Source organism: Triticum aestivum, chromosome 2D, assembly GCF_018294505.1.
Source record: "Triticum aestivum cultivar Chinese Spring chromosome 2D, IWGSC CS RefSeq v2.1, whole genome shotgun sequence".
Lineage (NCBI taxonomy): Eukaryota > Viridiplantae > Streptophyta > Magnoliopsida > Poales > Poaceae > Triticum > Triticum aestivum.
The window spans coordinates 89,400,105-89,470,915 of NC_057799.1; the positions used below are offsets into that span (position 1 = coordinate 89,400,105).

Consider the following 70,811-nt stretch of genomic DNA (forward strand, 5'->3'; position numbering starts at 1 on the left):
AGCACAACCTTCCGAGGAATAATTCCCAGTCGGGAGGCGCGGTGTGCGGGAAAAATCACACTTGACGTGGTATTCGGCACGGCGGAGAATTATCGGTCCGAAGAGATAACCTTCCAAGTGGCCCCTTTCAATAGTGGATATCATGCCCTCTTGGGGCGAGAGGCATTTACACGCTTCCAAGCTATACCTCATTACAGATACATGAAGCTTAAGATGCCCGGGCCTAACGGTATAATCACTCTCGCCAGTGATCCGGACATAGCACTCCGCACCAAAAAGAAAACTGCATCCTTGGCCCTTGAGGCATTATCCGAAGCCCTCGCGGCCGAAGAATTAACTGCACTACGCTCCACGGTGGACAGGGACGATGTGATCCTAGACAAACGACCCAAATCCACCTCGTTCAAACCGGCAGATGAAATAGTCAAATTTCAAGTCCATCCAACGGACCACAAGAAGACAGCATCTATTGGAGCACAACTAGACCCGACGGTTGATGCCGCGCTATGGGAGTTTCTGCACGAGAACTAGGATATATTCACCTGGCACCCTTCTGATATGCCAGGAATCCCACGCAAGTTGGTGGAACACAGCCGCAATATATTGAAGGGATATAAACCGATCAAACAAACATTGCGGCGTTTTTCCGAACCCAAACATCAAGCTATGGGGGAGGAGCTAGCCAAACTAATAGAGGCCGGATTCATTAGAGAAATAAAACACCCGGACTGGCTGGCAAACCTGGTGATGGTGCCAAAGAAGGACAAATCCTGGCGCCTGTGCGTCGACTTCAAAGACCTCAATAAGGCTTGCCCCAAGGATCCCTTCCCCCTCCCCCGCATCGACCAGATTATTGATGCCACTGCAGGACATGAGTCATTGTGCTTCCTCGACGCATATTCCGGATACCATCATATTAAAATGAGGGAGTCCGATCAGGCTGCAACAACATTCATTACCCCATACGGGCTATTCTGCTTCAACACCATGCCCTTCGGGCTCAAAAACGCCGGCGCCACCTATCAACGCATGATTCAAACATGCCTGGAAAAACAGATCGGCAAGACAGTTGAAGCATATGTGGACGACGTCGTCATCAAAACTAGACACGTCGAAACACTCATAGACAATTTACGTCTCACATTCGACAATCTCCGTGCATATGACATTAAGCTCAATCCGGAAAAATGTGTTTTCGGCGTCCCCGCCGGAAAACTGCTAGGCTTCATCGTCTCCAGTAGAGGAATTGAAGCAAATCCAGCCAAAATCCGAGCTTTGTCACAATTGGCTACGCCAACGGACCTCAAACAGGTCCAAAAACTTGCCGGTTGCGTGGCAGCTTTAAGCCGCTTTATCTCCAGATTGGGAGAAAAGGCATTGCCACTCTATCGCCTTCTACGGCACACCGATCACTTCGAGTGGAAAGATGCGGCAACAGCCGGACTGGAAGAAATAAAAACTCTTCTGGCAAGTAACCCAATCCTGGCCGCGCCAAATGTCGGCAAACCCATGTTATTTTACATATTGGCAACACACCAGGTGGTGAGCTCCTTCCATTCGACATAACATACAAACCGCGTAGAGCCATTAAATCCCAAGTACTGGCTGACATCGTCGCCGAATGGACAGAGGCCGAACTCCCTAAAGAGTACGGCACATATTCCAACTGGGTTATGTATTTTGATGGTTCCAAAATGCTGGCAGGACTAGGAGCGGGCGTCGTTTTAACGTCCCCCACTGGAGACGTTGTCCAGTACCTACTCCAAATATTATACACATACTCTAATAACGCAGCCGAATATGAAGCCTTATTGCATGGCCTTCGGATGGCTGTCTCCATGGGCATACAACGCCTGGAAGTGCGCGGGGACTCAAACCTCGCAATATCTCAAATAAATGGAGACTTCGACGCCAAAGACCCGAAGATGGCGGCTTATCGTAATGCCGTCCTAAAAATGTCGGTTCGGTTCGAGGGGCTCGAGTTCCATCACGTGGCCTGAGAAAGTAATCAAGCGGCGGGTGTCCTCGCCCGCATCAGCACCAAGCGTGACCCCGTCCCACCTAACATCTTTCTAGAAAGGCTTTTCAAGCAATCCGTGGTGTGGCAAGGGGAGAGTGGCAACATTAGTTCGGATTCGAACACAACCCCAGATTCCGAACACACCGATATCATCGGAGGCTCAGCCACCGAAATGACACCGTCGGCCCATCTCATTATGGCAGTCATTGCCCCATGGACCGAACCCTTCTTGGCCTACCTTAGTAGGAAGGAACTCCCTGAGGATCAGAATGAGGCCCGCCGCAATGTCCGGTGGTCGAAGGCCTACAAGGTTCACGACGGAGAGCTCTACAAGAAAAGCACTACCAGAGTCCTTCAAAGATGTATCTTCGAGGAGGAGGGCGGCAGCTCCTGACTGAGATTCATGCCGGTCTCGGCGGGCACCACGCCGCAGCTCGGGCCCTTGTTAGCAAGGCCTTCCGTACAGGATTTTTTTGGCCGACGGCCCTAGCAGATGCACGGGACCTTGTCCAACGTTGCATCGGATGCCAACTCTTCGCCAACCAACCCCATATGCCCCCCACTGCCCTACAAACAATCCCCATCACCTGGCCTTTTGCAGTCTGGGGACTAGATATAGTCGGACCCCTTAAAGGAGGAAGCCATAAGAAAAAATATCTGCTGGTCATGGTGGATAAATTCACTAAGTGGATAGAGGCCAAACCAGTTAAAACGGCCGAGTCCGGGCCGGTGATAGAATTCATATCCAGTGTGGTACACCGTTATGGGGTTTCGCACAGCATCATCACTGATAACAGCTCTAATTTCACGGTCGACGAAGTACAAACCTGGTGTGCTAATCTGGGCATTAAGCTCGATTACGCCTCTGTCTACCATCCACAAACAAACGGTCAAGTCGAACAGGCCAATGGTCTTATTAGGAGGGGCATCAAGCCTAGACTAGTGCGGTCTTTGAAAGAATCAGACAAGCACTGGGTTGAGGAGCTCGACTACGTACTCTGGGGGCTGCGGACCATGCCCAATCGCACCAGTGGATACACGCCTTTCTTCATGGTGTACGGCGCAGAGGCAGTGTTACCTTGCGACATTATTCATGACTCACCTCGAGTGCGCATGTACGGAGAGAGAGAGAGAGAGAGAGAGGCCGAGCTTGATCGGCAGGACAGCTTAGATGCCCTGGAGGAGGAGCGCGACGTCACAAAAGCTTGTTCCGCACTTTATCAACAACAGGCTCGCAGATATCAAAGCAGAGAAGTGCGGGCCAAGACTTATAACGTTGGCAAACTTGTTCTATGCCTGCCGGAGAAGAAAAGGGACAAACTCAAGCCCAAGTGGGAGGGGCCCTTCATCATTGACGAAGTTCTCACCGGAGGAGCGTACCGCCTGCGTGATGCGTCAGACAATCGCCTAGAGCCGAACCCCTGGAACGCGGCCAGACTCCGAAGATTCTATGCCTAGCGCCGAACTCTTTGTTCGTCTCCTTCTCCCTGTTGTTTTCATCATTTTTTCTCTCTTTTCGTTTTTCTCTTTAGCCATACAGCTTTCGTGTGGTTAGACCATGCACACCTGACGTATACATCTTTAAATATGTACGTCCATTATACCTGGGGCTTCTTGGACAGAAGCTTGTTATTATTATTTCCCGAGCATCAAGCTCATCACATATGCGCTTTTTTCATATGTACCTTTTCTTCGCCATTATATGCATCGATATGACTTAAGTTTTGGCCAAGCTGGGTTGCTTGGCTCCTGTGCTTATGCCCTATGTTCCCGTTAGTTCGGCTAGGGCATAAAGGGAGCACCTCTGCGATTGTTACTGCCGGGTCATCCGGACGTGTACCTCAGACTGGGTGAAGCCGAAAGCTAGCGTTCTTAAGGGAATATTCGGTCGGTGAATTAGAGATGTTTTTTGCATTCACTCCATTGTGAACCCCCAGAAGTTAAATATACTGCGATTTTTCCAATCACAGTTCAGACATGCACTTTAACGCATGCACACCCAGGGAAAGGAACCCTTAACGGAACTATTATCTTTGGAAGATGTTTCTTACAATCTTAACGTAATATAACATAACTAGCCGGATACAACTTGTCTGTTCAAGCAACTATGACCCCTACGCCTGGTTTCCATGCATACCCCGGCCTATTCGGCCGCACTGGTATTCGGAAACACTCCGCACCTTCGGGTCCAGAGGTTGAAGCAAAAAAGGTCTGCCATGACAATCGTTTTACAATTCAGCTAGAGTTACATATATCAAGGAAAGTACACAGTCACTTGGACTCATAAATTTCCTCCTCTATACCATCCAACAGGCTGTCTAATTTACAATCCTGTTGGGAATATTTGGTAGCTACTGCTACTTGGTCATACACCAAATTAATGGGAACTTCTTTTCCGTCTGACCCTAGAGGTCCGACCCGGGCTATGCGATTCGGATCAAGCTTGGTATACCGTGTCTTCACCATGGCCCAGGCCTCTCGCGCACCCTCCCGGCAGGCCGATATTTTCCATAATCGGATACACCGCCGCGCTCCCTTGAATAGCTCTAAAGCTCCTCCATACTTCCTGGAGGGAAGGCGGATGGCCATAAGGCCTTAGCAACACTCCGCATTGCCTGCCGAGCTTGCTCGTGCATTTGCGACAGCCCTTGCAGCAAGTCGTCTAACAATCCGAACATCTCCTCTTCTGGACGGCCCGTCAGCATACCTGCAAACATACCTCTATCAGTTCCTTTCATCTCCGAACTGTCATAAGGTAAGTTCGGCCACATACTGAATATGCCGCCTCGCAGCATTTTATTCTCCTTCACGGAGTCGGCCAGCTGGGCCCGCACATCTTTCAGTTCCTCGCTCAGCTGGGTGTTTGCATCCTGGAGTTTGTTTTTCTCCTCTCTGACTCGGGTCAGAACGCGCTCTCCTGCGGCGTGTAGCCTTTTCGCCTCTTTCTCGCCCGTTTGAGCGGCTTTTAGTTTCACTTCCAGTTGGTTGGACGATCCTGTCATGATAAGGAACAGTATTAGCACAAGCTGGTATATCATTATTATTTCTCGATGGATGGAAATATTACCAGACGACGCCTTCTTGGCCTCTTCCAGTTCGGCGGTAGCAGCAGTTAGCTATGTCCGACCTTTTTCCAGCTCTTGGGCTAGCAGCTCGTTCTTCTCCGAAAGAACCTGGTCATACAACGATCCTTAAATCACTTGTACCAACTGCTTCAAGTCTCGGGGGCTACTGGCATATGGTTAGCGTATTAGGACAAATTAAATTTACCTGTACATCTTTTAAATGCTGCTCCGTGGCCCTGTTAAGACCATCTCGAGCAGCCCGGATGTATGCATCAGCCGAGCTGAAAAGCACTAAACGCTTCTTTGGAGAAGCGAGGATCTCGTAAAACGGCCCTCCGGCGCCGATGATTCATGGCGCTCTCCACTTCTGAGTTGGTGACGGACATATCTTCTGAGCCCTCAGCCGAAGGACAGTCCGGCGTCGCTCCCATATTGACCCCGGTCTCCTCGGCTGGGACCGAACCCCGAGTGTTGGGAGTACGACTCGCTGGATCCCTAATACAAGACGAACATAGGAGTCACAGTTGGACGAGACTGTTAAGGAACACAGTTGCGAATCCATACCTTTTCGATGAAGGCTCGGCCGTATCTTTGTTTGCCTTCCTCTTCGAAGGCTTGCCCGGTGTGGGGGCCGCTCTCTTTAGAGATACCCCTGGGTCAGCATGACACGCCGAGCGCCTCCCCTTTTGAGCACAGGACGGTGTGGTGGGTGAGGCAGAATGAGAGAACTCTTTTGGATGAGATGTCTCCTGATTACTTACGTGGGAAGCAGGGAGAAGACCGGGATAATTGCCGACGATGGCCACTTCTGTGCCGTCATAGCTCTCCTGGCAAAACACCCCATCCTCGAGCACCACAAATATATCCGGATCCTCTTCGAATCCGGGGTCAAGGTCCCGATTGTGGCCCTCGGGTTGCGGGGCGGGGCTGTGAAGCCATTTGGAAATCTTTCGCCGGTGCTGTTATAAATGGATGGGTTAATATTCATTGAACGTAGCTCAGGGAGTGTGATGAGTAGAATATCCTTCTCTTTGCTTGATGCGCAGGAGTTCCTCTTCCTCCCCTTTGAACAGTTCGTCCAATATTTTTGCCAGGGCGGTGGGGGTGTCCGGACCCTTTCTGCCGCAGCGGGAGGCGTCATCTTCCCCATTGTAGTGCCACATGGTAAGTCCTCTGTATTGGAGTGGCTGGACGCCCCGCACTATGGAGGTCGCCATTACTTCGACTATCGTGAATCCACACTGGGCGAGCATCCTTATCTTGCTCAAGAGTTGGCGAACTTCCACACTATCTTCCTCCTCGAGGCTCCGAGGGCGCCAGATGTGGCGTTTCTTCAAAGGAACGCTTGTGAACTCAGGAAGACCTCTCCGGACTGGGTCTGGAAGTGCGACGTCCTCGATGTAGAACCATTCGGAAGGCCACTCTTCAGACGCCTTCTTTGGTGTGCCGGATAGGTATCCGGTCTCGGCAATGCGCCATATTTCGGCTCCGCCCACTTCAAATATTGATCCCTCGTGATTACGCGGGACAAGGTAGAATAGCCTTCTCCACAGTTCGAAGTGGGCCGCACAACCCAGGAATAGCTCGCAAAGAGTGACATAACCTGCGATGTGTAGAATGGAGGCCGGCGTGAAGTTGTGCAGTTGGAGGCCATGGTACTCCAGAAGCCCTCTAAGGAACGGATGAATCGGGAACCCAACGCCTCTTAGTAGGTAGGGAACGAAGCACACTCGTTCCCCCTCAGATGGATTGGGGAAGTACTCCGCTTGGGCCTCACCATTGAAGAAGGTCAACCCCGCTCGAACAGGGACCAGATCGCAGGAGGAAGAAATCCCTGCGTTTGCAGCTTCTCCAGCTGACTATGGGGGACGGAACACCTCTCCCACTCGCCTTTTTCTGGGCTGCAGGGATGGGAGGAGGAGCTGGGAGCGCTAGCCATGATTGGAGTGGCCTTTCCTAGCAGTCTCTAAGGATTTTTTTCGCGTGGTGCCGAATGGATCTGAGATCCAATCTCTTTATAGACGCTCTTTCTCGCATGGCTGGGGTGTTATGTGCAAATATGCCCTGACCTCTCGCATTCGCTTGGCACGTGGAAGCTAAAGTTGTTGATACACAGAAGCCGAGGGGTACGATATTAAATGGAAGGCCGGATACATCACTTCGAAGTCATCAGAGGAGGAACCCGCCTTGCAATGCCGAAGACAATCTGCGCGCCGGACACCTCGTCATTGAAGTCTAGTTCGGGGGCTACTGAGGGAGTCCTGGACTAAGGGGTCCTCGGGCGTCCAGCCTATTAGCCATGGGCCGGACTGATGGGCTGTGAAGATACGATGATTGAAGACTCCACCCGTATCCGGATGGGATTCTCCTTGGCGTGGAAGGCAAGCTCGACGATTGAATATAAAGATTCCTTTCTCTGTAAACCGACCTTATGTAACCCTAGATCCCTCTGGTGTCTATATAAACCGGAGGGTTAGGTCTGTAGAGCCGAAGACAAATAGTCATACAGGCTAGACTTCTAGGGTTTTAGCCATTACGATCTCGTGGTAGATCAACTCTTGTAATACTCATATTCATCAAGATCGATCAAGCAGGAAGTGGGGTATTACCTCCATAGAGAGGGCCCGAACCTGGGTAAACATCATGTCCCCTGTCTCCTATTATCATCGACCTTAGACGCACAGTTCGGACCCCCTACCCGAGATCCGCCGGTTTTGACACCGACAACGGGCGAGTCAATCGCAGGCGCATTATGCCGCGCGGACGGGCAAGTCAGCTGCGTCATGTTGATGTAGAGTGGGCTGCAGAGGCGGCGGCTTGCACACTCATTTTAGCAATGCAACACAGTCGGATGCTGGCGCACGATAACATTGGTGCAAGTTCCATATCCGTGGCCCGATGATTGCCTTCGTAGTGAATAATTGTCCTGTATCAAAAAATATCGCAAGCCAGAGTACTTGTTTTTCAAAGAATAAAAACATGTACTGGTAAAATATATAGGAAAAATAACACCTAGTATTTTTGTCGGATGAACCCGGATGCTGATAGTGGATAAATACGTCTCCTCTGGCTTTTCCATACAATAATGCTAGTAGCTTTAAACTTCTGATACAACGGCCACCGCCCTCCTTGTCCTTAACTTTTTATGAGCTTTTGGACTGATTTGCTTTCAACTTCGAGGGTAGTAGGCCACATGGATATAGTACACGGGTATGCTGGCCACTGTTTGTCCCATGCGAGCATCCACAGTCAGACTAGCCACAATGGGTAGTAACATCGAGTAGTAACATGCCAAGTTACTACTCTATGTTACTACCTCTATAGTGGGGAGTAACATATGTGTAGTAACATGCAACACTTCATTTATTAGGCTATAGACTCATATTGACTTGATATGTGTAATGTTACTCATACTAGTAGTAACTAGCTATGTTACCACATGCCTCTCTTTCTTCATTTATTGCTTGCCACATCATCTATTTTATCTAGATATGGTGATGTTACTACCTATGTTACTCCCATTGTGGGTAGTCTCAGCAAGCAAAAACGGCAGCGGAGCGACATGCTGGCCAAGGACGCAGCGGCGCCGTCCGTGGACGCTGGACACATGGGAGATTGAACCAAAATCTCATCTAGTAGATAACTTTATCTAATGAATACGAGTACTAGTAGTTGGTGATCTAGTACTGGTTCTTGAGAGGTGAAAAAAAACACAACTGAACTTTGCTTCCCGCGAAGAGTAGCAAGGCTATTGGTAGAATCGGTCTTCTCAAGCGCGACCCGACAACTCAATGAATTTGACGTGTGTGCTGCTGCGGAGTTGTGACTGTCACCTTGACTATCCTCGGGAGCAGCAGCGGTAAAAACTGACGCACCAGAAAGAGTAGCAATACTAGCTGGTTGAGACAAATTTTTGTGATCTGAAACTTATTCGAGATCTGACCCTTTTGCTACCGCAAAGGTCCATGGCGGTAGGGTGTAACAGCCTACCGCCAGGGACCTTGGCGGTAGGAAACATCCCTACCGCTAAACAGACTGGTTGTAGTCTGTACAACCCTAACGCCAAGGTGCTCGGCGGTAGGCACGAGCACGCACTGTGTTCAATACTTATGAGTATTTTGCGGTAGGGCATGCAACCCTACCGCCAGGGACCTTGGCGGTAGGCCGTTATACCCTACCGTCATGGACCCTGGCGGTAATAAAAGGGTCAGATCTCGAAAAAAATTCAAACTAGGGTCAGATCTTGGTTAGGTTTGAGAAAAGGGTCAAAACAAGAAATTTGTCCAGTGGTTGATGGCCTTCACGGGAAGGAGTAGCACTAACCGCCATCAGTTGATGCCCTCGGGGCTTGTAAGAGCATCTCTAGCAGACCCCGCATCCCGCCGACCCGCAAAATGCATTTGCAGTTCGCGGAAAACGTGTTTTAAGGGTCGGTTTTTGCTGCGGCAGAACAGACCCCTCAAACTTAAACTATAAAACGGAATATTCGCTTATATTATTTCCCCACGTCTTCTTCTTCCTCTCGTACGTGTCCATGGTCAGCTAGCTTGCTCCCGCAAAACCGACGAATAACACACCAAGCGGTCAAAAATGGAGCCGCGGGATCCATCCATTAGCTAACTAGCTCTGCTCGAATCGATCGAGAGCTAGCTAGCTAGCTCTGCTCGAGTCCATCCAGGAGCGAGCTAGCTAGCTAGCCTAGCTCGAATCCATCCAGGAGCGAGCTAGCTAGCTAGCTCCTCCGTCGCCGCGCGCTAAGGCCGGGCGGCCGGCGCGGAAGGACGGGCGGCGGCCGGGCGCGGCGGGCGGGCTAGCTTCATGGCCGGGCGGACGGGCGCGGCGGCCGGGCGAGCTTCATGGTGTTGGTGGGAGCAGAGATTTCTCAACCGCCAATGGTGACCGGTATTCAGGGCCCTGGGAAAGTTGCCTTCAAAACTGTAGATATGAGGGTTTCGGCTTCGCGTTCACGGGGCCCCTTAAAAAAATTTAAGGGTCGGGCGATTTTAAGGGGTCTGTTCGGGCCCGTTTTTTCGACTGGAACTTCAAAAACGGTTATTTTGCGGGTTTGACCACTTATGCGGGGTCTGCTAGAGATGCTCTAACCCGCGTAGGCACGAGCAGAGGAAAATTACTATCTTCGGTTGTCGTGAGCGGATCTGACTCTGGTACAGCAAAAAATATATGTCGGGTCGGTCCAATTCCTTCAATTACCAGCAGCAGAAAATCTTGCCGGTCTCGGTCGAACTTGCGGCTATGCAAATTAGATGAATCCTACTTTTGTCGGTCTCGATAACGTCTGACTGCACAGAAGAAAAACAATCTTACTTCGGATTGATGGATCACCAGGTCGCATCAGCGGCAGCTCACGGGACGCTGCAACCCTAATTTCTCTTGATCTTAATCATGTATGTTCGGTTCCGACTGCTCGTTGATGACGTAGATCCTCTTCGTGCCGGCTTTTTTTTATCCAGACAATCGCGAGTTTCTTGATCCCTGGGTGAAATCCCTCTAAGAACTCAAACTCAACACCACCGTGCGTTTGCCCCACGGTGGGCGCCAACTGTTGTGGATTTGTCACGGCAAATGTCCTTAGTGTGAGGACTTAGTCGTGAGGCCAACGCATCTATGTGGTAGCTTGAGAGGGGTTGAGTGGGACGAGAGATGCGACGTTTTACCCAGGTTCGGCCCCTCACCGTGGAGTTAAAAGCTTACATCCTGCTTCATTGATATTGATCATGGTGCTCATGATTACAAGGGTGCTCTTTGGCTACCTCTCTCTCTTGGGGTGCCCTGCCCCTCCTTATATAAGTTGGAGGGGCAGGTTACATGTGGAGTCCTAGTAGGACTATGACTACTCTATAAAAGTGGAATTCTAGTCTTGCTTCCTTTGTAAGGCAAAACTCCTTATGCCTTTCCTGTTAAGCCGGCCTACCATAACATGAGCCGGCTTTCCATGAACCGCCTTCTGGGTCACCGGGTCTTGTCGCTCTTCTGACCCGCCTGCCGGGTCACCAATGAGTCACCAGGCCTGTCGGGTCATCAGTGAGTGGAGAGATCCGGGCGGGTCACTTAGTGAGTCGCCAAGTCAGGGCGGGTCACTAGTGAGTCGCCAAGTCCGGCCGGGTCATACTTCCGGCCGGGTCATATCACGGGGTATATCCCCGACAACCCATATGGCCCATATATTCCCCCGGGGGTTCTGGTAACCCCTCCGATACTCCGATAATTACCCGATACACTCCGGAACACTTCCGGTGTCCAAATACTATCGTCCTATATATCAATATTTACCTCTCGACCATTTAGAGACTCCTCGTCATGTCCGTGATCTCATCTGGGACTCCGAAAAACATTCGGTCACCAAATCACATAACTCATATAATACAATATCGTCATTGAATGTTAAGCGTGCGGACCCTACGGGTTTGAGAACTATGTAGACATGACCGAGACACCTCTCCGTTCAATAACCAATAGCGGAACCTGGATGATCATATTGGTTCCTACATATTGTACGAAGATCTTTATCGGTCGAACCGTTATGACAACATACGTTATTCCCTTTGTCCATCGGTATGTTACTTGCTCGAGATTCGATCGTCAGTATCTTCATACCTAGTTCAATCTCGTTACCGGCAAGTAACTTTACTCATTCCATAATACATCATCTTGTAACTAACTCATTAGTCACATTTGCTTGCAAGGCTTCTTATGATGTGTATTACCGAGAGGGCCCAGAGTTACCTCTCCGAAACTCGGAGTGACAAATCCTAATCTCGATCTATGCTAACTCAACAAACACCTTCGTAGATACCTATAGAGCATCTTTATAATCACCCAATTACGTTGTGACGTTTGACAGCACACAAGGCATTCCTGCGGTATCCGGGAGTTGCATAATCTCATAGTCAGAGGAATATGGATTTGACATGAAGAAAGCAATAGCAATAAAACTGAACGATCATTATGCTAAGCTAACGGATGGGTCTTGTCCATCACATCATTCTCCGAATGATGTGATCCCGTTATCAAATGAAAACTCATGTCCATGGTTAGGAAACCTTAACCATCTTTGATCAACGAGCTAGTCAAGTAGAGGCTCACTAGGGACACACTGTGTTTGTCTATGTATTCACACATGTATTTAGGTTTCCGATCAATACAATTCTAGCATGAATGATAAACATTTATCATGAATAAGGAAATATAAAATAACAACTTTATTATTGCCTCTAGGGCATATTTCCTTCAGTCTCCTACTTGCACTAGAGTCAATAATCTAGATTACATTGTAATGATTCTAACACCCATGGAGTCTTGGTGTTGATCATGTTTTGCTCGTGGAAGAGGCTTAGTCAACAGGTCTGCTACATTTAGATCCGTATGTATTTTGCAAATCTCTATGTCTCCCTCCTTGACTTCATCACGGATGGAGTTGAAGCGTCTCTTGATGTGTTTGGTTTCTTTGTGAAATCTGAATTCCTTCGCTAAGGCATTTGCTCCAGTGTTGTCACAAAAGATTTTCATTCACTACTGCAGGATGCTGCTAACGCGACACTACGATCAGAGACCCTTCGAGAAACTGTGTGCGATGCAATAATCGCAAACGGTGGTATAAAAAACCGTCAAAAAAGGTGCAAAAGATTGGCGATGACGGATGCATCAAACACAGTTCAGATTTTCGTTGTGTGTGCAAAGTAGGGCATACGGCTGATCCATATGAACTATTTGCGATTAGACAAAACAACAGAAACAGGTAGCCATATCAATGTGTGTGCGATATACGACATACAGTTCGCTCCGATGAACTGTTTGCTATTAGGGAAAGCAACAGAAACGGTCAGCCAGATCAAGGTGTGTGTGATATACGGCATACGGTTCAGTCGAATGAACCGTTTTCGATTAGGGAAGAGAACATAAACGGTTCAACTTAACAAGTGTGTGATACACGGCAAAAAGGCCCGGAGGTTAATTCGAGAACAAGTACACAGAGGTTAATTCAACATACATGACTTATAAGTTTCACATAAATCATATCACTTTTTTGGAAAACATTTAATTGCGTTGAATGTATATAGTGCTCCGTCCTATTAGTTGAATTAACCTCGAGGTCCATGTTTTGGAAACATGTCGTAAAGTAACAGGATAGACCTTCATTCAAGCCAATCAACATGTGTTCAAAAAACAAAAATTATCAAAAAGTAACGAGATAAACCTTCTTCAAGCCAATCAACATGTGTACAAAAAACAAAAAATGTCAGAAATTACAAAACAAGGACCTCGAGGTTAATTCAACTAATATGATGGAGCACTATATACATTCAACGCAATTAAATGTTTACAGTGACCCATCACATCAGTTAATTTAACATCAAGGCCACTTCCCATCCGGTCACCCATCTGATGACTACTCAAGCCTAGGCACAGTTAACTTGGGAGTTCTGTTAGATGAGCTATCGGTAGGGAAGCTGGTCCTTGCTGTTGTAGGATCCCTCTTTGCATCCTTTATTGGGCACCCGGATGACCGACTGTTGCCGCCCAATGGTCAATGCCACGTCCCCCGCGAATGTGCCCGGCACGACCGATGGTGTACTCGAGGTCGAAGCTGACCACTTGGTACTTGCCCTCGGCAAGGAACTGCTCCATAGTTTGGATGGAGCTCTCCACCGAGACCGGATCGTTCGTGTACACCACCGAGAGGGCCTTCCCCCTCACGTGGGTGTCCGCTACGTGATGCATGGTGAACTGCCCACCGTTGTCATCATCGGCCGCTGGGAGCGCCATTGGAGCCACGGGGATCGCCATTGGAACCGCTGGATGTCCTCTTTGTATGTGTCATCGTGGCTGTGCTTATTGTGTCATGTGCCTGGCCCCAAACACTGGCAGCACAACTTATCAATTGACGGATGGAGTACTAGTTATAGTGATGCATATAATTAAGCAAAGGGACCGCACATGTCAATATTGACTGGAACGAGAATGCAATAGCACAATAAGAATTAAGGCCACGATGATGCGATCGCAGTGGTGATTACAGGAGGCAAGAAGAAAGATGCATCCATCAACGTATGACCTCCTCCCCCTCAACTCAGTGCGCCGGGCCACCGACCGGCGGCTAAGGAGCAGCGGCTTTTGTGGCGAGGTCAAGGTGCTTCTCAGCAAAGGCATCCAAGGCTTCCAGCCGGTTGAAGAAGGCCAACATCGTAGCGTCCTCACTGGCCTTGTAGATGTTGGAAATATGCCCTAGAGGCAATAATAAAATGCTTATTATTTCCTTGTTCATGATAATTGTCTATTTTTCATGCTATAATTGTATTAACCGAAAATCATAATACATGTGTGAATACATAGACTACAACATGTCCCTAGTGAGCCTCTAGTTGACTAGCTCGTTGATCAATAGATGTTTGTGGTTTCCTGGCCATGGACATTGGATGTCGTTGATAACGGGATCACATCATTAGGAGAATGATGTGATGGACAAGACCCAATCCTAAGCATAGCACAAGATCGTGTAGTTCCTTTGCTAGAGCTTTTCTAATGTCAAGTATCATTTCCTTAGACCATGAGATTGTGCAACTCCTGAATACCGTAGGAATTCTTTGGGTGTATCAAACGTTACAACGTAACTGGGTGACTATAAAGGTGCACTACAGGTATCTCTGAAAGTGTTTGTTGGGTTGGCACAAATCGAGACTGGGATTTGTCACTCCGTATGACGGAGAGGTATCTCTGGGCCCACTCGGTAATGCATCATCATAATGAGCTCAATGTGACTAAGGTGTTAGCCATGGGATCATGTGTTACAGAATGAGCAAAGAGACTTGCTGGTAACGAGATTGAACGAGGTATGGGGATACCGACGATCGAATCTCGGGCAAGTAACATCCCGATGGACAAAGGGAATTGTATAAGGAATCCCCGACAGCGTGGTTCATCCGATGAGATCATCATGGAACATGTGGGAGCCAATATGGGTATCCAGATCCTGCTATTAGTTATTGGTCAGAGAGATGTCTCGGTCATGTCTGCATGGTTCCCGAACCCGTAGGGTCTACACACTTAAGGTTCGGTGACGCTAGAGTTGTAATGGGAATCGTATGTGGTTACCGAAAGTTGTTCAGAGTCTCAGATGAGATCCCGAACGTCACGAGGAGTTCCGGAATGGTCCGGAGGTAAAGATTTATATATGGGAAGTCCTATTTTGGCCACCGGAAAACGTTCGGGATTTTTCGGTATTGTATCGGGAAGGTTCTAGAAGGTTCCGGAGTGGGGCCCACCTGCATGGGGGGACCCACATGAACGTGGGTAGTGGGGGCAAGGCCCCACACCCCTGGTCAAGGTGCACCAAGGTCCCCCCTTAGAAGTAATAAGATCATATCCCGAAGGGATAAGATCAAGCTCCCTAAAAAAGGGGGTAACAATTGGTGGGGAAGGGAAAGGATGGGATTTCTTTCCTCCCACCTTTGCCAACGCCCCAATGGACTTGGAGGGCAAGAAACCAACCCCCTCCACGCCTATATATAGTGGGGAGGTGCATGGGAGCTGAACCCCTTGCCCCTGGCGCAGCCCTCTCCCTCCTACACCTCCTCCTCCTCTGTAGTGCTTGGCGAAGCCCTGCCGGAGAACCACGAGCTCCACCACCACGCCGTCGTGCTGCCGGAGTTCTTCCTCAACTTCTCCTCTCCCCTTGATGGATCAAGAAGGAGGAGACGTCCCCGGGCTGTACGTGTGTTGAACGCGGAGGCGCCGTCCGTTTGGCGCTTGGATCGGATCTTCCACGATTTGAATCGCTGCGAGTACGACTCCATCAACCGCGTTCTTGTAACGCTTCCGCTTAGCGATCTTCAAGGGTATGAAGATGCACTCCCTCTCTCTCGTTGCTAGCTTCTCCTAGATTGATCTTGGTGACACGTAGGAATTTTATTGAATTATTACTACGTGCCCCAATAGTAGATACCTATGTACACGATTTGCTCGTACACGTGGATGTGTAGGTCGACGAATTCTTGCAGGGCGAGGTGGCTCGCATTGAGTGCGACCTCCAGGTGGACATTCTTCGTGGCATCGGCGGGCAGTCGCAGGGCCACCAGTGCTTGAAAGAGGTTCCGACCATGGAGGCCGATTAGGGTGGCAGGCAATGAGGAGCCCAGGCGCGCGGGCTGGAGGAGTACGGCGATGTCGTCTGCGAGCTTCTTGACGACGGTGAACTTGTTGGTGGTGGCAACGATCATCTAGTCCAACTGAGAGTCGTAGCTGGCGTCGAAGGCGGCCATCCACCAGCCGGTCTCCAACACCGTCTGGAGACGATCCTCGGTGCCATGCCGCAGGCCGACGTCGTGGACCATCTGGCACGGCCGCTGGCCGCTCGTGCGCATCGTCGCCATGGGTCTGGAGTGAGCACTTTTGCGCTTAGTGTAGGTGCTTAGGCAAATGCTTAGGTGCGTACGATGTGGTAGATGCATTGGAATGGAGGGGCGCCTTTATATGAGTGCAAACTGTGTTGCATTCACATCGTGCTGCCTCTTTTCCCGGTCCTCCTCCCATTACTTCCCTCATGCATTCACGATGCTAATTGAAGGAGGATGCATCATTGGTTGTTCAACATTTCGGGAACCGCTACCCTCTGCCTCATCTGCATTAAAGCCGTATCGGAAACTGCACCGTCCGCTGTCAAATCAAATAGTACTGTGCTGCCCACTGCACGCCCGGCTGAACATGCCTCCTCGCCTCCATCTATGCTTAATTACTGAATTTTAGTTGCAAAAATTAGATACTGCTAGTAATTTTTAGCTTCGTATTTTGACAAATCGCAGTGTTACAAGGTTGATAAATGGCAATGTTACTAGATCAACAAATGTCAATCTTTCTAGTTTGACAAATGGAAACATACCCAATATGACAGATGCAAATCTTACCAAATTGTTTGTAAGTCGTTGCACACGGGTCATCCAAAAGAACCATTTGCGTTGAAGAGATGCACAAATCCTGCTCTCACTTTGCATATGGGTGTTCTATCTAAAACGTTTGCGATCAAGAGCCATTAAAACCAAGACACGTGGTGTCACGTGAATGGTTAACAGAATGCGCACGGTTTGAATTATACAAACATTTGAGATATTAAAGTGGCAGCTATGTTTTCAAAATGCCTTTGTTGGCTGTTATTCGAGTGCGCCTTCTCTCAAAATGGACATGAAATATACCACAACATGTCGGGTGCCATTCCATGATAGCATGCCAAGTTTCATGAATTTCAGATGAGTTTTGGATTTACTAGAATTTAAAAACAATGTATCTCAACGTTTTGCCGGCAATCAACGGTGCCCTGGTGTTTGAAGTTCATTCCCATTTCTTGCATGGAACCTAAGCATGCACCGAAGGACAAAGATTTGATTTTTCAACCAATTTATATGCACTGGAGCATGTGCATGTAGTTCAAATTTGAATTATGCACATCAATGCATTGAAAACTCAATTAATGCATAAAAATGTCCAAACGAACCCCGAAAAATCCCAAAAATTGACACAACACTCCTGTTGTTCTATGTTGACACGAGAATTTTTTTGAAAGCAATAAGAGGCAATGGATATCGTTTCATCCCCAACGGTGGGATGTTCCCTACTGAAACCATCATGCTTGTTGTGAGAAGCTCTGGTTTATGAGAAGCATATACCCAAACCTGCCCCAAATGGGACAAAAATTTACCACGACATGTTGATGCCGCTCCATGATAGCATGCCAAGTTTCATGAATTCCAGACGAGTTTTGGATTTACTAGAATTTAAAAACCAGGTATCTCAATGTTTGCGGCCGAGTGACGGTGGCAGGGTGTTTGACATTCATTCCCATTTATTGCATGGGACCTAAGCATGCAACCAAGGACACATATTTGAATTTTCAACCAATTTATATGCATTAGAGCATGTGCATGTAGTTCAAATTTGAATTATGCACATAAATGCATTGAAAACTCAATTAATGCATAAAAATGTCCAAACGAACCCCGGAAAATCCCAAAAATTGACACAACACTCCTGTTGTTCTATGTTGACACGAGAATTTTTTGAAAGCAATAAGAGGCAATGGATATCGTTTCGTCCCCAAAGGTGGGACGTTCCCTACCGAAACCATCAGGCTTGTTGTGAGAAGCTCTGGTTTGTGAGAAGCATATCCCAAAACCTGCCCCAAATGGGACAAAAAATTTACCACAGCATGTTGATGCCGCTCCATGATAGCATGCCAAGTTTCATGAATTTCAGACGAGTTTTGGAGTTACTAGAATTTAAAAACCAGGTATCTCAATGTTTGCGGCCGAGTGACGGTGGCAGGGTGTTTGACATTCATTCCCATTTCTTGCATGGGACCTAAGCATTCAACCAAGGACACAGATTTGAATTTTCAACCAATTTATATGCATTAGAGCATGTGCCTGTAGTTCACATTTGAATTATGCACATGAATGCGTAAAAAACTCAGTTAATGTATAAAAATGTCCAAGCGAACCCCAAAAAATCCCAAAAATTGACACAACACTCCTGTTGTTCTATGTTGACACTAGAAAAAAAATTGAAATCGAGAAGTGGCAACGGACATCGTTTCGTCCAGAAAGGTGAAACGTTCCCTACCAAAACCATAACACTTGTTGTGAGAAGCTCTGGTTTATGAGAAGCTTATACCCAAACCTGCCCCAAATGGGACAAAAAATTTACCACGGCATGTTGATGCCGCTCCATGATAGCATGCCAAGTTTCGTGAATTTTGGACGACTTCTGGATTTACTAGAATTACGAAAGCAAGTACATCGACGTTTGCCGGAGAGCCACGGTGCCGTGGTGTTCGAAATTCATCCCCATTTCTTGCATGGGACATAAGCATAAACCCATGGACACATATATGATTTTACAACCCATGTTCGTGCACCGGAGCATGTGCATGTAGTTTAATTTTGAATTGTGCACCTGAAATGGCTAGAAAACTGATTTAATGTACAAAATGTCCAAACGAACCCTGAATAATTCCAATTCTTTTATGACACACATATAGTTGCATGTTCACTACAGATAAAAGGTCTAGCAATTCAAACACCGTCCATTGCCGTTGTGACCCCATTATGTAATTCAAATCAAGAAGAAAAATCAAGTAGATCCCACACGGTTTATTATAACCAACCGTGTGAGATGCAGCACAAAATATCTTGGAGCACCATCGGAGTATAGTACACATACGGCTTACACGAGAAGGTGTGACAGCTACAGTCCATAGCCCGCTTTGAATAAGGGACCGTGTCTGATGACACTTTGCGCGCTAGTTTTTTCGCTGAAGCAATTCCAAATTTTCGGCTCCCGCGGAAATATCTACCTCCCCTCCCCCTCACCCTTACCAAAAGCCACATTTCCCTTGTTTCCGCCTTCCTTTCCAAGTTGAAACCTTCACTCCTTGCTTGCAGCGCTGTCTCCTCGCCGGCGACCCTCCTTCACGCTTCTCGGCCTCGTCTATCCAGGCAGGTAATCCACACCCGACCCCCATCCTCCTCCTTCCACATCCCACATGCCCCGACCGCCGGCGCGAGCGCGACACCTTCCACCCAAATCACCGACCCCTCCACCAAATAAGCACCGCCCTAAGTCATGGTGCACGCAGTATAGCTAGGATCTCAAGGAGCATTTGGCATCAAAGAAGCAAATCGCGGCCGCACGCGCGGATGAGGTCGCGATGGCTGCCATTCGTGCCGACCCCTAGATCTTGGAGAAGCACCTCGCCGTCGAGGCCACCGTCGACGCCTCGCGCGCCGATGCTGCGACGCGGTTGGCTGCTTTAAACGATAGTTCATGGCGTTTTCTCGAGGCCATCGTCGGTGCCTTCGACGAAGACTACAAGGTGTTTACTCAGCGTGCATGTGCTTACCTCATCTCGAGAGCCAGAAGGTTGGTGCCCGGAGCGGCTTAGGCAACTCACCACTACGACGAGGGCAGCAACGATGCGGAGGCCTGATAACCCACAAGTATAGGGGATCGCAACAGTTTTCGAGGGTAGAGTATTCAACCCAAATTTATTGATTCGACACAAGGGGAGCCAAAGAATATTCTCAAGTATTAGCAGTTGAGTTGTCAATTCAACCACACCTGGATAACTTAGTATCTGCAGCAAAGTGTTTAGTAGCAAAGTAATATGATAGTAGTGGTAACGGTAACAAAGGTAACGGCAGCAAAAGTAATATTTTTGGTGTTTTGTAGTGATTGTAACAGTAGCAACGGAAAAGTAAATAAGCGGAAAACAATATGTGAAAAGCTCGTAGGCATTGGATCGGTGATGGAGAATTATGCCGGATGCGGTTCATCATGTAATAGTCATAACATAGGGTGACACAGAACTAGCTCCAATTCATCAATGTAATGTAGGCATGTATTCCGAATATAGTCATACGTGCTTATGGAAAAGAACTTGCATGACATCTTTTGTCCTACCCTCCCGTGGCAGCGGGGTCCTAATGGAAACTAAGGGATATTAAGGCCTCCTTTTAATAGAGTACCAGAACAAAGCATTAGCACATAGTGAATACATGAACTCCTCAAACTATGGTCATCACCGGGAGTGGTCCCGATTATTGTCACTTCGGGGTTGCCGGATCATAACACATAGTAGGTGACTATAGACTTGCAAGATAGGATCAAGAACTCACATATATTCATGAAAACATAATAGGTTCAGATCTGAAATCATGGCACTCGGGCCCTAGTGACAAGCATTAAGCATAGCAAAGTCATAGCAACATTAATCTCAGAACATAGTGGATACTAGGGATCAAACCCTAACAAAACTAACTCGATTACATGATAGATCTCATCCAACCCATCACCGTCCAGCAAGCCTACGATGGAATTACTCACGCACGGCGGTGAGCATCATGAAATTGGTGATGGAGGATGGTTGATGATGACGACGGCGACGAATCCCCCTCTCCGGAGCCCCAAACGGACTCCAGGTCAGCCCTCCCGAGAGGTTTTAGGGCTTGGCGGCGGCTCTGTATCGTAAAACGCAATGAATCCTTCTCTCTGATTTTTTTCTCCTCGAAATTGAATATATGGAGTTGGAGTTGAGGTCGGTGGAGCGTCAGGGGGCCCACGAGGTAGGGGGCGCGCCCCCCACCCTCGTGGATAGGGTGTGGGCCCCCTGACATGGATTTTTCTTCAAGTATTTTTCTTATTTTCCAAATAGATGTTCCGTGGAGTTTCAGGTCATTCCGAGAACTTTTGTTTCTGCACATAAATAACACCATGGAAAGTCTGCTGAAAACAGCGTCAGTCCGGGTTAGTTCCATTCAAATCATGCAAGTTAGAGTCCAAAACAAGGGCAAAAGTGTTTGGAAAAGTAGATACGACGGAGACGTATCAACTCCCCCAAGCTTAAACCTTTGCTTGTCCTCAAGCAATTCAGTTGATAAACTAAAAGTGGTAAAGAAAAGCTTTTACAAACTCTGTTTGCTCTTGTTGTTGTAAATATGTAAAGCCAGCATTCAAGTTTTCAGCAAAGATTATGACTAACGATATTCACAATAACTCTTAGGTCTCATGTTTACTCATATCAATGGCATAATCACCTAGCGAGCCATAATAATAAATCTCGGATGACAACACTTTCTCAAAACAATCATGATATGATATAACAAGATGGTATCTCGCTAGCCCTTTCTGAAACCGCAAAACATAAATGCAGAGCACCTTTAAAGATCAAGGACTGACTAGACATTGTAATTCATGGTAAAAGAGATCCAATCATAGTCATACCCAATATAAATTAATATTAATGGATGCAAATGACAGCTGCGCTCTCCAGCTAGTGCTTTTTAATAAGAGGGTGATGACTCAACATAAAAGTAAATAGATAGGCCCTTCGCAGAGGGAAGCAGGGATTTGTAGAGGTGCCAGAGCTCGATTTTGAAATAGAGATAAATAATATTTTGAGCGGCATACTTTCATTGTCAACATAACAACCAAGAGATGGCGATATCTTCCATGCTACACACATTATAGGCGGTTCCCAAACAGAATGGTAAAGTTTATACTCCCCCTCCACCAACGAGCACCAATCCATGGCTTGCTCGAAACAACGAGTGCCTCCAACAAGCAACAGTCCCAGGGGGAGTTTTGTTTGCAATTATTTTGATTTAGTTTGCATAAAGCATGGGACTGGGCATCCCGGTGACCAGCCATTTTCTCGTGAGTGAGGAGCGGAGTCCACTCCTCTTGAGAATAACCCGCCTAGCATGGAAGATATAGACAGCCCTAGTTGATACATGAGCTATTCGAGCATACAAAACAGAATTTCATTTGAAGGTTTGGAGTTTGGCACATACAAATTTACTTGGAACGGCAGGTAGATACCGCATATAGGAAGTTATAGTGGACTCATATGGAATAACTCTGGGGTTTAAGGGATTGGATGCACAAGCAGTATTCCCGCTTAGTACAAGTGAAAGCTAGCAAAAGACTGGGAAGCGACCAACTAGAGAGCGACAACAGTCATAAACATGCATTAAAATTAATAAACATTGAGTACAAGCATGAGTAGGATATAATCCACCATGAACATAAATATCATGAAGGCTATGTTGATCTGTTTCAACTACATGTGTGAACATGTGCCAAGTCGAGTCACTTAAATCATTCAAAGGAGGATACCACCCCACTATACCACATCACAACCATTTTAATAGCATGTTGGCACGCAAGGTAAACCATTATAACTCATAGCTAATCAAGCATGGCACGAGCAACTATAATCTCTAATTGTCATTGCAAACATGTTTATTCATAATAAGCTGAACCAGGAACGATGAACTAATCATATTTACAAAAACAAGAGAAGTCGAGTTCATACCAGCTTTTCTCATCTCAGTCAGTCCATCATATATCATCATAATTGCCTTTCACTTGCACGACTGAACGATGTGAATAATAAAAGAGTGCACATGCATTGGACTAAGCTGGAATCTGCGAGCATTCAATAAACAGGAGAAGACAAGGCAATATGGGCTCTTAGTTAAATCAACAATAATGCATATAAGAGCCACTTCAACAATTTAATCATGGTCTTCTCCTATCGACCCCCAAAGAAAAGAAAAGAAAAGAAATAAAAACTATTTACACGGGAAAGCTCCCAACAAGCAAAAGAAGAACGGGAAATCTTTTTGGGTTTTCTTTCTAATTATTACTACTACAGCAAGAAAGGTAAACTACATAAAATCTACAGCGAATTTTTTTTGGTTTTTCTTAAGGTTTATCAAACACGCAAGAAGAAAGCAAGAAAAGAAAATAAACTAGCATGGATATTACAGTGAAAAAGTATGAGCACCGACATCTAGCAATGAGTGTGTGTGAACATAAATGTAATGTCGGTGGGAAATACGTACTCCCCCAAGCTTAGGCTTTTGGCCTAAGCTGGTTTATTGCCACGGATGGCCTGGCGGATATCCGTAGTTGTAGCCGGGGTCGTACTGAGATGCAGCGGCTATCGCCTCCTGAGCTGCGGCGTGGCGACGAGCGGCCTCCGCCCTCCTCTTGTACTCATCTGCCTCCTCTCTGGCAATAACATATCTTCCTTTTGCCTGATAATCAAAGAAGGCAGGAGCGGGGAGAGTAATACGGACAGCACGACGTCTGTCAAAGATTAAGCGATACTGGAGAGGTGATCCATTCCTCTCAACAAACTGGTGGTGAACCATAGCATTAAAGTCCAGGTAAGCAGGAGGCAATTCAATATCATCCTCGCGTATGTCCACACCAAGAAAATCAGCTAAGCGGGTTGCATAAATTCCACCAAAGAAATCTCCATTAAATCTATTATTATGCAACCTACGTGCAACAATGGCTCCCAAATTATAAGATTTGTCTCCTAACACAGCACTCCTAAGAATACTGAGGTCAGGAACACACATATTACATGCTTCATCTTTACCAGTTATGCACTATGAAGAGAGCAAAATAATGTATAGCAGGAAAATGAATGCTCCCTATGGTAGCTTTTGCTATGTCTCTAGATTCCCCCACAGTTATACTAGCAAGAAAATTTCTAAATTCAGATTTGCGGGGTTCACTAGTACTACCCCATTGTGGAAGTTTGCAAGCAGTGGTAAAATCCTTTAAGTCCATGGTATAAGATTTTTCATAAAGATCAAACAGGACAGTTGGAGAATTACGTGAAGATGAAAATTCAAACCTCCTCACAAAGGAACTAGTGAGATAGTGGTACTGGCGGCATTTTCCTGCCTCAAAGCTCACAAGATCAGCGTTACGCAAATATGCGTTAAATTCTTCTTTGATTCCCGCTCGATCCATAAAGTTTTCTGAAGGCCATTCACAGGGCCGCACTGGGGCATCCCTCGGTAGCTCATCGTCAGCATCACGCATTGCAAGCCTGGGTCCTTGCTTCCTTGAAGAACCACCTTGGAACATTTTCCTAAGCATATTTCTTCCTCAAGGAACAATCCCCCAAGCAGTTTTGTGAGAGGTGCTTTGAGCAAGGAGATCGAGAATCGCAGCAAAATGAGCTAGAACTCGTGCTTGAGCTGGATATTGGTGTTTGTGGGAGGAAGAAGGAGTGTGTGGGTGCAGGAATAAGTGAAGGGGGCCACCGTGGGCCCACGAGGCAGGGGCGCGCCCTGGGGGGTAGGGCGCGCCCTCCACCCTCGTGGCCAGGTGCTTGCCCCTCCTGCTGTGTTCTCAGTGCCGATATTCTCAAATATTCCAGAAAAAATTATATTCCATTTTCAGGGCATTTGGAGAACTTATATTTTGGGGTATTTTTATATTGCACGGATAAATCAGAAAACAGACAGAAAAATACTATTTTTACTTTATTTCAACTAAATAACAGAAAGTAGAAAGAGGGTACAGAAGGTTGTGCCTTCTAGTTTCATCCATCTCATGCTCATCAAAAGGAATCTATTAACAAGGTTGATCAGGTCTTGTTAACAAACTCATTCCGAATAACATGGAACCGGAGAAATTTTGAATAACACTATGTTACCTCAACGGGGATATGCACATCCCCAATAATAAGAATATCATATTTCTTCTTGACAGTAGGAAGAGGAAATTCAAAACCTCCAAATATAATCGATGGAATTTTTCCAATAGACTTGATACTATGAACTTGAGGTTGTTTCCTCGGAAAGTGTACCGTATGCTCATTACCATTAACATGAAAAGTGACATTGCCTTTGTTGCAATCAATAACAGCCCCTGCAGTATTCAAAAAAGGTCTTCCAAGAATAATACATACTATCGTCCTCGGGAATATCAAGAATAACAAAGTCCGTTAAAATAGTAACGTTTGCAACTACAACAGGCACATCCTCACAAATACCGACAGGTATAGCAGTTGATTTATCGGCCATTTGCAAAGATATTTCAGTAGGTGTCAACTTATTCAAATCAAGTCTACGGTATACGGGGAGAGGCATAACACTAACACCGGCTCCAAGATCACATAAAGCAGTTTTAACATAGTTTCTTTTAATGGAGCATGGTATAGTAGGTACTCCTGGATCTCCAAGTTTCTTTGGTATTCCACCCTTAAAAGTATAATTAGCAAGCATGGTGGAAATTTCAGCTTCCGGTATCTTTCTTTTATTTGTAACAATATCTTTCATATACTTAGCATAAGGATTCATTTTGAGCATATCAGTTAATCGCATACGCAAAAAGATAGGTCTAATCATTTCAGCAAAGCGCTCAAGATCCTCATCATCCTTTTTCTTGGATGGTTTGGGAGGAAAAGGCATGGGTTTCTGAACCCATGGTTCTCTTTCTTTACCATGTTTCCTAGCAACAAAGTCTCTCTTATCATAATGTTGATTCTTTGATTGTGGGTTATCAAGATCAACAGCATGTTCAATTTCTACATCATTGTCATTACTAGGTTGAGCATCATCATGAACATCATCATTAGCATTTTCATTAGGTTCACGTTCATTACCAGATTGTGTTTCAGCATCAGAAATAGAGATATCATTTGGATTCTTAGGTGGTTCAGCAATAGGTTCACTAGAAGCATGCAAAGTCCTATCATTTTTATTTTTCTTCTTTTTAGAAGGACTAGGTGCATCAATATTATTTCTTTGAGAATCTTGCTCAATTCTCTTAGGGTGGCCTTCAGGATACAAAGGTTCCTGAGTCATTCTACCAGTTCTAGTAGCCACTCTAACAGCATAATCATTATTCTTACTATTAAATTCATTGAGCAAATCATTTTGAGCCTTAAGTACTTGTTCTACTTGAGTGGTAACCATAGAAGCATGTTTAGTAATGAGTTTAAGTTCACCTCTAACATTAGCCATATAATCACCCAACTGTTCAAGCGTATAAGCATTTTGTTTTAATTGTCTACCAAAATAAGCATTGAAATCTTCTTGCTTAACCATAAAGTTATCAAACTCATCCAAGCATTGGCTAGCAATTTTAGTAGGAGAGATTTCAGCTTTATCATATCTATAGAGAGAGTTTACCTTTACTACCTGTGTCGGGTTATCAAGACCATGAGTTTCTTCAATAGGTGGAGGATTAAGATCATATGTTTCTTCAACAGGCGGTAAATTAAGACCATGTATTTCTTCAATAGGAGGTAAATTCTTAACATCTTCAGCTTTAATACCTTTCTCTTTCATAGATTTATTTGCCTCTTGCATATCTTCAGGATTGAGAAATAGAACACCTCTCTTCTTCGGAGTTGGTTTAGGAATAGGCTCAGGAATTGGCTCGGGAGCTGGCTCAGGAAGTGTCCAATTATTTTCATTTGTCAACATATTATTCGGTAGAATTTCAGCTTCATCCGGTGTTCTTTCCCTGAAAACAGAACCAGCACAACTATCCAGGTAATCTCTGGAAGCATCGGTTAGTCCATTATAAAAGATATCAAGTATTTCATTTTTCTTGAGAGGATGATCAGGCAAAGCATTAAGTAATTGGAGAGCCTCCCCCAAGCTTTTGGGAGACTCTCTTCTTCAATTTGCAAAAAATTATATATATCCCTCAAAACAGCTTGTTTCATATGAGCAGGGAAATATTTAGCAGAGAAGTAATAAATCATATCCTAGGGACTACGCGCACAACCAGGATCAAGAGAATTAAACCATATCTTAGCATCACCCTTTAATGAGAACGGAAATATTTTAAGGATATAAAAGTAGCGAGATCTCTCATCATTAGTAAATAGGGTGGCTATATCATTTAATTTAGTAAGATGTGCCACAACAGTTTTAGATTCATTGCCATGAAAAGCATCAGATTCAACCAAAGTAATTATATCAGGATCAACAGAGAATTCATAATCCTTATCAGTAACACAGATAGGTGAAGTAGCAAAAGCAGGATCATGTTTCATTCTAGCATTAAGAGATTGCTGCTTCCATTTAGCTAATAATTTCTTAACATCATGTCTATCTTTGCAAGCAAAAATTTCTTTAGTAATCGCTTCATCCATAACATAGCCCTCAGGCACAACAGGCAATTCATATTTATTAGGGGGAGAGTCTTCATCATCACTTCCATCAATATTATCAATAATTTCATTCTCTCTAACCCTAGCAAGTTGTTCATCAAGAAATTCACCAAGTGGCACAGTAGTATCAAGCATAGAAGTAGTTTCATCATAAGTATCATGCATAGCAGAAGTGGCATCATCAATAACATGCAACATATCAGAACGAATAGCAGAAGCAGGTTTAGGTGTCGCAAGCTTACTCAAAACAGAAGGTGAATCAAGTGTAGAGCTAGATGATAGTTCCTTACCTCCCCTCGTAGTTGAGGGATAAATTGTTGTCTTAGCATCTTTCAAGTTCTTCATAGTGACCAGCAGATATAAATCCCAAGTGACTCAAAGAATAGAGCTATGCTCCCCGGCAACGGCGCCAGAAAATAGTCTTGATAACCCACAAGTATAGGGGATCGCAACAGTTTTCGAGGGTAGAGTATTCAACCCAAATTTATTGATTCGACACAAGGGGAGCCAAAGAATATTCTCAAGTATTAGCAGTTGAGTTGTCAATTCAACCACACCTGGATAACTTAGTATCTGCAGCAAAGTGTTTAGTAGCAAAGTAATATGATAGTAGTGGTAACGGTAACAAAGGTAACGACAGCAAAAGTAATATTTTTGGTGTTTTATAGTGATTGTAACAGTAGCAACGGAGACAACAACATCCTCGACAACCTTCTTTTTGGCGGCTTCAGAGTTCTCACCCATGTTGTCGGAGAAGTCGAGGACGTGGTCGAAGTAGAAGATGAAGACAAACAACAGCGAGTAGTCGCGTAGGAGACACTCCCCAAAAATCTAGGACCCTGATAAGTGCCACACGTGTGGCACGGAGCAATTATTCCCTGACGTTTTTTGATGGCAATTTTAGTTACCCGAGGATGACAACTTTAGTTGTGAAGCATGACAACTTTCTGTTTGATGGCAAGTTTTAGTTTTTCTTGGGTTTTTTTCCGGATGACAATTTTAGTTGTAAAAACATCAGGGCAATGTTATTTCGTGCCACATGTGTAACATTTATCATTTTGGAAAATCTAATCACCCTTCTCCTGATGCAGGACCGCGAAGAACGGGGTTCCAGAGGCCTCCAATATATAGGCGGTCGTGGTAGGGAGACGTGGGCTATACCCATGCCCGAGTCGACAACAACTCACGATCCACGCGTCCCGGATTCGTAGCTCGTCGTTTAATGACTCGTAATTAATTTAGTTCGGCTCAATCACGAAACACGACGCGCGCGTGGGTGATGCATGCGATGGAGGAGGAGCGCGCGAGAACCACTCTTCTCATGCTCTCACAAGTGGAAGAGAACCTTTTCAATGAGGTATAAATCTTCATCCGTTTTCAAGATGGTACTAAACTTTCCATCACCTATGGCACCCACATAGACTTTTAGAGATTTTTCTAAAAATGTTTTACGGGCCTAAAACCCGTCTATATTTCAACTGTGTAGAGGCGACGTCGATCTTGATGGATGTGGATACGGATTTCCAGAGGGGGGAGGGGCACCCACTAACCTCCTCCAACTTTGTTTATGGTTTGACATACGAAGTGCGGATCAGTCCATGAAAATTTGATGCACGGTGTTGAATGACATAGAGTGCCCACATCATGTTATCAAATATTTTTTTAACATAATGTTTAGCACCCTTGTTTTTAATGTATGGCGTTGGAGATGACCTAAAATGACAATTATTGGCTGTTTCTTTTGGTAGAGTTGCTGTGAGGCCATCTGAAAGGAGAGCAAGTCAAAAAAAGACAGGAGACCGGGTAGTCCACCGCCGCCCCTGACCACACTCTCCCCGATCCGATCCGCCGGCGATGGCCGCCCCTCACCGTGCTTTCCCCGATCCGCCGCCGATGGCCGCCTTCCGCTCCGGCCGACACGCTGCCCACCTCCGCCTGGCCGTACCACCGCGGCTGGCCGCCCACCCCTCCTTCCGCTTCCCCACCACGCCGCTCCCCACCCCATCCAAGACGCGCCTCCCCGCCGCCGGCGCCGTTTCTCCCTACGCCGCCGCGCTCCTGCGCATCCTCGCGCTCCACTCCCTCTTCCTTCTCGCGCCCGCCGCCCGAGCGCTCCCCTCCCTGCCCCACCTCTTCCTGCTTCCGCCGCTCCTCGCCATCATCTCCGCCGTCGCCATCCTCCTCATCCCCTCCAAGAGCCAGCCCCACCCCTTCCCGGCGCTCCGCCACCTCTTCCGTCCCGCCCTCCTCCTAGCGGCGTCCCTTCTCCTCCGGCTCGCCTCCCTCCACCTCATCACCGACCCCGGTCTCATCGTCCTCGCAGATTCCGCCGGTGCACTGCTCGCCCGCGCCCTCAACCGTCCCTCCCGCCGCCGCGTGATCTCCGTCGCTGCCGCCTCCGTTTCGCTCGCGGCCGCATCGCCTTCCCACTCCGTGCTTCTTCTCGCGCTCCCCTTTGCTTCCGGCCTCCTCTCCTCGGTCGAGCACTCTGTATCTGCGCGACATGTCACCCGCAGCCGCCACGCCCGTGCGGCCGTTTTTGCCCTCGCCGCCACCTTCCTCTCGGCGCCGGCACTTGCGGGCCTCTTCTTTCTTGGTGGCACTGACACCAGCGATGGTGTCCCGATTGGCCAGCTCTGGTGGCTGCTCCTTAATGCCGCTGTCTTTGGCATGGCCTTGGGGCGACGGCAAGCCTACGACAGCAGTAGCAGTAGCAGCAGACCAAGCATGAATTTTGCGATGACCTTTGTGTGCACTATTGTTCTGGAGCTGGTGTACTACCCAAAGCTGTCGTTGCCGGGCTTCTTAGTTTGTGGGTTCATCTTGTGGATCGCCAGCAGGGAGCTGACTCCTTCAGGATATGTTGAGCTTGGGAGCACTGACGAGTCGGTGTATGAGGCTGTCATGGGGCCAGTCCGGCATATCCTTAGTGAACGCAAGTCCAGGAAGATTGCTGCTTTTCTGTTGATCAACACAGCTTACATGTTTGTTGAGTTTGCCAGCGGTTTCATGAGTGATAGCCTTGGGCTGCTCTCTGACGCTTGCCATATGTTGTTTGATTGTGCTGCTCTGGCAATTGGACTATATGCGTCGTACATTGCGAGGCTGCCTGCAAATGGATTGTATAACTATGGAAGGGGCAGGTTCGAGGTGCTATCTGGGTATGTTAATGCAGTGTTCTTGGTGCTTGTTGGCGCCCTGATTGTGTTGGAGTCGTTTGAGAGGATACTCGAGCCTCGGGAGATATCAACAAGTAGCCTTTTGGCAGTTTCTGTTGGTGGACTTTTCGTAAATATCATTGGATTGGTTTTCTTTCATGAGGAGCACCATCATGCGCATGGCGGTAGCTGCTCTCACTCCCATTCACATTCTCATTCCCGTTCACATGATCATGGTCATGAAGATCACCATCATGACCATGTTCATCAGAGTGCTGATCACGAGAAGACATGTTCTGGTCATCATGGAGACACAAATAAGAGCCATCATCATAATCACCGACATGATAGTAACAATGCAGAGAATCATCATCAACATAACCATAGCTGTAGCCACAAGCATGGTCACAATGGCCATATGGAACATCACCGGCAGGGTGTAGATCAGGCTCATCAAGATTGTAGCAGCATCAACGGTGAGCAAGGACTTCTAGAGATTCCACTGATAAATGTGCACTCTCATGGTGCAGAATCTCAGTCTTGTAATGGAGAACTGGAATTGCGAGAAACCGGAAACCATGCCAAGCCGGCAAGCCGGCGTCACATTGACCATAACATGGAAGGTATCTTCTTACATGTCCTAGCTGACACAATGGGAAGCGCCGGTGTTGTGATCTCAACCCTACTAATCAAGTACAAGGGATGGCTAATAGCAGATCCCATTTGCTCTGTATTCATTTCAATAATGATTGTGGCTTCTGTCCTTCCATTGTTGAGAAATTCTGCTGAAATTTTGTTGCAAAGAGTTCCAAGGAGCCATGAGAAGGACTTCGAAGCAGCACTGGATGATGTTAAGAAGATTAATGGTGTGATTGGAGTCCATAATGTTCATTTATGGAACTTGACAAACACTGATATTGTAGGCACTTTTCATCTTCATATATCAGCTGAAGCTGACAAGTCTGTTATAAGAGAAAGTGCTTCACGGATATTTCAAGAAGCTGGGGTTCAAGATCTGACTATCCAGATCGAATGTGTCGAAAGATAGCAGTTGTTGGTATAGCAACACTTGTCGGTAGTGTGATAGGATTTTGGCACAGAGCAAATATATCTGTAGTGCTTAATTCAGGAGCCATCCTTTATGTATCGCTGAAAGGAAATTGCATTATTAAAATACAGGTTTGCAGCTTAATCATTTTGGTCTGAGCAACTTAATATTTAGATTTTGTATATTGTCCATGTCGCATATAGACTTCACAAAAGCTTTCCTCCGGCCCTAGGCTCCAATCACATGATGATAAGCAGTTCAAGCTTAAACAAGCAGATTAATGAAGAAAACAAAGAGCACAATGCCAGCAGAAAAGAAAGGAAACCAGAGAATAACACAAGTTCATTACATGACCATATATAACCAGTTCAAACTTGAGCAAGCAAATGAATGGAGAAAGCAAATTAAGTAGCAATACAACGAGAAGTGAAGCCTCTAAATTAAAGAGGTACACTGAATAGTGCAAGCGCGGCGTTGTTGGAGCAGGGCAACAGGAACCTTAGTTCAGCTCAGATATAATCCGTGTGTATCTTCGACATCAGTCAAGGAATTGTGTCCATTTCATGCGTCCTCTCTTATTCATCACCTGGTGCGTGCCTACATAATACGGGTATGTCTTTCTCCATCATCCCCACTGGCCACCACCGCCGTCGATTTTAGCTTGTGGGAGCAATGAAGAAATATATGGGATCTAAAATGAAGCATGTCAAGAATTAATGAAAGAAAGCATCAGATGGATGTGTATATGTGCTCCAGATCAATCCTTTTTTGTTTAGCTATCATCATAAACATCATAATAGTCATCATGATCCTCATCATTGGTGTCTTAATTGGTAGATTCAGATGCCAAAAAAAGCAACAAGAGTATAATTAATGTCAATATATAATTAGGAGGCTTGTATGTATGTAGGACAGCTGCGGGATTGTAGAAGGATGGAATAGAAGAAAAAAAAGCACTTAATTCATTCGTTGATGAGTATCATGTGTTATTAGATGTTCATATTTAGTTGTGTAATCCTCTGTTTTGCTGCTTACTGGGAGAGCCTATATGCACTTCCTATTCTTGCTATGGAATCTATAAGTTCGGTCCCAACGCTTCTTCTTGCCGCAGGACCTTGTTGCTTGCATCGTGTCTTTTGGCAAGGAGTAAATTATCCTTTTGGAGGGAAAAAGACTGATGAAAGCATACAGGATAGTATGCAAAAGGCATTCCCTTCAGTTCTTGAATCAGAGTACGGCAGTGAAGAACAAGATGCTTTTTTGGTTGATGAATTGGTCTATCGAGAGGAGAGGATATCTGGTGATACGGCCCAGGATATGCTCCCATGCTCCAGGTTAGTTTGGGGCGTTGGATCTGGACTGTAGGAACAAGATTAAGCAGGCTCATGTCCTTCTAGCAAATATACAAAGACACCCTTGGTAATTTAGTATTTCAGGGAGAAGTGCGTACCTGTCCCTTCCTTGGTTCTGTCTGTTTCTCCATCTCACTGTTTACCAGGGCATGCGTGGAATCACATCCGGCAGCTGAGCTCGATCTGTCGGTAAGAACATGTTTGTCTGTGCCGGTCGCAGCGGTCAGAGCTCGATCCTCGCCCTCCAAGTACAATGTTGCTGCCATTGGTAGTTCTCGACCAGCCCAGAGTTTTACTCCATGCTTGCCCACGCTCCGTTCATCGGAAATGCAGCACAAATGGTAGGTGTCGAGCTCTATTTTGTTAGTTCATCATAGTGTTCGCCCCAAACAACTAGTTTGTAGAGTGTAAGATTTTTGTGTAAATTTTGCTCCATAGTGTAGCCCTTGCTGATTGCAAGCATGCCATGAATGTCTCTGCAAAAGTCTAGATGCGCTAATGATTTTGCACTGGGAAATATATCCTGAAATCTGCACTTTTGTTGGGAAAAATTGCAAGTGAAAAACAGTCTCTGTCTAAAAAATAGTACGGACCATATGATTCCGATTATTTTAGAGAGTTGCCCAAAGAAGCCTAGCTACTATTTTCATCTAATAAATATTTACTGTAGTACAACAACTCGTCAAATACTTGGTAGTATGAAACAACATCAACAACCCCAATCGCCAAAGCCCAGGCCACTCTGTCGAAAAAATAGTGTTATATAATGATGCATCAATGGTCATCTTCTGTGCACCATCTCCTGAGCATATAATCCTGATTATTTTGATTACTGTTTTGAACCTCTCACCTCTATCACTTGGTTCCAGCCAAGAACTGTGGTTTTGAGATATTGATGAGCATAGGATCAGCCAAGAATTCTACGCCTGGACAGTACTCTCAACGCGTCGTCAATTTGACAGTGATGGCCGAACATCGATTAATAGTTTACCTTTGTTTCGCTAAACATTTCATACAATAGTGTACTCTAGAATGGCCACTCAGTTCCAAAGAAGTGCTAAGTGGTCTGCTCTTCTTTGAAATTTCACTTCTGGAGCACGAGGAGACGATGTTGTTTGTTCAAGTGTTCTAGAACTTCAGAGAAATTAAACAGTGCTTGTTGGTTGTCTCGAAAGTGCCTGTATTTGTTTGTTTTAGTCAAGCACCTGGTGGTGAAAGGGGATTTTGCAAAACCCATCCACGCACATGTTGTCTCCAGTGAGTTTGTATTTTGTTGCTTACCTTTCCGGAGTCACGAAAGCTACTTTGATTGGCTGTGAAATACTCTCATACTCTTTTGATTGAGAATTGGCTGTGAAATACTCTCACGCTTTTTGAATTTTGATTGAGAATTATGTTTCTATGAGGCCGGTGATTCATACATTATATTTCTGGCCTGAATGTATCTGTATGCTTGCTAATCCATTTGATGTGGGGAGTAAGTTACAAAGACGTGATGTTTCCAGGGGCAGGATGAAAATGTACCAAGGGGGCGTATTGAAATTGATTGGTCAACTGATCCTGCCCCTTCATGCATATCTGACGCACCTAAAGGCCCCGTAGCAGCGTATCACCTGAAAGGCTGGAGCACCCGATATTTTCTCCTATCGAGAGGCCGCGACCATCAGGTTCCCTCTCTTTTGGTCTTGTAAGGAATGCTCTATTGGGGTGTTCCCATAGTGATCGATGTGATTGAATCTTTCAAGTCCTTTTGATCTGCAAAATACTGTGAATATTGTGGATTGAATATTTTATATGTTAAAGCTATTTGTTAATACAGTAGTTTTTTCTGAATGCGCTCCAGGTTGGTTAATCTTGACTATTTCCGTGCCTATAGCTTCAGAGTTTTTTCTTTTCCCTTTTGCCTTGCACAATTTGTATAACGTTGTGAAGTGCCATGATCTGAAACTTGCCATACGATGTGCCATGCAGTTTTTCTAAGGACATGAAGTTTGACGCTGTTAACGCGATGCAGATGTGTGCAGACATGCTGAGATGGAGAATGAGTTCAGTGTGAACATGATCCTTGAGGCGATCACGCTGACCTATAGGCTATAACAATGCTGCAGTTGTTGCAATCTTTATTATTATTTTTGAACCTGAGTTGTTGCAATCTTTGCTTAACGTCTAACATTCAACGAGTTCACTTGGACAGGGTTTTGAGTTTGACCGCCCCCTGGCGACACGAGCCTGCCCTCCTCTGCGCCGCCCCTGGTGGCGAGCCCCGCCTCTGCTGCTGAGGCTGCCGCTGCATCACTCCCTCTCCCTGCTCATCTTTGTGCCTGCCAGTTGGTCGAGGAGGCAGCGGTATGAGATGTTATCGCTGGTCTGTTGCCAATTTACCATGAACCATCCTACTAGCGTAACGTATTTATGCATTTATCCAAGGAATACTGTACCTTCCAGATTTTCTCATATATTTGTACCATACGTACTTATTTTATTGCTGTGTTGTCAAAATAGATGATCATGTCAACGCATGAATTCAGTAACTGATATAACAGCTGCGGCCTCATAAGCACAAGTACTGGTGCTCTGTTTTCTAGTCTTTGGTTCTTTTTGTGTTTAAATTCCACATGGCTCAGTTTTGTTTCTAACCTTCATGCTTTTTGCAGTCATATATTTACAGAAATTTTGCACTGATTTGTTATTGCTGATCTGTTGCCAGTTTACCATGTGCCATTATGATCTAGTGTACCTATATGGCTATATAAGCTTACTTCTGCTAATCAAACTACAAGTGCGATCCTTAGTGGCCTAAGACTTCAGGAGGTTTCTGCTTAGACCAGGTTAGATGATATAGATGATAAGCATAGCAGTGTAAATTCCCTCTTGCAGTGGACATGCTACCAGTTGATTGCATTCTCTTTTCGATGAATATACCACTGTACTGTTACTAATTTCTCGGATTCCTTTTTTTTTACAGTGCCACTCAATGGTCATTGTTTTACTCGACAACTTTTGTTGTGTTTCAGTACATGCTTTTTTTATCTTTGTTTCACATACTGTGAGCAACAGGCATTCACTCACTGGGTCTATTGGTAGGATATCCAGATATATGTTACTTGGGAGAACATGAGCTCTCTCAGCCGTTCGGGTTTCTGGCCGTTGGATCTGGTGGCTTGATCGGATCTGGGCCGTCGGATCGAGTCCTTGGAAGACCTCGGCCGTCGGATCGAATAGGTGTCACTGTTGCAATGAATAGTTACCATCCCGTGGTAAAGATCTCGTGCCACCGCACGTAATTCTCGTGCCCCGCCGAGGGCATTTTCGTAATTTCACTATGTTGTATAAAAGTGCAACACCCATAGGGTTTCTCCCCGATCGGCTTCGTCCCCTCTTCCTGTTCACTCGAGGGAGAGCCGCCGCCGCCCCCTCCCATTCCAAACTCCTCTCTTCCCCGCCTCCCCTCGCCCTGCTGGCCATCCTCCCCGTCCGCCGCCGCCACTGACCAGCCGCAGCCGCGATACCATCCCCTCCCTGTTCCTCTCCCGTGGCAAGTCCTCCGAGAAGCAGCCCAAGGGCAGCCGCCTCCCGCTTGGTGGCCGGACGCCGGGAAGCGCCGCTGCTTTGGCTCCGCCGTCTCCTTCGCCCTGCCTGCCGGATCCACGTCGTCGTCCTCGCGTGCACACGGCAGGTGCTCTGCCTCTTCCTCTCGTCCGGCCAAATCCACGGCGCACGGCCTCTCGCGCTCGCTCGCGGCCCTGAGCCGTGGCAAGGGTTTCAGGCTGGGCATCGGCTTCCTCGCCGGCGCGGCTCCGGTGGATTCCGGCGGCTCCTCTCCGTCTCCTCTCTCGCCTCCACGCGCGGCTCCGCTTCCCGCTGGCCATGGGGTGCAGCCTTGCATCGTCCTCTTCTCCTTTTCCTTCTCAGGCAAATTTTGTGTTGGTTCACTGCTCAATTTCTTTGGTTAATCTTCGTGCACTGACCACTTGGTGTTGTTGATGGCGCAGATTGTGGCGAGGTTGAGCGTATGGAGCAGAGGGACCAGGGCAGGGGGGCGGCCGTCCCGGGCACCCGATGGCTTGTTTCCTCTATACGTACTTGATGGTTAGCCCATGTAGCAGATCGACTGATTCTGAAAAAGGAAAGAAATGGTAACAGATCGACTAATTCTTGGCTTGCTGCATGCGCGTTATCTTCTTTGGTTTCTCTTCCCCAATTGGCAACGAACCAGCCATGCCAAGGTCAACGGCGCCTTGTCCACGCCGTCTAATTGCGATTTTCGGCTGCTGGGTGTGATTAGTGCAGGAAGGTAATGGGATTTTCTCGATTCCATGAACCTCCTCGTGAACTCAAATCCCATCTGTTTGTAGTCTTGTTAGATGTTTCGCTTCGGAAGTTAATCCTCATTACGTATCTCTTTCTTGAACTTCAGTTTCTTCTATTGATTGGGATTAGGAAAGGGAAACTAAATTTTCTGCTCATGACTTGTAAGCTGCAGCAAAAGCTTGCAATTTCTAATTTCCTAGCCAACCAGGTGCATTTGTTTCATGCCTTTCCTAAACTTTTTTATTTAACTAGCTGAGTTCTTAATTTTTATCATCTTGTATCATATATTTGTGTTCTAATTATCAAGATTGCTATTAATTTGGCAAGATTGTATTTGGGAAGTATTCATCTGACTATGAGAAGAAAAAAACATGCATATGAGTTGATTGAGCCTGAGAGAGGAGTTGTTGACTGTTAGAGTTATAATATAGGTCATGTACCCCTTTATATTTATCCCGTTGTATAAGGGGTTTCCTGCATATGTTCCACATCTGTACATGTATATATATCGGCCTATGGCCTCATGGGAATACAAGTTGCTTATTCCTAACATGGTATTAGAGCTCTAGGGTTTCTTTTTCGCACGCCGCAACTCGTGCTCGATCCCGTCGTGACGGCTGCCCTGCTCCGATCCGGCCGAAGCATCCTCGCCCGCAGGCCTCCTCGTCACGCGCCGTGTGCAGCTTCCTCTGGACTCCCGCCAGTCCAGCCGCCGGCCTCGGTCTCCTGCCTCGATCCCGCTCGTCTCGGCGACCCGCTCCCGCCGCCGCCAGGTGCCAGGACTCGCGGTTGCTTCCGCCGCGCCGCTCCCGCTCTCAGGCGCCGCTCCCGCCCGCCAGCTCCTGCCGTCCGCCAGACTCCGCGGTCGCTCCCGCCGCTCCAGCTCTCAGGCGCCGCTTCCGCCCGCCAGCTCCCGCCAGGACTCGCGGTCATCCGCCCCTCCCGCCAGGACTCTGCTCCCGTGGTCTCCCGTGGTCTTCCGCCTGCTGTCGGGTCTCTTCAAAAAAAAATGTCTGCTGCATCGGGCTATGTTGTTGTCCCTCGCTGTCCGGTGATCTTCGATGGTACTAACTACACCGAGTTCGCTGGCTTCATGCGCATTCACATGCGTGGCATCCGTCTCTGGGGCGTTCTTTCTGGCGAGGTCTGCTGTCCGCCACGTCCGGTTCCTCCGGTGGCCCCTACTCCGCCGACTCCCCTGGTTCTTCCTACGGATGCTAATCAGGCCGCCAAGGATGCGGCTAAGATTGCTGATGAGGCTGCTGATCGTGCCTATGATGAGAGGGCTTTGGCTTATGAGGAGGCTCTTCAGACGTATCATGGTGCTTTGTCTGTTTACACCCAGTGGCTTGATGATGATGCTCGTGCTGCAGCTGTTCTCACTGCTAGTGTTCTGCCTCAGTTTGCTTCTGAGTTTCTGGGTCTTCCTATTGTCTTCCAGATGTGGACCTGTCTTCGTCAGCGCTATGAGCCCTCTGGTGATGCCTTATACCTTTCTGTGGTTCGTCAGGAGCATGCTCTTCAGCAGGGTGACTCTACTGTTGATGACTTTTATGCACAGAGTTCTGCCATCTGGCGCCAGCTTGATTCTCTCCGTAGTGCTGGTTGTCGTACTTGCCCCTGCTGCCAGGCTGTCCAGGCCGATTTGGAGTTTCATCCTGTCTACGAGTTCCTGTCTCGGCTCCGTAAGGAGTTTGAGCCCCGGCGTGCTCAGTTGCTTGCTCGTGGCCGTATTTCTCTCATGGAGGCGCTTTCAGAGATTCGTGCTGAGGAGACTCGCCTACGTGGTGCTGGTTTGCTGGAGGTTCCCTCTGTGCTCGCTACTCGGGTTTCTTCCACTCCACCTGCTGCACCGCCCCATTCTCGCTCGAGTGCTCCGCCGCTCTTGCCCACTCCTTCTGGAGGCTCAGGTCGCCCCCGTTCACATTGTGACTACTGCAACAATGATGGTCATATTGAGTCCCAGTGCTACACCAAGCGGAAACACCTGCGCAAGGCGCGATCATCAGGGACTTCGTCATCTCCCTCGCAAGCTTCAGCCATTGCTTTGACTGAGCAGGATATTCTGAGACTTAAGCGTCTGCTCGCGGCTTCAGGTTCTTCCTCGACGGGTACTGCTGGTTCTGTGACTGATGCTTCCCGCACTGAGCACCCGCACTCTACACAGTCAGGTACATTCCCATGGGTTCTGGACTCTGGAGCTTCTTTTCATATGTCTTCTCATTCTTCCGCTTTGTCCTCTCTTCGCTCGCTGGATTCTCCTGTTCATGTCTTCACTGCTGATGGTACTCCACTTTCTGTTGCTAGTAGAGGCCATCTTTCCACTCCTTCTTATTCTGTTCCTGATGTTGCTCATGTTCCTCGCCTTACCATGAATCTGTTTTCTGCCGGTCAACTTACTGATTCTGGTTGTCGTGTCATCCTTGATGTTGACTCTTGTTCTGTCCAGGATCGTCGCACGCACACTCTGGTTGGGGCTGGCCCTCGCCGCCGTGATTCTCAGGGTCTTTGGGAGTTGGACTGGCTTCATGTTCCTTCCGCTGCCACCACCATCACCAGTCCCTCCGCTGCTGTCGCCTCTGTTACTGGTTCCTTCAAGCAGTGGCATCATCGACTTGGTCATCTGTGTGGTTCTCGGTTATCGTCTTTAGTTCGTCGAGGTCTTCTGGGGTCTGTCTCAGGAGATGTCTCTTTAGAGTGTCAGGGTTGTCGTCTTGGCAAGCAGATTCAGTTACCATATTCCCATAGTGAGTCAGTGTCTAAGCATCCTTTCGATTTAGTCCATTCTGATGTATGGGGTCCGGCTCCTTTCGCTTTGAAAGGTGGTCATAAATACTATATTATTTTCATCGATGATTTTTCTCGTTACACATGGCTTTATTTCATGACTTCACGTAGTGAGGTGTTGTCTATTTATAAGCGTTTTGCTGCCATGGTTCATACTCAGTTCTCTTCACCCATTCGTGTTTTTCGTGCTGACTCCGCTGGTGAGTATATCTCTAAGATGTTGCGTGGTGTCCTTGCTGAGCAGGGTACTCTTGCCCAGTTCTCTTGTCCTGGTGCTCATGCTCAGAATGGCGTGTCTGAGCGCAAGCATCGTCACCTTCTTGAGTCGGCTCGTACTATGATGATCGCCGCCTCTCTTCCGCCTCATTTTTGGCCGAGGCTATCTCCACTTCCGTCTATCTCATCAACCTTCAGCCATCTGCTGCTTTGCAGGGTGGTGTTCCTTTTGAGCGTCTGTTTGATCGTTCTCCCGATTATTCGATGCTCCGCTTGTTTGGTTGTGTTTGCTATGTTCTTGCCCCTCGCGAACGCACCAAACTGACCGCTCAGTCTGTTGAGTGTGTCTTCTTAGGCTACAGTGATGAGCATAAGGGCTATCGTTGTTGGGATCCTGTCGGTCGTCGGATGCGTATCTCTCGAGACGTGACTTTTGATGAGTCTCGTCCTTTTTACCCACGCCCATCTTCCTCGTTTTTTTCAGTAGAGGATATCTCTTTCCTCACTTTTCCTGACTCCCCTATCACTCCCGTCGCGCCTGTGCCTATTCGTTCCACTCCCTCAGCTTCTCCACCCCTCGTCGATTCGCCGCCACCATCTTCCCCGGTCTCCTCACCTAGCATGACACCGGATTCTACACCTTCATCTCCGGTGACTTCTTCGTCGCCACCCCCTGATTCTACCTTGGTGATTCCTCCTTCTCTTGTTCCATCTCTTCCTCAGCATTACACTCGTCGTTCACGACCTGTGGATGCTTCCTTGGATGAGTCGTCCTCTTCCTCTCAGCCTACTTATGGCTTGCGTTCTCGTCCTCGTCCGCCTATTGATCGCTTTGGATTTCCCATTGCTGGTGCTGCTGTTCTTGAGCCGACTTCTTACCGTCAGGCTGTTGTTCATCCTGAATGGCAGTTTGCGATGGCAGAGGAGATTGCTGCTCTTGAACGCACTGGTACCTGGGATCTTGTTTCTCTTCCTCCCGGAGTCCGTCCCATCACTTGTAAGTGGGTCTACAAGGTTAAGACTCGCTCCGATGGTTCTCTTGAGCGTCACAAAGCTCGTCTCGTGGCTCGTGGTTTTCAGCAGGAGCATGGTCGTGATTATGACGAGACGTTTGCTCCTGTGGCCCATATGACCACTATTCGTACACTTCTTGCTGTTGCCTCTGCACGCCACTGGACTATATCTCAGCTTGATGTTAAGAATGCCTTTCTTAATGGTGAGCTGCGTGAGGAGGTATACATGCAGCCACCACCTGGGTATTCTGTTCCTGATGGCATGGTGTGTCGTCTTCGTCGCTCTCTCTATGGCCTTAAGCAAGCCCCTCGCGCCTGGTTTGAGCGTTTTGCTTCTGTGGTCACTACTGCTGGTTTTTCAGCAAGTGCTCATGATCCCGCATTGTTTATTCACCTTTCTCCTTGTGGCCGGACTCTTCTTCTTCTCTATGTTGATGATATGGTCATCACTGGGGATGACCCCGAGTATATTGCCTTTGTAAAGGCCCGTCTTAGTGAGCAGTTTCTTATGTCTGATCTTGGACCTCTTCGCTACTTTCTTGGGATTGAAGTCTCTTCTACCTCTGATGGCTTTTTTATATCCCAGGAAAAGTATATTCAGGATCTTCTTGCTCGTGCTGCTCTTTCTGACGAGCGCACTGTTGAGACTCCTATGGAGCTCAATGTTCACCTTCGTGCTACTGATGGTGATCCTCTCCCTGACCCGACGCGTTATCGTCATCTCGTTGGCAGTCTTGTCTATCTAGCTGTCACTCGTCCGGACATCTCTTATCCGGTTCATATTCTGAGTCAGTTTGTCTCTGCTCCCACATCGGTTCATTATAGTCATCTCCTTCGTGTTCTCCGATATCTTCGGGGCACGATCTCTCACCGTCTCTTCTTTCCTAGCTCCAGTTCTTTACAGCTTCAAGCCTATGCGGATGCTACGTGGGCTAGTGATCCTTCTGATCGCCGTTCACTTTCTGCTTACTGTGTTTTTCTTGGCGGTTCTCTCATTGCCTGGAAGACGAAGAAACAGATTGCAGTTTCCCGTTCGAGTGCTGAGGCTGAGTTGCGAGCTATGGCTCTTTTGACGGCAGAGGTGACTTGGTTACGGTGGTTACTTCAGGATTTTGGTGTTTCTGTCACTACACCGACTATGCTCTTATCTGACAGTACAGGTGCTATTAGCATTGCGCGCGATCCTGTGAAGCATGAGCTCACCAAGCATATTGGTGTTGATGCTTTTTATGTGCGCGCTGCTGTGCAGGATCAGGTTATTGCTCTTCAGTATGTGCCTTCCGAGTTACAGTTGGCGGATTTCCTGACGAAGGCCCAGACTAAAGCGCAACATGGCTTTTATCTCTCCAAACTCAGTGTTGTTCCTCCACCATGAGTTTGAGGGGGGGTGTTAGAGTTATAATATAGGTCATGTACCCCTTTATATTTACCCCGTTGTATAAGGGGTTTCCTGCATATGTTCCACACCTGTACATGTATATATATCGGCCTATGGCCTCATGGGAATACAAGTTGCTTATTCCTAACATTGACATTTATTCAGAGCACATACAAGTAGTATTTCTACCGCTTAGGAATTTTGTGGAATTAGTTTTAGTATTTATTGAAGAGCAACTTAGTGAAGGATTATAGGATGTTAAAATTTCACCTAACGAAAAAAATATAAGTGTCAGACTGACAAGATGATAAGGCAACATAAATTTTAGTGTGATTTATTGGAAGAACTTTGACCGGTTGGATGATTCAATTTGGTTAGTTGGTTATGCAGTTTATAAGTCACCCATGGGTGTGTTTGTTGCAAAACTTGCACAATCATTCTATGGCGCCAACCACCAATACCATGCTCCTCCAGAGTTAAGCCCACTTCGTGATGCATAATTATTATTTTTGATGTTGCTGATACCCTTTCCCGTGGACACCTCTGCCAGATCCGTTGCTGCTACAGAACCCAACTCCTGAGCACGTCGGAGTTGAGCGAGAAGACGGGAGGAGGTGTCGAGGAGGAAGAGGCCCCTCTTCCTTTTTGGTCCACGCCGCTACGGAAGTGATATTAGGGTATTGAAACTTGCTTTATGGAGTAGTACCATCACGATACCTTGCCTTTTTCCTATTCTGTTCGAGTACTTAGTACTTACCCTGTTTCTTTGACAAAGACATTTGATAGATATGATTAGGCACATATTGAGTGTGCCATTTCAGAAATATTGAGCATACAGTTTCAGTTCCAACTTAAGCATACAATCTGCTCTTTCTTCTTAAGATATAGAGGAGGGTAATGATATATTGTCTGTTTGATATTTGCATGTAGTTATTATTTCATAAAAGGCCTAAGTTTGACCTTCTGTTATGTCAGGACATCTTGGTTCTAAATTTCATTCCAGAGATTTGCTTAATATTTCATTTAGATTGGTTGTTTTAGGAAATGAAAAAAATGCATTCTATGTTTGTTCGTTCTATCTTTCCCTGTTTTTGTCATCTTCAGTATTTAATGTTTGTTCATACGTGTATTTTTATCGCCCCAACCTTCCACTAACCTGACTAGGGTGTGCCAAGGTGCACATTTAGTTATCAGAAGATGATTCTGTTTTTATTGGGGCTGCATTTGTAATGGTTCATTATTTCTAAAGGGGTACACTGTTTGTAGGTATTGCACTGAGCTGGAAGAGGATGCTGGCCAGCGCCCCACCTCTCTTTCGACATAATAAACTGATGTAAAAACTTACCTTGGGAACATTCATAAATATGACCATTCAAATTCCTCAGAGCGACTTTGTTCTAACCATACATAGCAGAACTTAGTTGCCTTTCCAGACTTCTGCAGAAATTTAAGTGCAATGTATCATCAAGGATCATTGAATCCAGTTGTTTGATTTCTTTTGTATAACAAGAGCTTGAGTTGTCGCCCTATCTGTGGCGGTATCATGGTTTGCTTGACTCAATTTTGACAAGCAGTTCAAAATTAAGTATGGTCGCTTGAAGCATTCTTTGTGATACGAGCTGCAATCGAGTTTCACGTTTTGTTCTACTCAACTCGGCCTTTTCCAGATATCTTAGCTTTGGCTTTATGTGGGCACACTACTGTTACTCTTTTTATATGGCAATACTAAGGAGATTGAAGTATTCGTAACACATGTGTTTTCTGTCGTGCAGTGAACTTGTTATACTCTTTCTGGTTCAATGGAACTTACTTACGCACATTAGGTATGCCTTTTTTGGTACCTTCATCTCAACTTCATTGTTTCTATCTATGTGCTGTTTTCACATTTTCTTACAGATTATATGAAGAAATCGTTCATTGCCAATTAATACTATATGCGATGATGTTTTGAAATTTACCTATACCAACTGTGGTGTTTTGGACAATGTGATATAATTCATAGTTCTTACTCTGGGCTCAGTGAAACATGTTGTTATTTTAATAAATTAAACTTTCTTCACTTAAGGCAAACAACATATGTTGCATTTCTACCAAAGTGTGTGTAATTCTTTGTTTTACTTGCAGATTGTTGCAGCTGTTGTTTTTAGATGTGACATGATTCTACTTCTTGGTACTGTAGGGCTTTTACTTTAGCTGGTGAGTGTTTGTGAGCGAGATGACTGTCGCTTCCGCATGGATCCACCTCCTAGCCGTTGACCACTTCATTGGAAGGTTAGCAAGGCATTATTTGTTCAGGTGTATGCGATTGTGAGCTAGATGTTCATGTTTGTGGTTTGTTTGGCTTGTGATGTAGGCACGTGTAACCTTGATGGGCAAATATGGTGAAGACTTGAAGTTGATATACTAATGTGATATATGAAGCTATATTCAAGGGCGTCACACAGGTTTGGAATCTTCATTCACATCTGCACCTCACTTGTTACCTGTGTTCTTGCTTCAGTCATTTTTTTGTAATCATATTCCTATATACTGGGCATCATTCTGTATTGCCAGTGCTTTCTATTAATCACCATTTTAAGAATCATTGCTTGATATACTGGTCTTTTATATGTACCATCTTATTTATCATCTGAATTACCTTTTGTCTGATGTAGCACTACAATTGGTTTACTGTACATTGATTTATATCTGAAAACTTTAATTATGCTTTGTTTTATATTTCCAGTTCTTTCAATCAATCACCTTTGTAAGACCCACTGCTTGACCCATTTGATACTGAGATCTCAGAGCATATTTTACATTTCTTTTTTCTCATGTACTCTCTCCGTCCCAAAATAAGTGACTTACTGTACATTGCTATATATCTGAATTTTCTTCATTGTGTTTAAATATGGAAAGTACCTTCTTTAACTAAGCGAACAACCTTTTGTCGATTGCCGCGCTCATAATTTTTTTGCAATAGTTTGGTTTTATTACTGTTGGTGGCAGGTACGACAAACTTGTCGGCATGTTCAGTAACAAGCAAGTCCCCACTGTTGGCGTTGATCTTGGAATAGAAAGAGTTTTCGCAATCATTGAGCAACATGAGAAAGAAAATAACCAGGTATTTTCTCAATGTTGTGTCATTATGTCGTTGTTGCGGCAATGTAGCAGAACTGATCTTGGCCCTCGAATCGCAGGTTATCCGGGCTAGCGTGACAGAGGTTTTGGTGTCGATTCTAGGGAAGGACCTTATATTGGCCGCCGAGCTTGCGAATGAGTTATGGAGTGCTGGGATAAAGGCAGAGTTCAAGCTCACCACCAGGGAGCTGGACCACATAAAGTATGTGACTCAGACAGGCATTCCGTGGATGGTGCTGGTCGGTGAGTGATTTCGTCCAGGTGTTGAAGCAGAGATTATCTAACCCTTAGAGAGGAAATCTTAAATGTAGAGCGCGTGTGTACTAGGCAATGCATTGTTCTTGGTTTCTCCGTGCGTTCATTTTGCTGATGATGAGGAGCCACACCCGGTGCCACGAAATGATTGAGAACTAGGACGGGTTCGAAATGCATTTTATTCTTAGTATTAAAAAAGTATTGCATGACCGAATAATTCAAGGATGTGTACGCAAGACAGTGTGGCTCCTCGATTTATACACATGATCACAAATTGTTGGAATTGTTGCCTATATGTCAAGTGCTTGTTGTGAGTTCCAAACTCAGTAGAGATGGCGTATTAGCTACCCGATCCAGAGCCGAAGCTTTGTTGGCGCACGGTATTTTTTGTACGGTTATTGATTTGCTAGCATATATTCTAGACTAAATTTTGTTAGCCTGCTGCACTTTATAGCGCTTTTATCTGGTTTCTTTCTTAGTTTCTTATAACATCTTAATTTATTTATTTTATATGACGTAAGATTGTTCCGTTCACTAATGTTTCTCCATGTTTATGAAGAAAAGATTTGGGTTCAGAGCACCTTTCCGTGCTATTTATCTGATTTTTGTGATTTCTGATGTTCAGGTCAAGGCGAACTTGAAATGTGGCCACCTTTGTATGGCCAATGGCTTTGTAGGCTTTCAGTATTTGGCGTCTGTCGCCGGGTTTGTTCCGCCTCAACCAGGATCTTCTCGGCACTGCTCTGATGTTGTGAAAACTCACGCACGCCGACAGCCGCCTCCATGCTCCAGCTGCCGCAGCCTGCAGGTAGCCTCTCCGTTCTTTTTTCTCGACCTTTTGCTTGCTCTGCTAAAGTGTTGTGCGTGTGTTTGGCTGCTTGCTACTTGCAAATAAATTGTATGAATGGCAGCAGGGTGTAGCAACAGCCAACATTAGTTCGGCTCAATCCCAGCAGCAAATTTCTTTGTTGCTCTATTATATATTTATATTCAACCATATGTTTATATCTTTCTGGTAATGCGTTTGGTTTCTAAATTGATATTTAAAAAAAATGCATTGATCCTCGGTGGTGCGCAAATTTTATTACAAGTCCAGTTTCTTTAGTGTTGCAGAAAAAGTTGACTGCTGAATACTGATGCATACTAGGCAAACAACTTATTTGCCCATTGCCATATATCAACCTAGCTGAACTAAAAATGACATGCTTGGGTCGGTCAAGCTTTGCTGGGTAGTGAGTACTCTTTAGGCGGTTACCAAGTTTGTTTAAAACATTGTTTTATGGTTGAGCTGGCTAACTAACAGTATGTCATGTGTCAGTTCAAGAAGTTAGCTCAGGCTTATGAGGTTATGAATGATCCTGAGAAGCTGGGAGGTCGAGGACTGCATGATCTATTGGACATCTTCCGGTCATTCTGTGTATAAGATAGCTATATAATAGTTCTATTCCATGACTATGGTCATTCTGTGTAGATTTTGTCATATTGGAATTAAAAAATGAACAAAAACAATTTTTTTAGGATTGAGGGTTGATTCTCTGAGATTTCACATGGATAATTGGATTTTGGGTACATATATACTTTCAGCGATGCCATGATTTTGGTTAACTCCAGGTTATAATTTCAATGATGCTTTATGAGGATCTTAAGATTTGTCCGTGGTGGCTTTTTCTTACCGGTAATGCTCTTTTATTTATGTTCCAGACTATGGTTTTCTTATCAAGATCAAGGGTATTGAAAAGAAAATTCTTAGGTGGATTTGTACACTGTGTGTACATAGGGTAGTACTTTTGATATTTATGGACTACCTTGATCCTGTCTTGAATGGTCTATATGGGATTGCCCCCCTATCTGCAGGTGAATTCGGCATTTTACAAACTTGACTTGTGTGCTTCCATAATCGATATTCCTGATTGATTGCGTGAAGAAACTGATTCATGTGTTGAATGGACCTCAGAGAATTATGGATATGGGTGACTACTTGACTCTTGCCTTGGTTTGCGTTAAGTGTGTCGTACTGTCCTTTGAATTTGCAAATTCCGAGACACTCAGCCATTACATGCATTGTCCTAGCAGGAACATGACTTGGGACAGGTCACGCGCGGCAAGTTGCCCTTCCTATGTCATGAATCTTAATGCTTTGTACTGAATTGTATGCAAACCAGTTATTTGCCTGGCTTGTGTTATATCGTAAATCTTGATGTCTTATACTAAATCTACTGGACCACTCCTGAATACTAATATAGATATTATGCTTCATATTAAATATTGATGGTTTTTATTGAACCATATCCTACTTTGTACTGTACTTTGATGATTTGTATTGGATTACATCCTTCCCTGATAAATACCAGACGTTGGATTATTGAATCACTTCTTAGACATGCACTTTGTGCCATTTTGTGGTAATGACTAAATATGTCTTGTTTGCCATACTTTTGTTGTACTGCTCTAATCCATTCTGAGCAACTACTTTAATTCCCTTTGGTAACAGAGAATGTTTTCTTTTAAGCTCTTAATATATCTTTGTAGTGTTTGTGCGGTGGCTATTCCAGTTTCCTTTGGATGTACTAAAACGCTTTGTTATATTGAAGTCTTAGACGCACGGTCGCTGTGTTGAGCTAAGCAACGCGCGCTAAGGCGTGCTTCCAATCTAGTAAGCAACAAAACTGAACTCAATTACCACTCCAGTTGCCATTGCTCAAGAAAAAGGCAAAAATTAAACGCTAAATTGTATTCCCTCCGTACAGAAATATAAGAGCATTTAGCTAACTATAAAGTAGTGATCTGAACGCTCTTATATTTATTTAGGAAGTATTATTAAAGTTGCCATTGCTGAAGGAGTATTACGTGAGGCAGCAGTGCGAGATGAATCATCCGCTAGCTGCTACTCCCTCAGTCCCATAATAAGTGTCTCAACTTTGTACTAACTTTAGTACAAACAACTTAATAATGAAAACAACACATATAATACTATATGTAGAACAGGAGTCATAACATTTTACATACGGGCGCAACATTAAGATTACAACATTACAGTTAGAGAACAGAGGATGGGCGCAACATTACAGTTAGAGAACAGAGGATGGGCGCAACATTACACTTGGAGAACAGAGGACGGCAACATTACAACATTACAGCTAGAGAACCGAGAACGGGCGCAACATTTGTCATACTCAAGGCAGCGGACTGGTTCTGCCATGCGGTCATTGCTCAAAGAAGCCACTAGTAGGATGAATCATCCAGTCATCCACTAGTAAGTCACTACAACTCATTACAAAATTCTCAGCAACGACAAGAAGTCTTAACATGAAAACACAGGATAGTAAATATTACGTAGAACATGCCAACAGGAGTGGCAACATTAAGCATACAAGCACAATATCATAAACTGTGTTTTCTCGAGCATACATACAAGTGCATATGAGCGCAACAATGATGCATGGTGTTATCTCTAGCATTATATACATAGAAGTGATTGATGCATGCATGCGCTATTTAGGACAAACCATCATCTTCGATGATCAGAAACCCCTTCTCTATTAAGTACTTCATCTCTTCAGCGTCAGGAATCCCCTTCTTTAAGATCATCTTTTCCCCTTCATCGCTACCATCAAGACGATAGCTGCGATAGATGCAATCGTCTTCCAGATAATCCACCCAGTAAGTCGGCTCACGGCTGCACGCTATGATGCAGTCATTGGTATACTCTTCTGAATATAGTTCTTCTCCGCCCCACATCTTCTCAAGCTCCACGCCACGTCCAACGAAACTCCCCTGTGCTGGATGCACAACCCTGCTCCCGGCATACTCACAGTACAGGCAACGGACTTGTTCTGCTATATGCGGATACATACAAAAATCAGAACGCATCATGCTATCATGCTACTGGATGGAGTACTTACTAAACAACGATGAAAACATAAATAATGCAAGGAAGGATTGATGCATGCATGTATTTGGATAAAATTGTAGACCCGGAAGGTCAGTGAGAATATCCTGTTGATTGATGATACCCCACACGTTGTTGCGGGAATTTTTTACAATATATGCTTCAATGATATATGGTTATATGGAAAATGAATATTTGGAGTAATAACATGCAAACTAAAACTGAAAATGCATAATATAATGGAAATTCTCATGCATATGTTTGCATGTTGCATGCTGAGTTGGCATGAGAGAAATAGATTAGTGGGGGCTAGCTATTTAGATATGAAAGTTTTAAAGCAGTGTTCCAACGATGGACAACTGAAATGGGGATTGCCCTAGGCCAACTGTTAGCAACTTAAATCTACTTATTCAGGAAGGACGGGTGTACTGTCGGAGAAATCGACCATTGTTGCAAGGGGTGACCGACAGGTAACACAGATTGTAAATTTAATAATTGAATAGCAGAGATTTATACATCTGATTGATGAAAAATGCTAAGTCGCAAGGGAAAATGACCGCATTCCAGTGCCTGGAGATGGTACGTCGACAGGGCAGCACCAGCCCATCTCCTGAGTCTGAGTGCCATCATTGCGGCATTCAGCAAAGAATAGCGTTGGTGGTGCACCGGCAGATTTGGTAGCGAGGAAGTTGATGTGGGAGTAATGATATATGCGAGTGAAAGGACCCGTGTACACAGGGCCATCAACATACTTATTGACACCGCAGATAAGATGCAACTCGTACTTGGGTACCTGAACAAGAACAATTAAGACAAAGAATGTTAATCTGAAACACGTACAGATTGTTTTTGCAGCGAGAACAAATCCAAATCATGCTAGAAGAAACCAACCCCAGGTTGCCGGCTGTATACGTCAATTAAAGATTTCACCATTCCAACGACTGCAGCATGCTCATTCCAGAAGTCATTTATGAGTCGATCCATCCTTCCGTAGGTCAACTTGTTTACCGCCTCGATGTTTGTTTCTGCGTGCTCAGTTTGTTCCAACTCGCTGATGGAATAGAACAAACATTCGGCAAGATGGTCAGCGTCCATGACGGAGAGCTTGCCGCCATCCTTGAGATAGTGCGAGGCCATCCGCAACATTGGATTAGACGGTCGGAGAAGCTCTGCCTGGTCACGAGGTTTGGGGTGAAATGCAGCAGCTGCAGCTGCAGCATAGGCTTGTTCGACACTGGCAGATACCATAGCATCATCATTGTTATCATCATCAAGGTGGTTAGGATCAGCGATTCGGAGATCGGCCCCAGACGCCTGCAGTCGCTGCATGGCTTGGTCCGGCGAGAGGTGTGTGGCGCAGCGGGTGCACAGGAAGGAGACAAGGCCATAGAAGGATCTGACTGCAATTCGAAAAAGGCCTCCTGTGCTGATTGCCTCTAGGTCAACCTTCTTGGTTAGAGGGTAGGCTTGGCTGTACCAGATTGTATTGAGGATGATGTTGGAGACAGGGTCCAGTGGACCATAGCAGTGGCCGGCCTGGAGCAGGCTGTGGTGGTATTGAGAGCGCAGCTTCTCCTTGGGCAGCCGGGCTAGTGCCTGCAGGTAGTATCCATGGATGGTGGCGAGCAGCATTCGCCTCATAGTGGACCGCTCAGGAAATCCCATCACCTCCCCGAAGAGGTCAGGACTGAGCTTGAGTAGACGACAAGAGGCAAGATCCCATGATTTCTCAAGGCTGAAATCTGATGGCTGATGTTTCTTGAGCAGAATATCTATGATTTCAGCGGACTGGAAACGATCGAAAGTTACACATGGGCCTGATAGCACGGTGGCGACACTCCCAAGAAAATGTGAAAGCAGCTTCCAAGCTGACGCAAACTGCTTCGGGCACGGGTGCTGGGCGGCAGCTGCAGCACATCTAAGGGCCAGTTCCACGGCGGCGGCAGTGGTGTCGGATTTAAACCCGAAACTCTGCTCCATCCCCCGGTGCTGGATGATGAGGCGGGCGGCAACAAGGGGATCCAACTCTTCTTTGTTGAGGTACCACATAGCCTTGGGCTCAGTGAGGTAGGGGAAGAGGGCGGCCAGGAAGGCTACGAGGCCGTTGAGCGACCGCTGGTGCATGTCCCCGATCACATCTGTTTTTCTCCGCTTCGGGAAAGATGCTGCGGGGACGGGTTCATTGTCAGGGTCATCCACGCTCATGGCACCGGCGATCGAGACGCCGGCGACGATGTTGGAGATGGGATATAGGAGCCCGAAGCAGAAGCCGGCGTCGAAGACCCCCCGGAGGAGCTTCACCCGCCCGTAGCAGCTCTCAATCTTGGCAAGGAGGGCCCATCTAAGCTTGTCCCTCTCCTCTTTTCTGACAACTCCTTCGTCCCTGAGGGTCCGCGGCCCGTAGATCTGTGGCTCGCTGATGCTGATGCGGCTGAAGCTGCTGCTGGTCCTGGCGATCGTGGCTGGATCCATGGACTGGAACTAGAACTTGATCCGATCGTCGGCCGTAGATCCGTGGCTACTGGTCCTCACGCTAGCAGTGGCGGACCTAGGGTTTTAAAACAGGGCGGTCCACCTAAAAAAAATTGGCAACAAATATGACATATGCCAACGTCCTAAAGTTTGATTTTAGGAAACATGCCAGCATTCTATTTAATTTACCAATAGCACATAGAAATAGATCAATAGGGTCTTACAGACATACTAAAATTGTAAATTTTGCATAAGAGAAGTCTACATAATATATACCTTGAGAAATTCGAAGAAGGCTATGTGGCATTGTTAATTTGTTAGAGTGGCAAACAATCAGATAGATCATTATTATGTCACTGATCAGGTGTTCATGTACTGGATAGCAAAATTATTTGTATGTGTTCACAGGACTGTGTGTTCATGTACTAGTACTAGATAGCAAGTCTGATTGTTTAGTTAAGGCAATATACTTGACTCCTCCACCTTATTGATGAAGTCGACAACAAACAGCAATCCCTAAATCAGAAATTGAGAATGGGCAGTGCCGCAGTGAACAGTTTACCTCTCAAGTCCACAGATAGGCCTAAAGGCTGGCCGCCGGGCAGGTTTACAGCCTTGCTGCCAGCCGAGTGCCGGAGCCGGCGGAGAGCAGACTGGGCGGCAGGCGGCGGGCGGCGGCTTGTAGGGGGGGGGGGGGGGGGGGCGGTGGCGCTGAGCGCCGGGCGGGCGTGGCGTGCAGGGGCAGCTCCTTGGCGTCTAGCGACGAAAAGGCAGGCAGCGACGGGCGGCGGCGTTCGCCGAGGCAGGCGGTGAGCCGGCAAAAAAAGGAGCCGAGCGGCCGAGGTCGGGGACGAGCAGGGGAATAGAGAGGAAACGCGCAGCCAGGGTTCGGCCCCCGCATTAACTTTGGGCCGGCCCATATGCGGGGCTGTGCTCCTCTATTATTATTATTTTTTTGGTTCTATTTGTGTTTTTTTTTCTGTTTCTGTTTTCCTTGCTTCTTTAAAATATGTTCGGATTTGAAAAAAAGTTCTGAATTTCAAAGAATGTTCACAAATTTCATGAATGTTCCCGAATTTAAAAAAATGTTCATGAATTCTAAAATATTTGCGAATTTGAAAATGTTCCAAATTTAAAAATATGTTCATTGCTTGTGCTAAACCGCAGGAAGTTCGGGTCAGTTTGGTCCATGATGCGAGTTGAGTTGAAAGGACAAAAGATGAAAGAACAAACAACTGTCTTGGTCGGCTTGGGCCTCCCATGTGCAAACATTTTTTGTGGTTGTATTAAGTTAAAAGTGAATTTTAGTTTTTATCCCCAGTTTCATGTTTGTGATAGTAAAATACCCTATTTAGCAATTTTCATATCTCTACTCCTATAAAATTCTCAGTTGGTGATGATGGTGTGTCTGCCATTCATCATTTCTGACCAATAGATCTGTATCTAACGACTGTGAGGTAAGTTGTGGCCTTTTTGCAACAATAGCCCACTTCTCTACTCCAATTTGTAGAAAACGCCTTAGTATCTTGAAACCAACCACACCCGTTCCCTCACCTCATCAAAACAGCCCGAGTATATTTTTAGTGGAAAATTATTATTCTACTTCGAATCTATTGCAACACACGGGCCAATTGCTAGTTCTTACTCAATTTAATCAAACTTGTGCCACAAATAATCCCATTTTATTTGTTTCCATGTATTTGTCTAACTGTGCATGCCATTTCAACGGGTTAGTTTTTTCTGGGTTTTCGTCTGGTTTACTTACACTGAACAGGACCAGCCCAACTAGTCGTTTGTTTTATGTTGTGGTGGGTATGGTGGGTCATTAGGAGAGAAGGGGGGATGGTTAAAACTTATCCAAGTAAAGTACTTAAGGGCCCAACCATTACTTGCTTATTCTCGTACGAAGGGATCTTAGTTCTGGAGGTCCCCCAATGGATCAAGCAAGAGATCCGTCTGGGTTGTCCTCCATTGGCAATGGGGAGGGGACCCTTTTCTGGCTAGACCGTGGCTAGATGGAGCCTTGTTATGTAGGGGGTTCCTCAATTGTTTGCCATCTACCCGAACCTAATGGTGTTGGTCTCCACGGCTGCCCACAATGGCCATTGGAACGTCTTGTTTCGACGATCATTTGGGCAGGTGGAGACCATAGAGTGGGCTAGCTTGTGGGCTGCCCTCCCGCCGGTGCTCACGGGTTATCCAAGACACCGCCTCATGACATTTGGAACCTTCAGGTGTTTTCTCGGTCGGCTCGGCCTATAATGCCCTGTGCCGAAGATCAATTACTGTGTGGGCCACGCCTCTATGGAAAGCGACCTTGCCCTTGAAGATCAAGATTTTTGCATGAAAATTGCTGAGGGACCCACTTCCCATCTGGGACGGAGGTGATTAAGTGACACGGCCCCTGGGAACGGTTTGTGCCCTCTTTGCGGTGTCCTGGAGACAGGGACTCACATCCTCTTCTCCTACATGGCGGCAAGACTTTTGTCGTGCTTTGTCCGTTAGGCTCCTGGGCCTGCATGGGAGGCCCCGGATCTGGCCGTGTTCCTTCACACCCGTGCCAACCAGCATGGGAGGAGGAGACGCCTCTTCTGGCTGGTGCTTGTGGTGTTAGCGTCGACCTTGTGGATGATGCAAAATAAGATGGTGATTGAGCGGGTCTTTCTTTCGACGGGCCTAAGATTCAATCTTGAAATTCCTTGCCTGGGCCATATGATTGATGCGCCGACTACTAACACACGGCGTATTGCCTCTCCGCATGTCTCCTGAGACTGTGGTCACTTGCTGGCCTTTTTTTTTCTTCTTTCTTTCATGATTTTTTGGGTGTGTTTCTGCTGATACCCAAACAGTCTATTTTACTCTACTATATTTGAACCTTGTATGGGACGTGATGGTGGGTTTATTTATAAAGTGGGGTGAAAGCCTATTTCAAAAAATACAAGCAACTTAAATAAGTTAGCCATTGCTAATGGCATCGTTTTGTTTTCTATGTGGTGCATACTATTTGGTTGTGGTGTCGAGTTACTAAATTGGGCCATCTATTTTCACTAGATAGTAAAAAAGTAAATATACACTTGGCTATTAATCGGAACCTTTACTAATTTGAGTGAATGGTCGGCTGTTTTTCTTTCTTGGGGTGGGGTGGGGGGCTCATATTTTAGGGATTAATCTTTTTTGGATCTGCTAGTTAATCCCGTAAAACGAAAAGTTTCTCCTTACATATGACTTTAGAAGCATCTGCTACTGCTGGAGACAATAGGCGCGCTAAACAAGCGTCGCGCCACAAATTTAGCCAGTTTAACGCGCGCGCAACCCGGCGGGTGGCTCCAACGGGCACGCAATAACCGCGCGCGCGGTATAAGGAGTTGGGCGCGCGGTGTATTTGGGGCGCCCGCTTCCGCACGCGGCACACTCGAGCGCTCGCACTGTACTCTCTTCTCCGCCTTCTACGCCCGGCGCGCGCCGGCGCCGGCGAACTGCACCCCATGGACGCACGCGCCGGCACCCCGCTCACCCCATCCTATAGCCGCGACCCCTCCACCGCCGCCGCCGCCGCCGCAAACCCTAGCCCGGGTGGCGTTGGCCTCGCCTCCGCCGGAGCTCCTCCGACCATCGGCCTCGCGCGCGGCCTCTTCATGCCGCCGCGGATGACCTCGGCGGCGGGTGGCATCGCGCCGGCGCCGGCCCGAGCCGCCGCCCCCTCCTCAAAGCTCCCCAATGCGGCGCGACCAAAGAAGGGCAAGACATCAGCGAAGAAAAACAAGGCGGCGGACGGCTCCGGCACCTCGAAGGCGAGAGGAAGAAGATTGCAGGGCGTGCGACGGGCGCGGCGGCTACCGAAGCGCCGGCGAGCTCACTCGTTGAGCCGGCAGCCGACGCGCACAACATGTTCGACGAAATGCCCCCAAGGTAAACAAATTCCAACTTTTCATTTTGTTGTTGTTATTTTTTCAATGCATTCACATATAGATAGCTTATTTGCATTGTTCAAAAAACTTTGTAGTCTCAATGATGATGCATACATGTCAACGATGGGTGTTGGCTCCAACAATTCGCATTGGTCTCAAACCAATGACATGCATTTCGAAGACCATGAGTTCGAGGTGGGCGAGGAGGGTGAGGGCATTGTCGACGCACCGAAAGGAAGAGCAGGCAATTACACCAACGTCGATGACATCTTACTATGCAATACTTGGTTGCAAGTGTCGAGGGATCCATCCATTGGAGGTGATCAAAGTAGAGATGCTTATTGGGGGCGGATGAAAGAACACTTTGATGTTCACAACTTGAGTGGAATTGACCGCTCCGAGAGATCACTTCGGCCCCGATGGTCGACAATCAACTCGGATTGTCAAAGGTGGGCGGCCTGTCAAAAGGCGGTTGACAAGTTGAACCCAAGTGGCACAAATGAGGACGATAGAGTAAGTGGCATTTCATACATGTTCATCATACTTGTTGTTGGTGCTAACTTGCTTTGTTTTCATGTAGTACAACATTGCGCAAAACTTGTTCAAAGAAGAGGAGAGGACAACCAAGAAGGGGAAGATCAAGAAAGGAAGGGTCTTTACCTTGCCCCATTGCTATAACATGTTGAAGGATGATGAGAAATGGAAGAAGCGTGAAGATTTGGATGATTTGCATTTGAGCAACAAACGCAAGCGAACAATTAAGTTGGATGATGATGAGGAGGAGGATGATGCATCAAGTGATGACGGCAAGAGAAGCCCCACACCCAACTCGGTTTCATACTCGAAGCCAAAGCGACCGGATGGGTGCAAGAAAGACAAAATCGAAAAGAAGAAGAGGAAAGGAGATGATGAGCTAAAAAATGCTATGGAAGCTATTGTGAAGGCAAGAAAAGGAGCCAACGAGGTGAGGAAAATGGCAAGGAACCAAGATGCCGAGGAGAGGAGGTTGGCGGCCGAGGAGAGGAGGGTGGCGGCCGAGGAGAGGAAGGTGGCTTTGGAGGAGAGGAAGGTGAGCAATGAGGAGCGAACTAGATTGTTGGAATGGGAGAAGCACTAGTTCTTCTTGGACACATCTAACCTCAATGCGGCGCAAAAGGAGTATGTCAATCTTGCCCGTGAAGAAGTCTTGATCCAAAAAAGAGCCATGGTTCGTGCCATGGGTGGCGGTGGCCTCGGCGCCATGGGTGGCATGGGTGGCTTCGGAGCTACCGTGGGCGGTGCAATGGGAGGCATTGCTGGCTTTGGAGCACCCCCCGACGCTATGGCCACCATGGAAGGCATGAGTTTTGCTTCTCTCATGGGAGGCATGGGTGCACCTCCGGCCGCCATGGGCGGAATGTCTTTCGATGTGCCTCCTCGCACACATTCCCATGAAGATGTCGTTGAAGATCTTGCCAACACCGTCGGAGCTTCACGTGATGCGGTGCGCGATGAGGAGAGTGAGGAAGATTCATCTTCGGAGGCGGAAGAATCGTCTTCCGAAGATGAGGACGAGGACGAAGACGAGGACGAGGAATGATGTGTCTTTCATTTGTGTATTGAACTTGATTTGCATTTTGAACTTGGTTGGATGAACTTGTGGGCATGATTTTGAACTTGTGGACATGAACTTTTCTTCATCAACTTGTTTGTGTGAAATTTTATATGTCATGTTCATTGCATTTTGAATGTTTCAACTTCATTTTGTGTTCAAAATGCCATATATGCAATGCCCCGGTGAGTCACGCGCGCTGCATTTTTTGCGCGCTGCATTTTAGCGCGGCTACTGGAGCCAGCGTTGCGCGCCGCGCCAAACCAGGCGATGGGCGCGCGGCAAAGCAATTTTTTGCGCGCGGCGCGTTCGGCGCCTGTTGGAGATGCTCTAACATCCAGTCATTGATGTGGTGCAAACCCATTCATGCACATACAAAGTGAGTCCAACAGCATACATAATAGCTAGCAGTTCCATCTTAAATTTGTTAGGACAACTTTTCAAAATTGCCATGAGACCTATACATATAAAAACGTTTAAGAAACATCACCTGATCCACAACACAAAGTTGATGGCTACGATTAAGATAACCCTGATTCGACACATAACTGCTCTCACCGGTCTGCCGTCGCCCCGAGTGCATTTGTCAGCTCTAGCAGTGTCCGCAACTGCTATGATTCCCAAATAATTATGGAATGATCCACATCGATAATGATACTCTGGAGTAGTAGTACATGTGTTATTAGCTAAAAAAGAGAGCAGCCTGGACTCTGGATCGTGCTACGAGCGACGTCATGGATGATCAGTACATGTTGATCACCGGGGCAATCATGGCAGCACCGATGCGCTCTGCCGCGAGCAGCACCCCGCTGCCATCTTCAGAAATCAGAAGTATCCTCTGAATATCCCTGACACGACAGACCAAATCCAAATCGATAATTGAGCGGAGCCAGAAAGTGGCATGCCACATTGCCACTGGCCTCTGCCCACTGTTCAACATGGCTGCTGGTGCGATCCTCTGACGCCGTGGTACCTCGTCGGTGGTGGGGCTGTGTCTAGTCTACCACGGTGGTGATCGAACGACGGACCGGGCGTCGCGGGTGGAGCCGTCGGGGAAAAAGTACGTGCGGCTCGCTCGACTTTCAGGTCGCGCGCCCTGCTTCTTCACGTGCTGGATCCCTATCCTCGCCACGGCCCGTGTCCTCTTCCCCCTGTCCGCGCGTGCATGCATCATGTCGCCATGACGGTCGACGGATCCATCGGTCGAGCACCCGAGGTCCTCTCGTTGTCCATCTCGCTTTTGCTCCCCGAGCCCGTGAGCTTTCCCGGTCGATCGACATCACGCGTCCGGGTCCGGCCCTTCCAGACCTACCTGCTACGGGTAGCAGCTAGAGTAGATATGGAGTGGCTTTTGCGGTGGCGTGGACGCTGCGGTGAAAGAAGACTAGCTCGTCCGTCCGCTCATGGCACCATGATTGGCACTGATTGATCCATGAGCTTAATCTGATTCCTAATGCGTCGGGGAAGGGGGCAGCGTCGTCTACTACGTACACGCTTTTCTCCCGAAAGCCGGAAAGCGGTCGAGCTTGCGGGCGTTGTACAGTGTTTTTTGTATTTTCGTCTTCCCTTGTGCGAGAGGTTGGTTGGTCTACTGTTTGAGTTTTGTATGGCCCGATCTTTTGTTGGAAACTTTGAGGAAGATTTTATTGGAAGCAAAGGTAGAGGGTTTTGTAGTAAATATATATGACTTGAGAGTGCAGGGATTCAGGAGTGCGTGACACCGATGCCGCCCGCATTTGGAACGGCAAAACTAAACTAGTCTGGAAGGGCTCGGGATGCTTTTGCTCCGGGAAAGATCGATCGATCGGGGATGCACACAATACGATGCGACGCGGTTACACCTACCGCCGGCCATGCAAAAGTTGCAGTCGCGCTGACAAGAAGCATGCGTCCGTCCACCATGGCCGCTCGCTTCCAGAAGAAACCCGAGGCAGGTGCGTGAGGTCAACGTACGGACCCGGCCCCAAGCCCCCAAAGAAGGAAATCACTAGTTGAGTATAACAATGGAGCAAAGCCAATAAACTTAGCCCCTACCACCTGCTCAGAAAACGTGGCTCACCTTACGACTTACGTTGTACATGCCCTCAGCCAGAGATAGAGAATCGTTTGCTCAGTACGGTATGGGCCGGCCGCCTCTGTTCAGTCAGTGGTCACGGTCCTTTCCGGTCAGTGATTAGTCAGCGACCACACTTACAAAATTACACAGTGAGATCATCACCATCCATAAAACATAGTATAATTACCAGCCATCTAATCCCCACACGAACCACTACTCCACACTCTAGCGTGACCGTGTCAACGTCGTATCACAAACCACTCGATCTCCACGCAAATACGAAAAGTTGGTACGGATCAACACGCGCGCAGCCGGCCACTCGACGTACGACAAGTGTCCCAGTATGTACGTACAGCAGCGTACGGTTCTCGATCTGTATCGCGCGCGTATGACGCAACGGCTCGATCGCCCGTGATCAGGAAAAGGCGAGGCGATCGCCGCACCTGACACTATGCCCGAGCAGGGAGTGGATCGGGCTCGGTCGGCTCGGCATTCATTTCGCGGCTCGTGGAAGTGGTTGGAGCCGCCGAAAAGACCCGGCACGCCCGGGGGCCGCCCGCCACCGCTGTCCATCCATCGGCCAAACTGTAGTGCCAGCGCCATGTTTCGATTCTTTTTTCCCTTGCTTCTTCTTCTTCTTGTAGCAAACGTGTACGTGTTCCATGCGGGCGGTGCATCAGAGTGTCTACTCGGACATACTCTCAAACGCACGCAGACGCTATCGGACACGTCTACAGACATAGACCGGTCACACCATATATTTGATGCTATGCATTCGAATACCTTATATTTCACCTTTAAATCCATACGAATCATGCAAAAGATTTTCTATGTAGTACGAATACCTTATATTTCACCTTTAAATCCATACGAATCATGCAAAAGATTTTCTATGTAGTACATACACCACGACGCACGTGCACTACTTGAATATATGAACCATGTAAAAGATTTTCTACATGTCGAGTTAGTTAATTAGTCTAAACAAAGTTTCGTTATCGAAGATGTCCACGACGTACGTGTCGGGCGTCGAGTAGATGGGTGCGTAGGAGGGCTCCGGCTGCTCCTCCTCATCCATAAGAGCAACTTCAATAGGGCGACCCATTTCGTCCCCCCGCGTCCGTTTGGGTCGGCGCGGACAAAAGTGACAGCCCAACGCGCCGACCCAAACTCAAATCGTGTCCGCCCGACGTCCGCACCGACCCATTTTCGTCCCAAAATTGCACCTGGAATGCGCCGGCGCAGATGCGCCACGCGTCTCCTCGCCGTCCGCCGCGTCCCACCTGGCGGCCGTCCAACTACGACGGTCAACATTATTTATGACGACCGCCCACCCTGGGCCCACGCCTCAGCGACGGTGGTCGTCCTTTTATAAGCCGGGCGTACGGCGGGGCCATCCTCATCCAGTGCCACTCGCACCTCGTCCCCATCTGGCCACCCCTGCCCCACGACGGCGACACCGCCAGCATGGGCTTCTTCTCCAACATCGGCAGCAGCCGCAAGGGCAAGGCCCCCGCCCGCCATTCCCCCGCCCTCCCCGCGCCGCCGCGCGCTCCCCGGCAGAGGCCGCGCATCAATGTGCCGGTGCACCAGGCCGAGTGGCACTGGCACCACCGCGTGCCTCTGCCGTACCCCGACGCGACGCTGCCGCATGACTGGCATCTGGATCCGGAGAGGATCCTAGTGCCGGTGGCGCCGCGGACGGCGAGGGCCCATGCGGAGGAGGTGCGGCGCCGGCGCGCGTTGCTGAAGCCGGAGCAGCGCGCCGAACCGCACTACGCCAGCGACTCGCCCAACTGGGCTCGATGGTTCGCCTTTGAGCACGAGGAGGCGAGGCGACGCGGCGTCCGCGGCGTCGACCACAGCCTGCCGCTGCCCCCGCTCGTTGTCCGCGACGAGGACCAGGAGGCCGAGGCCGCCTACCAGGCGGCCATTAAGGAGAGCGAGGAGGAGGAGCGGTGGAGGGAGGCGGATGAGGCGGCTTTCCAGGCTGCCATGGCGGAGGCCATGGCCCTCTCCGCGGCGGGCGACTGCGTCGTGCCGTCGGTGACCCCGCCCAAAGCCAAGCCGGAGGAGCTGGCCTACCTCGAGCGCTACTCCTGGACCGGAGTAGTGCGCCAGTGGGTCAGCTCCGCCGATCTGGCTCGGGACGACGAAGAAGCAGGAGGCGGCCTACCTCGACCACTGGCGCCGCGTTCGGCTGACCGAGGAGCGCCGGGAGGGCGAGCGCCTGCAGATGCTCGAGCGCGAGGCCGAAGAGGAGGCGTGCCAGGCCCAGGTAGCGGCGGCGCAGCCCGACATCGCCGCCCTCTGGAACACGGCGTTCCCCTGGGCGGGCCCTGCGCCGACGCTGATCGACCTCATCGGCCCCGACACAGACGCCGCCGCCGACGAGGACGCCTAGGGCAGCGCGTCGTCTAGTTTTTAGTGTTTTTTTATGTTAATTAATGCAATGTGGACTTTCGACGGCCTTCGTGGCCGGCTTTTATATTTAATTAAATGCATGTATTTATTTTTAAAATGCTTTTAAACTTTTTTTTGGCGCGCCGACAAAATGGGTCGGACCAGCGTTGGGCGCTCGCGCCGACCCAAACACAGCGCCGGACGTTTGTGTCCACCGGGCCGACCCAAACGGACAAAAAGCAGACAAAAGCGTCGTCCGTTTGGGTCGGCCCATTGGAGTTGCTCTAAACGTAAGCATCTCGTCGACTCCGCCGCGTGCTCCGCCTTCGCTTTCTGTAGACGACGGCGCTTGGAATCCGTCGCCGATTCTGACGGGAGGGAATCGATGATTGCCTACTACTCCGCCTGCAAATTCGCATCTCAAGCGTCCCCCGCGTCCTCCTCCTCCTGCTTCGCGTCATCAGCGTCCTTCACCCTGCTCCGCGTCCTCCTCGTCATGCTTCGCGTCCTCAGCGTCCTCCTCCCTGCTCCGCGTCCTCCTCCTCCCTCCTCGGCAACCTCCTCCAAGTCCTCCTCTGGATCCACCTCGTCCGGAGGTAGCCCTACAACGATCTGGGTTTCGGGCCTTACCTGGATCTGCTCATGGAGCTGCAGTCGGCGCTCCGGCGTTAGATACGGGTAGCTCCTTACCCGGCGGCATGGAGGCATGGGTACTACTGGTGGCGGACAACGAGTAGGAAGTGGCAATGACGACGGACGGGGGGCGGGGGGGGGGGGGGGGGGGAATGTGGATGGGTAGGGTTTCGGTGCCGGCGGTCGGCTTAAATAGCCGTGCTAGGGCACTACGCGGCCCGCCGGAGCGGCGCCACACGGCGATGAAGGAGACCAGCTTCGGACTGCCTGGTTTCGAAGTGTTTCATGTGAGACCCAACCATCAGTCCGGGCGTTTGAGGCCCATTTGAGACGTCCCGGGTTGTTTTTTGACCGGTCATTGACCAGGCCGTCCGACCGGCCGTATGAGAGAGGTTTGAGGTGCCCGGTTGTAGATGCTCCTATCGGACTTCACCTGGTCATCTTAGCAGATCAAAAACCTTTTCTGTTTTGTGCGCAAAAGAAAACTTTTCTGTTATTTTTTCCTGGTTCTGTAATTAGTGTACTCTGCTACGGGATTGCGTGCTCCTCCACTTCACTGCGGTTGGGCAGAGGAGGAAGATACCGTGGAGAAGATGGCACAGGAAAACGACGACCCTGCAGCGACCAGCGGATCTCGCTTGTGACCACGTCCACGTACGCACTAGTACGTGCGAATAATCCGCGACCACAGTCATCTGACGTCTGTCTAGCTAACCAGTACAAAATCCCCCCCGGTGACGGCAGCGAAGCGATCCTCCACAGCAGAGGCACGCGGAGCCGTCGCCGTCGCCGTCGCCTCCCCGTGTCGCTAGCCGGCCATGAAGTAAGTAGAGGAGGGAGTAGTATATTACGCCAAGCCAAAGATTGCCTGCCTCCCCGGCCGCGCTCACCAGCACGACACCGGCCGCGCACGCAAACGCAAGCCAAGGCGGGAGCGCGCGCTTTTCTTGCGCCGTCGCGTCGATCGCGACTCACGGCGTCGAATGCTCGTGGCCGCGCTGAGGCACATGCTGCGCCGCGTCCTCGCCGGCCTCCGCGCGCTGCACCCGCGCACGCGCAGGCGCCGGCAAGGCGGCGCTGGGGCTGGCGCTGCGGCCGGTGTCGGAGCGGCGACGGTGCCCAAGGCGCGCGTGACCGTGCGCCGGCTGGGCAGCAACGGCGGGAGCAGGAAGGCCGGTACCCTGCGCGGCGGTGCTGATGGGTCGGCGCCGGGCGAGGGACGGCAGCCGGTGACCATCCGCGTGGCGACGTTCAACGCGGCGCTGTTCTCCATGGCGCCCGCGGTGGCCGCAGTCCCTGAAGCGGGAGCGGAGCGCGAGGCCGCGCGCCGGAGCGGCGCCGGCACGGGCACGGGCGCGCGGCCGCGGCCCAAGGGGATCCTGAAGGCGCAGGCGAGCCTGCTGTCGCGGGCGCCGAGCAAGGCGCGCGTGTCCATCAACCTGCAGGACAACGAGATCTCCCTCGACCGGAGCGGCAAGCTCGGCAGCCCGAGGGCCCGGAAGCCGCAGTCCCGGCTGCAGCATCAGGTGGTCGTGGGCGGGCTGGACGCGAGCCGGCGGCGGAGCGTGGAGGAGGTGCTGCGGGAGACGGGCGCCGACATCATCGGGCTGCAGAACGTGCGCGCCGAGGAGGAGCGCGGGATGCGGCCGCTGTCGGAGCTGGCGGGCGCGCTGGGCATGCGGTACGTGTTCGCCGAGAGCTGGGCGCCCGAGTACGGCAACGCCGTGCTCTCCCGCTGGCCCATCAAGCGCTGGAAGGCGCTCCGCGTCGCCGACCAGTCCGACTTCAGGTCAGTGAGTCAGTCAGCCGCCCTCCGGCGTCGCTCCTTTCTGCTCCTGCATCGGATTCGGGGCTGCGGGTCACGTCGTGGTCCGGACGAATGTTCCATCCTCTTCCACTGTAAACAAACGAACGCACACGCCCGGCCCGCAGTCAAACGTCGCCAGTGCGCCACATTAGTGCCTCGTCCTTGCGCCCGACCAGGGCTCGTGTGGCGCTGGCCATGCCAGGCCGGCGACTGTTGCCGGACAGTGGCGCCCGTTCGTCGGTGCCACCGGCGTCCTTTTCGACCCAAGCAGCATCTCCTGCTAGTACCAGCTAGCTGCTCGTTTTGGCATGAACGTACGGTAGTTGTGCATTGCATGCGTCCCCGGCCGGACCCGGTGGCCGGTGCGCCGTCGAGCTGTTCCGCCCGGCATTATTGCCCGCCCGCGCGCACGCCCGGACTAGTAAACAATCTCCATGGAAATTCCTGTAATTCAAACATAACCTTAAAGCTTCTTCTCCTTTTTCTGCTCATTTTAGTATTATTGTTTTCCCCGGTGGAAGCTTCTTGTTGCTTAGCCGGGCAGTGTCCCGGCTGACCCGTGTTCCGAGCCAAAAGTGGTACGTAGTAGGCACCGGGCCTCACCTGCCACTAGCGCGAGTCAACCCGACCCCACGTCCGACAAGCGGCTAGATGCTTAGGGAGTAAGTATGACACATCTTGATCCACAACTTAGCTAAACTGCCTCTTTGTTTAGGATTATTAGTTTAGTACCAAGCCATGGATTAGGTGAAACAGCTCCCTTGGCGCTTGGCACCACACACGCACACACTCTCTTTCTCTCCATACAGCGTCCACAATCCAAGGGCAAACGGCCGGCGACGAGGGTCCATGCTTTTTCTCTTCTCTTTGGTAGCTTTCCCCGTGACTGATCAACCGGAAATCCTGAGCTAACACTGACCGCCCCCGATCCATGGTTAGACCGGCGGTTAGAGAGCGCGGCGTCGCCGTCGGCGAACAGTCCGGAGTAGCTGGGCAGGCCCTTTCCGGGCGACGGCGGCTTCAATTCGGATCCACGGACAGCCACTCCCGGCCATGCACGGGAGCCACGACAAGTAATTCACTGCGTTTTTGTTTTATGTCCGTGTCATATCGTGATCACGAAATCTCTAATTATAATAGTAGTAAATAATCGGTCGAAAGCAGAACGTGCATAATTCCCCGGCCTCTGTTGCTGTCTGAACGTAGCTGAGGCCCTGCCACCATTTGAATGCCGGTTGATTATCGTGGAGAGGTGGTGAAAAATTGAAGAGGTGTGATGGCGCATGCAGGAACGTGCTGAGGGCCACGATCGAGGTGCCGCGGGCCGGGGAGGTGAACTTCCACTGCACGCACCTGGACCACCTGGACGAGAGCTGGCGGATGAAGCAGGTGGACGCCATGCTCCGCTCCGTCGACGGCCCCCACATCCTCGCCGGCGGCCTCAACGCGCTCGACGGCACCGACTACTCCGCCGACAGATGGGCCGACATCGTCAAGGTCTTCAATCTTCTCCGAATGGTTTGGACACCTTGGACATTATGAGGCAATTCTGATGATCTTTGGTCTGCATTTTGCAGTACTACGAGGAGATCGGCAAGCCGACGCCCAAGGTGGAGGTGATGAAGTACCTCAAGGGGAAGCAGTACGTGGACGCCAAGGATTTCGCCGGAGAGTGCGAGGCCGTGGTGGTCGTGGCCAAAGGCCAAGGTAAGACAGACTGACATGCCACGTTTTTACTACAAGGAACAATGTCTGCTGTGTTGCTTTGGTACTGAATTTCACACTGAACTGAAACCCCAGACGTGCAAGGGACGTGCAAGTACGGCACGAGGGTGGACTACATTCTCGCGTCGCCCAGCTCCCCCTACAAGTTCGTGCCGGGGTCCTACACGGTCGTCTCCTCCAAGGGGACGTCGGACCACCACATCGTCAGGGTCGACGTCACGATAGTGCCGGACACGAGGGACGCGGACGAGCAGGCCGCCGGGGGCCGGAAGCAGAGGGTGGTGAAGATGAGCAAGAAGGGGTCCAGAAAAGGGATATGGGCGGCCAAATGATGACAGTCGCTGCTATTGCTGGAGTCCTTCTCTAGTATACTTTCTTTTTCTCCTTTTACCTGTTTTGCCATTGTTGGTAGAGGTGATGTTGGTTGCTTTCAATTCAATTGTGTATACGGCTGGGCTGGCTAGTGGTTGGAGTGGGACTGAAGGAAGAATGTGATGTATAAGTAACCAGGATGTGGAAGGAAGCAATGTATTTTTGGGATGGCTTCCATGCTGCTGTTGCCTGCTGCCTTGCCTTGGCCCTGTTTTCACATTCAGGGTGGCTTCGGGTGGGCAGTCTCTGTTGCCTAAATTACAATTTACAAACCAGAAGTGGATGCAGCACAAAGCTGGCAAACTATATCGATCGTCTACCGAGATGTGCACCCGCCTGAAGAATCTAGAGCAAAAAAAGTGAAATAAAAACTTCAGCTTCAGTACTACAGTCTTTGCATATCTCCTTTGTTCTGAGGGAACAGTACACGACGAAGCCAACTTTTTATCATCGACATCGAAACAACGGGTGGTACAGTACCTGCTTCGTTTCATAATAAGAGCCGTCTCCATCCTCACCGGTTAGCCATAGCTCCTGCCTCCTATACGATTTCCGGATAGAGCCAGTGGACTCATTCTGTTCTTCTGATAAGATAAACAAAACGAGAGAAAAAGCAGCAGATATGCTCTACTGCTGCGAGGTGTTATGGCTGACGCTGACGGCTCGCAACTACTGGATCGATACGGCCCACCGTACCGTACCGGCTGATGTACACGGTGCTATGCTATACCCTAGCAGCAGTACCATGCATGCATGGACGGACAACAAGGTCCCGACCGTATGTATAATCATGGGTTGATGTATCCCAACCACCGTGAGAACTGTCCAACTGTGGATCACGAACGTGCATGGCCGGGCGCGCGGGCATGTGGCCCTCGCGCCTGAAGGGTGCGGATCACGTGTATTGCCACGCGGACGATGAGATGGAGGTGATGGATGCTGGCTAGTAATTAGATGCAACTGTTGGTCCCGGATGCTGACATGATCCCAGCAACTTGAGTAAGAATCTGGGGAAATCAGGGGGGAATCACTGGTTAACAGTTACAAGGAAACGTGTGGTTTGCTAATTTGTTTTGTTGCTTCCACCATCGAATCACCCCTGCCACCATCGAATCACTCCTGAAAAATTCACTGTAAGATGGATGTTACTGCTGATGGCAAATTCACTGTTGAATCTTTCTATGTAAAAATGATTTTAAGCAATGTTCATTTTCCTCATAAGTTTGTGGAAAGTAAAGATTTCTGCCAAGATCCAAGTATTCATTTGTAAAACTGTACTACGAGTGGGTGGAATGGAAAAAGCACTCTGTATTCCGTGGACAGGATGAAGCATTGATCACATGTTATTTTTGCTGAATAAATAGGCATTTTTTCGCCTAATAATCCGTGAATAAATCACTAGCATGGCATTGACTAAATTAATAACATACTGATACTGATATAGGCAAGCACGTACTATGCAAACAGTAGACACATCTACGCATACTGCTAGTACTGCTAATACGAAAGTAAACATGAGCGGGATAAACGTGTCATACCCTCCAGTAGGCCATGCAGAAGCAACAGCGGCGGTGGCGGCAGCAGAGGCGTCCTCGGCGGCCTTCTTGTCGGCCTCGAGCTTCTCGGCGGCGGCACGTTCGGCGTCGGTGGACATGGTGATGATGAAGGCGACACGGACGTAGAGGAAGTAGACGAACAACGAGCAGTCGCGTAGTCGCTTCCCAAAAACCTATTCGCCCCTCTCCCGTACAGGAACCGGAGGGACGGGGTTTTGGAGACCTGCTCTCCCGTCGACCGTGTACGCGGCGGACGGGATGGAGTCACCGGCGGCAGCAGCAGCAAAGGAACGACGGTGGGCAGTGCGCGTGAGCAGATGCGATCTGGTCATGGCGGCTAGGGTTGGGAAACACCGCACACTTATATAGGCGCAGCCGTGTCCGTGACAGCCCACGATCCGAGGTCTCAGATCGTGGCCCAGCTGTCAGAAACTCTCCGCTAGTGACTGGCAAAAATAAGCGCGTAGGTGTGAGCTTGGCTCGGCTCAATCCCGCGCGCGGCGCGTCGTGACGAGGCGTGGCGAGGCGGGCGGCGGAGGAGGAGCGCGCGAGGGCCTCTTCTATTCTCAAGCTCCAATAGCATGTGGAAGACAATCCCTTATAAAGAGGTCCAACTCCTTCTCCACTAGCGGGGTGGGACTAAACTTCCCATTACACCTAGTGCCAATAAACCCACATAGGCCCTTAGAGATTTTTCGGAAATTGCTATATGGCCTAAAGCCCATCTCAAATTTCAGCAATCCCCCACCAGATCTCTAGGGCCCATTGTGTCCTCTGTTCCAATTGCTGTTTCGATATACCAGTGTTTCAGTGAAGAGATGTTAAGGTTGAGCTTCACCTAGAGCAAGTAGCTACACTCCTTCACAACTGAACAATGGACTATGCCTTGATTTGTCAGTTTGGCGTAAAGAAGCTTCACCACATGTCTTAGCAGTACTAGGCCGCCGAAGGCTGACCCCTCGGGTGGAGTATATAAGTCACACTTCTGGCCTATTCATGAGCTTACTAGAGATCACCCAGTCTCATAGACTGTGACCAGCAGTCGGGCTCATATAGGTGTCTTCCTCCAAAGATCGCTCTGTAGGATAGCATTTTACTTTCATAAGCTTTGGAACACATTAAGACAGTAGTCATCCTACCATACAGTATCGAGAGTATTGCATCTCCAACGGAGTGGGTTAGTATAGTTACTCTCCTTAGTTCACCACTGGCTTGTTTTCCCAGGTCCTACTTCACGGGATCTCCGATCACATAGGTTGGGTTACCACCATGGCAACTCATATGGGTCTCATACCCATCTCCCTCGATGCACTATCTATCACAACACGTGATAGCCCTTTTGTAAAGGGATCTGCCAGATTCTTAGCCGTATGGACATACTCCAACGCTATCACTCCGGAGTTTCTTAATTTTCTGACAACTTTTAATCTCATTCTTATGTGTTTGTTGGACTTCATGTTGTCCTTTGAACTCTTCACCTTGGTGATGACAGTCTGATTGTCACAGTTCATAAGGATAGCCCGAACCGGTTTATCAACCAATGGCAAGTCCATCAAAAGATCTCCAAGCCATCCTGCTTCAACACCAGATGTGTCTAATGCTGTTAATTCTGCTTCCATTGTCGATCTCGTTAAGATCGTTTGCTTGCAAGACTTCCAGGAAACAGCGCCACCTCCAAGAGTAAACATATACCCAGTCGTGGCCTTCATCTCATCAGCATCATAGATCCAATTCACATCACTATACCCTTCAAGTACCGACGGGTATCCCGTATAGTGAAGTCCTTCGGATAGCACATAACTCTCACAATAGCATGCCAATGCACATCACCCGGGTTGGAAACAAACCGACTCAGTTTGCTCACAGCAAATGCGATGTCAGGCCTCGTTGCGCTCGCTAGGTACATGAGTGAACCAATGATTTGAGAGTATCTCAGTTGATCCTTAGCTGTGCCTTCGAACTTTCAAACCAACACACTAGGATCATATGGTGTTTGAGATGGTTTGCAGTCTGAGTATCCAAAACGGCTCAACACCTTCTCAACATAATGGGATTGCAGAAGTGTAATCCCACCCTCATTTTCTCTCAGTAGCTTGATGTTCAAGATAACATCAGCCACACCATGGTCTTTCATCTCGAAGTTCTGAGATAGAAACGACTTAACCTCCTCAATGACTT

At 48.1% G+C, this 70,811-nt stretch overlaps 3 protein-coding genes and 1 long non-coding RNA gene across 12 annotated transcripts; 3 read left to right on the forward strand and 1 right to left on the reverse strand.

Annotated features, from left to right (window-relative positions):
• Window positions 1–29,334: 29,334 nt before the first annotated feature.
• Window positions 29,335–35,725, forward strand: LOC123051850 (uncharacterized). 2 transcript variants are annotated; one of them, XM_044474835.1, is made up of 4 exons: window positions 29,335–31,920; window positions 32,022–32,399; window positions 32,901–33,482; window positions 34,647–35,725. In XM_044474835.1, the coding sequence occupies exon 1, from the start codon at window positions 29,438–29,440 to the stop codon at window positions 31,787–31,789; it is 2,352 nt and encodes a 783-aa protein (XP_044330770.1). In that variant the 5' UTR covers window positions 29,335–29,437; the 3' UTR covers window positions 31,790–31,920; window positions 32,022–32,399; window positions 32,901–33,482; window positions 34,647–35,725. The 2 variants fall into 2 exon arrangements, with proteins under 2 accessions (XP_044330770.1, XP_044330771.1); XM_044474836.1 differs by lacking the exon at window positions 32,022–32,399.
• Window positions 35,726–42,648: 6,923 nt separating this feature from the next.
• LOC123051851 (uncharacterized) lies at window positions 42,649–48,490 on the forward strand. 3 transcript variants are annotated; one of them, XR_006424325.1, is made up of 8 exons: window positions 42,649–43,523; window positions 44,113–44,179; window positions 44,619–44,669; window positions 45,026–45,117; window positions 45,200–45,949; window positions 46,026–46,209; window positions 46,847–47,029; window positions 47,540–48,488. It is a non-coding gene; the product is annotated as an uncharacterized lncRNA (long non-coding RNA). The 3 variants fall into 3 exon arrangements; XR_006424324.1 differs by having other exon boundaries at window positions 44,113–44,669; window positions 47,540–48,490; XR_006424323.1 differs by lacking the exon at window positions 44,113–44,179 and having other exon boundaries at window positions 47,540–48,487.
• A 1,032-nt stretch (window positions 48,491–49,522) lies between these two features.
• Window positions 49,523–53,440, reverse strand: LOC123051852 (uncharacterized). 6 transcript variants are annotated; one of them, XM_044474837.1, is made up of 4 exons: window positions 53,145–53,428; window positions 51,002–52,685; window positions 50,681–50,903; window positions 49,523–50,054 (listed from the first exon to the last, which is right to left on the reverse strand). In XM_044474837.1, the coding sequence occupies exons 2-4, from the start codon at window positions 52,580–52,582 to the stop codon at window positions 49,717–49,719; spliced, it is 2,142 nt and encodes a 713-aa protein (XP_044330772.1). In that variant the 5' UTR covers window positions 52,583–52,685; window positions 53,145–53,428; the 3' UTR covers window positions 49,523–49,716. The 6 variants fall into 6 exon arrangements, 5 of the variants coding, with proteins under 5 accessions (XP_044330772.1, XP_044330773.1, XP_044330774.1 ...); XM_044474838.1 differs by having other exon boundaries at window positions 49,789–50,057; window positions 50,668–50,903; window positions 53,145–53,440; XM_044474839.1 differs by having other exon boundaries at window positions 49,789–50,054; window positions 50,668–50,903; window positions 53,145–53,439.
• A 10,209-nt stretch (window positions 53,441–63,649) lies between these two features.
• Window positions 63,650–67,252, forward strand: LOC123051854 (uncharacterized). Its single transcript, XM_044474842.1, has 4 exons — window positions 63,650–64,962; window positions 66,270–66,477; window positions 66,558–66,687; window positions 66,781–67,252. The coding sequence occupies exons 1-4, from the start codon at window positions 64,157–64,159 to the stop codon at window positions 67,035–67,037; spliced, it is 1,401 nt and encodes a 466-aa protein (XP_044330777.1). The 5' UTR covers window positions 63,650–64,156; the 3' UTR covers window positions 67,038–67,252.
• Window positions 67,253–70,811: the final 3,559 nt, after the last annotated feature.

Bases quoted from the DNA above. Each gene is read 5' to 3' on its own strand.
- LOC123051850 (XM_044474835.1), top strand. From the start codon at position 29,438: ATGGCCGCCCCTCACCGTGCTTTCCCCGATCCGCCGCCGATGGCCGCC.
- LOC123051852 (XM_044474837.1), bottom strand. From the start codon at position 52,582: ATGGATCCAGCCACGATCGCCAGGACCAGCAGCAGCTTCAGCCGCATC. The intron at 50,904-51,001 runs GTTGGTTTCTTC...GTTCTTGTTCAG, and splicing joins TATACAGCCGGCAACCTGGG to GTACCCAAGTACGAGTTGCA. The intron at 50,055-50,680 runs GCACTGGAATGC...CGCATATAGCAG, and splicing joins TGTCGACGTACCATCTCCAG to AACAAGTCCGTTGCCTGTAC.
- LOC123051854 (XM_044474842.1), top strand. From the start codon at position 64,157: ATGCTCGTGGCCGCGCTGAGGCACATGCTGCGCCGCGTCCTCGCCGGC. The intron at 64,963-66,269 runs GTCAGTGAGTCA...TGGCGCATGCAG, and splicing joins GCCGACCAGTCCGACTTCAG to GAACGTGCTGAGGGCCACGA. The intron at 66,688-66,780 runs GTAAGACAGACT...CTGAAACCCCAG, and splicing joins GGTCGTGGCCAAAGGCCAAG to ACGTGCAAGGGACGTGCAAG.